At 32.7% G+C, this 72089-nt stretch overlaps 3 protein-coding genes across 3 annotated transcripts in view; 2 read left to right on the forward strand and 1 right to left on the reverse strand.

Moving 5' to 3' along the window:
* The first annotated feature begins 1938 nt into the window (after window positions 1-1938).
* On the forward strand, window positions 1939-12324 carry LOC139526954 (F-box/LRR-repeat protein 2-like). The gene is made up of 2 exons (XM_071322134.1): window positions 1939-2030; window positions 10619-12324. Exon 2 carries the CDS (start codon window positions 10621-10623, stop codon window positions 12253-12255), a length of 1635 nt encoding a protein of 544 aa, XP_071178235.1. The 5' UTR covers window positions 1939-2030; window positions 10619-10620; the 3' UTR covers window positions 12256-12324.
* Window positions 12325-19934: 7610 nt separating this feature from the next.
* Window positions 19935-28144, forward strand: LOC139528931 (E3 ubiquitin-protein ligase DTX1-like). The gene is made up of 7 exons (XM_071325179.1): window positions 19935-20269; window positions 21034-21074; window positions 21552-21647; window positions 23227-23294; window positions 25585-25731; window positions 26553-26804; window positions 27707-28144. The coding sequence occupies exons 1-7, from the start codon at window positions 19935-19937 to the stop codon at window positions 27923-27925; spliced, it is 1158 nt and encodes a 385-aa protein (XP_071181280.1). The 3' UTR covers window positions 27926-28144.
* A 34744-nt stretch (window positions 28145-62888) lies between these two features.
* Window positions 62889-72089, reverse strand: part of LOC139526952 (uncharacterized) — a 13605-nt gene continuing 4404 nt past the window's right edge. The window contains exons 3-5 of the mRNA XM_071322132.1: window positions 72032-72089; window positions 68725-68949; window positions 62889-63135 (exon numbers count right to left, since the gene is read on the reverse strand). The exon at window positions 72032-72089 is cut by the window's right edge and continues 81 nt beyond it. Coding sequence (XP_071178233.1) covers window positions 62950-63135; window positions 68725-68949; window positions 72032-72089 — 469 coding nt within the window. The 3' untranslated portion in view covers window positions 62889-62949. The remainder of the gene's footprint in view (window positions 63136-68724; window positions 68950-72031) is intronic.

Genomic DNA, 72089 nt, shown 5'->3' on the forward strand with positions numbered 1-72089 from the left:
CTAAGCATTGGCGCTTGCTTGCATTGACCCCTCCTTTTGACTTTGAAGTTTTTGCTAAGTTTACATTTATAAGTTTGTGATAAAGTGAGTTAAAGGGGAACCATCTAATAGAAGTAGGTCAATGATATTTGTTATGTAGATGTATTAGTATAGGCACTTCTCATTTCCATGGAGATTAATTACGATTTTAATTTGAACATTTAATTGCATTTAATAGACAACTTTCGAGTTCGATGCATTTCCGTCAAAAACTCTGGTTTTAGTGAACGTCATTTGTGCGTTTAGGGGCGTCGTCACTTCCATTCCAATGTTGAGCGAGTGGTTGGAAAACTATAATTCTATATTGTACGTATTATTCGGCAAATTGAATTCTCAAAATTGACAATCAGCATTGCTGTCATTAGGGAATTGTCATTAAGTACCTACAGAACAACCATTATTTCTAGTTTATCCTACACAATAATGATCACTAAGACGCTTGATGAACGTAAATAGTGCAGGGATACAGGCGACCCCCTCTATCTGGTAAATGACGTCATAAAGGCGCGTATAATTGACGAGTTTTTTCCGGTGACGGATGAACTCGAAAGTGGTCTATACTATCAATATTGCAAGTTGCGAGACATATATATGTTTCAACAGTTATTAATTACATTTATACATTTATACATTTATACATTATTTTGCGAGATTTAATATAAAAACAATGACATCCTATATCAATATGTATTTACGTTTGATAACTGTATATCGATTTGGGGTATGATCTACATGTCATATATATACATATGCTATTCAGAATCTTTCATTATTAATGGTCAATTATTAAATTAAATTTAATCAGTTCAATTGAAAGTTCACCTTTCACATGTTTCAAATAAGTTCCCAAATGAACCCCGGAAATTTATCTTCTGATTTGATCTTCAGTAACGTTTTGTTGATGAATTATGCTATAAATTAGCATGGGTCATATCTTAAATATTGTATATAAGCTAGTATTGGTCATTCTTTCTTAAATATGATCTATATAACTATATATAGGTAATGAATTTCATTGAATGTTATATTGAAATGCAGGGTACGATAAAAATGGCACACCATTACCCAAAAAATATCGAAGTTACCCCCGTAATTATTTTATATATATAATCATGTTTCCTTATTTTAAGTATTCTTGCTTTTATCAATACTATCTTACGATAACTGAAGTTTATACGTGCTATCTCTATTCTCTTATTCTTGTTGTTGAAATATTAAATAAAATTAAATTAAACATCAAAAACACAAAACAGAGAGCAAGAAAAGGTGTGCCAATGCCCCAACCGCCTGTGCTTGTATCCACTGACTGCACGGACGGATAAGACCGAATAGGAATATAAAGACAATGGGACCAATTTCTGTTATTTGATATACGAGGGCCCTCATGGGGTTTTTGATTATGTGATTACTTGGTCGTTTTTTTTAATGATTATTTGATTATTAAGCCAAATATTTCATGATTATTTGATTACCTAGGACTGTATTTTTAGTTTATGATTATTTGATTACTAAAGATAAGCAAATATTTAATGATTATGTGATTATATTGGCAAAAAATGGTGATTATGTGATTACTAGGACCCCCCCCCCCCCCATGAGGGGCCTCATATACATATGTACAATATTATTTGTTTGACACTATTCTAGGGGTAATTCTAAACGGGCATTTTTGTTATTAAAACATATATAATCACCGACTTCACCTGCGCTACGAATACATTTATTCTTTTCACCAGCGTACTTTTACGATTTATTTATTAATACTTTACTTTATTGAAAAAAGCGATTTACACCCATATGGCCCCATGCATGGCTTATAAACATAACTATGTAGCAAACATTGATTATTAATATAGTCAGTTTAAAAGTAGAATGTATTTCGAATAAGAACGCGTCAATAAACAATCAACGAATCACATGACATATGTAGCTAGTTCCAACGAATAGAAATGCGTCAACGAACAATCAATATAAAGAGTAAACAAATGAAGGTAAACTTTTTAAGATTTCTTTCCTATAAAGTTAAATTTTGTATTTATTTCATGGTAGTTTATATTACATGTAACTTTTTTTTGTCTACAAATGTAATTATTTTGTTCAGTCAAGTTATTACGTATATTATACGAATTATTTTCTAATACCTATATCATGTATAACCATGTATATGAAACGCGTAGAAAACTAAATATAGATCTGTACCATGTGTATTGCTTTCGGACGCGATTCTTTAATTGTCAATCATCAATCCGCAACACTGGTCGCTTACTCTGATAGAACAATATTCAGAGGACTTAAAACTGAATAAGTTTATTCGGGAACGGGCCGGTGTGATGTAGGGGAAAAAAGGGGGGCGTATTATCTATCCTAGTTATAATTTTGACTTATTTTATAATTGTATCTGTTTGTATTATTTCTAATGCATACTTATCGTCAATTTCTCGATGTTGTGGACCATATAGACAGTAGTATTATCAAAAATGATAAATGTTATTTTTTGTGGGATCGTATACTGGTATGAGGGTCTGGATGAGGGGGTCTGTTATTCTGTAAACATTTAAATTTCACCCCTTTTTTCTCTAATCTTCAAATAATAAGTCTATTCTTTAAAAAGTGATTTTTTACGCATTATTCTCTAATTTTTTCCCCAGTTTTCTTTAATCTTAAAAAAAAGAGTAAAAAACATTCCTTTAAATGAATGAGAACGGTGATTTCCAAACAACAGCAAGGTTTTCATTTGTTTCTCAACAATGACGTGTTGATGTGTATTGTTCTGCATGCTTTAAATGCTAGTTCCTTGAAATAACAAGTCCAAGTTCTCATCAGTTTTTTCCAGTGATTTTGACTACATAGAAAAAAGATATGGTGTAATTGCCAATGAGACAACTCTTTAAAAGAGACAAAATGACATAGAAATTAACAACTATAGGTCACTGTACGGCATTCAACAATGAGCGAAGCCAATACCGCATAGTCAGCTATAAAAGGCTCCCAAATGACAAATGTAAAACAATTCAAACGAGAAAACTAACAATACAGTTTCATTGTGCCTTTTTTTGAGTTAACATATATGAACAATTATACAACAATAAAATGTCCTTAACGTCTCTTACAAGTCTAATCTCACAGTGGCCCTTACAACACGACCTGACCTACTGATATGACCAATGTTTTCATTTTCAGTTTGTTCCTGTGTATCATTGCTATCATCACTACTGCTGGATGAGTCATATTCATCTGAATTATCGGAGTCATCTAAAATTTCGTCAACTAAAATTTCGTTTGGTTTATTCATTGTCTCTTCTGTAACACGCACTTCATTGCTTATTTTGAATTCAATATGTCCCCTGTTTTGAATGTCCTGATTCCGGTATAAAGAAATTGGTAAAGTGCCAGCTTTGTCTTTGGTTGTTTCATCTCTGACGCTTTTTTGTCTAATGGGTCGGTAATTTTCTATCAATGATTTCATTGCAACTACATCAGTTTTAGATACCTTCTTTATTTCCAAGTCAAATTGAATGTCGAAAACGTCTGATAAAGGCATGTTGCTGTTAGGAACGGGATAGTAGGAGTTTGGGTGTGTGAAATACTTTAGAGACCAAACAGATACTCTTTTAAGAGATTCTCCAATGATAGTGCTGAAATCCCTGGCATATTCCAGCATTGAAAATGTTTGGTGTCGGAGGTGCGATACGGCATGGAGGTTTTCGACAATAGAAGTAAGCAAAGTAGAGGCTTCTGTGCGATACTGACCGGAAGACAACACGTGAACATTTCTAGTTAACTCGCTTATTCCAGAGTCGAGTATCTGTATGGATCTACAGGTTTTGTTAGACACGGTTCCTTGGGGGCCATTTGTCACATTAACATGAAGCTGTTGGACGTTTTTCGCATTTTGGACATGCTCTTGTACAAATAATTTTGATAATTTTCTTTAAATTTTAAGAAGGGAAAATTCTGTAAACACTTAATTTTTAGAGTTTTCTTTTATTAATTATTCAATATTCATTATATTTTTAGACCACGCATTTCTCTAATCTTTATTTTTTTGGCCCGTTATTCTCTAATCTTCATTTTTTAAGGGCATTATTCTCTAATCATTTAACCCCATCCAAACCCTCTGGTATGATGTCGTCGTCGTCTGCGTCGTCCGAAGACACATTTGATTTCCGGACAATAACTTTAGTTTAAGTCAATGGATCTCTATGAAATTTAAGAAGAATGCAGTGGCGGATCCAGAAATTTTCATAAGTGGGGGCCCACTGACTGACCTAAGAGGGGGCCCGCTCCAGTCACGCTTGAGTGATTCCCTATATAAGCAACCAAATTTTTTCCCAAAAAAGGGGGGGCCGGGCCCCCTGCCCCCCCTAAATCCGCCTCTGGAAGGTTCAATCCCACAAGAGGAAGGTTGGGGTTGATTTTGGGGATGATGGTCCCAACCGTTTAGGAATTAAGGGCCCAAAAGAGGCCAAAGCAAGCATTTTTCTAGTTTCAGGTTAATAACTTGTGTACAAGTTTTTCAATTGCTCTGAAATTGTACCACAATGTTTAATACCACAAGCAGAAGGTTTGGATTCAGTTTGGGGTTTCTGGTGCCAACAGTTTAGGAAGTCCAAAAAGAGGCCAAAACAAGCATGACTGTTTGAAGTTTCTGGACAATAACTTAATTGTGTCTAAGTTTATGGATCTTTCTGACATTGTACCACAAGGTTCCATATCACAAAAGGAAGACTGGGATTGAGTTTGGGGATACTTGTCCAATTCATGCAGGAATTGGGGGCATAAAAAGGGCTAAAACAAGCATTTTTCTAGTTTCAACACAATGACTTGTGTATGGATCTCTTTGAAATTGTACTGCAAGGTTCCATACTACAAAGGAAAGACTGGGATTCATTGTGGGGGTAATTGCTCCAAGGAGGATTCAAAAATATGGGGGGTTCTAATTTTTTTTAAGGGTTTCATTTTTTTTTTTAATTTTTCAAATTTCAAATTTTTGAAAATTTTCAAGAAGAATCTTTAATTGCACAGTATTGCGCAATCCATTTGTAAGATCTTGACATTTATTTTGTGTCAGAAACCTATACTTTGTCAAAAATTTGATCACAATCCAAATTCAGACCGTATCAAGCTTGAATGTTTTGTCCAAATTTGCCCCAACTGTTCAGGGTTTAACATCTGCGGTCGTATCAGGCTGCGCTCAGCGAAGCAATTTGTTTTATTTATTTATCATTTATGAGGCATAATCATTGCCATTTGTTTTAAATTGTATTGACAGTATTAATGTCAAAGCATTAATTTTGGATCATAATTCAGTATTCAGTATATATCATGTATATTTAGAATCTTATTTTGTTATTTCGACTTGTTTTCTTTTATTCGTGTTATTTAATGTGTACCCGCAACAGTAGTATTTACGTGCCTTTAACATGTTTAACACGTATACCTGAGGTTTTTTTTTAAAATTTAATATTGGGTTAGTGAGATAGAATTTATATCGGAAGATTGTATGATAAGAATGTGATATATATAGAATAATGGCATGTTTGTTTTTGATACTGACTTTATCAGCAAGAATATCAAGCGAGCCCGCTAGGGCGAGCTGATATTCGAGCTGATGAAGTCAGTATCAAAAAATAAAATGCCATTATTCCTTTGATCGGCAATTTGTCTTAACTGATGTTTTTTTGGTTGAGAATACGACGTAAAATGAAATAGTTAGTAAAATTATTTTCACGCGTACAAAACGTTGGGATAGTTGTTCGGTTGTATGAATGAAGTCGTGCGCATTTCATTGATAAATTGACACAAATTGACTTGAGCACAATACCTTGCTGCACTGATATATAACGTCATTGCCTATATTTCCGAGTATCAAGTCATGATCTTAAAAATATTAGGCAGTAAGATCAAAGGGAACATGTAGAAGTTGCCGATACATCTAAATACTGATTATCGCTGGTCGCAGCTTGATACGACCGCAGAGGTCGAATCCTGAGTAGTTGGGGCAAGTATGGACACTACATTCAAGTTTGATACATCTCTGGGTTTGGATTGTGATTGAATATTTATCATTGCCTAGGTTTCTGGCACAGAATGAATGTGGCCAAAGAACTGAAAAATTTGAAATGGACTTTACCTATCATGGCCAAATTTCCAAAATCTAAATACACTGTTAGATTCAACATATCAAAGAATCCCAAGATTTCATTTTTTTAAAATTCAAACAAGTTTAATTTTGGACCCTTTTGACAACAACGTGAACCAATTTGATAAAGGGGCCTTAATCTAAATACACTGTTAGATTCAGCATTTCAAAGAACCCCATATATTCATGTTTTGTTGAAATCAAACAAAGTTTAATTTTGGATCCCCATTCTGACCAACTGAAAACTTGGCTTAAAATCAAAAATCTAAATGCATGCTTAGATTCAGTTTAAGAACCCCTTGAATTAATTTTTTCATAAAATCAAAATAGTTTTTATTTGAGACTACGTGGATCAATTTGAAAACTGGTCCCAAAGTCAAAAATTTTAAATACACAGTTAGATTCAGCATGTCAAAGAACCAAAAGAATTCGATTTTTTAAAAAATCAAACAAAGTATAGTTTTTGACCCTTTGGGCCTCAATGTGGACCAATTTGAAAGAAGGCACCAACATTAAAATATAAATAAATGGTTAGATTGGCATATCAAAGAACACCAATAATTCAATATTTGATGAAATCAAACAAAGTTTAATTTTGAATCCTTCTACCAATTCAAATACGGAGCCCGAAATCTTAAATCTGAATACACGGTTAGATATAGCATATCAAAGAACCACATGAATTCAAGACTTTGAATTAAACCAAATTAAGATTGGTCAAGAAATAATCAAGTTGTACAGAGTAATTAGAAAAGTATGGTAAAAAAATGAAGAAAAAAACAATTCCAAAATATCATTCCTCATTAATACAAAGTCTTTAAAAATCTATAAAACTTACCTCTTTTGAAAATGCCTAATAATGAACATTAAATTTCAAACTATATCAATACATAATTTCTTCTTTAAAATTATAAATATGGTGCTGTAAATGTTTTCAACTATCATGACTATGACTCAACTTAAAGTTTCTGTTAATTGTGCAGTAAATCTCTGAATTTAGATTTTGATTAAATATTAAATAATAGCATAGTTTTTGACACAGAATGAACGTGGTATAAGTTCTTAAATAATTTAAATTAGACATTAACCAATTATGGTTATATATCAAAATTCTAAAAACATGGTTGGAATCAGCACACCGAAGAACCCCAAGAATTCAAGTTTTGAAGAAATCCAACAAAGTTTAATTTTGTACCTTTTGGACCTCAACGTGAACCAATTTGATAATAGGATCGAAATCCAAAATCCAAATACACAATTAAATTCAGCATATCAAAGAATCCCATAATTGCTTTTGGGTTAAAATCTAACAAATTTTGATTTTGGACCCCAACAAACAAACAAACTTGAAAACTGTGCCTTAAACAAAAATTAAATTAATTGCTTAGATTCAGCATATTATATAACCACAAGAATTCAATTTTTGTTACAATCAAACTAAGTTTTATTTTGGATACTTTGGACCTTAATGGGGACCAGTTTGAAAAGCAGGCTCAAAATAAAAAAAATTAAAACACTGTTAGACTGAACACATTAAAGAACTCCATTAATTTAATTTTTGAAGAAATCAAACAAAATTTAATTTTGGACCCAAATTTGGCCAACTTTGAAAACAAAGCACAAAATCAAAAATCAAAAACACTGTTGGACTGACCATATCAAATGAGCTGCGTCGGATAGAAATCGACCTTATGCAAGTGTACGTATGTTTATTATGTATAAGAATTTGTTTAATTTTGAAACATTTAAAAAACGATTCAAAGATAAATTTTGGTCTGATATATAGGGTTTTCATATCAACAAAGTTTCTCATATCAACAGTTACATATACTGATTGTTCAGAACTATTTTTTCAACCCGACAATAGATTAACAGATGTATTGATATTCATTTGCATAAGGTCGATTTCTATCCGACGCAGCTCAAATAACATCAACAATTTAATTTTTGATGAAATCAAACAAAGTTCAATTTTGGAGCCCAATTTGAACCAATTTGAATATTGTGCCCAAAATTAAAAATCTAAATACAGGCTTAGATTTAGCATATCAAAGAACCCCAACCATTCAATTTTTTAAAACCAAACAAAGTTTAGTTTTGGACCATTTGGGCATTAATGTGGACCAATTTGAAGACAGACCCCAAAATTACAAATCTAAATACATGATAAGATTCAGAATATCAAAGAACACCAATTATTAAATTTTTGATGAAATCAAACAAAGTTTAAATTTTAAACCTTTATATGGATCAATTCAAAAACAGACCCAAAATCTAAATTATAAATACCATTTAGATTCAGCAAATTAAGGAACCTGATTGCAAGTATTCAGGACTTTGAATTAAACCTCATTGAATTTGCTAAAGAAATAAGTTATTTATACAAAGTATTACAACAGACTTATCTTTGGGCTTTTTACTAAACCATTACAGTCATATACCCAAAAATAAATCCCAAACTTATTTTGTGATATAACAGCTTGTGGCACAATTAAATAGCAATGCATAGTTTTATTATCAAACAGTTTTGACCATGACCTCCAAAATCAATCCCAACTTTCATTTTGAAGTATGGAACCTTGTGGTAACATTTCATAGAGATCCATACTCTTATACACAAATTATTGTCCTGAAACATGAAACATGCTTTTATTGGCCCTTAATTACTAAACAGCTACAACAATAACACGAAATTAAATCCCAAATCTTCCTATTGTGATGTGGAACCTTATACTCAAATTTAATACAAATTGATACACTTATACTGAAGTAATTATCTGTGAAACAGACAAATAATTGTTTTTTGTTAGGCCCTTTATGGCCCCTAATTCCTAAACCGCTATGACAATAACCATCAAATTAATCCCAACCTTCCTATGGTGGTGTGGAACCTTGTGCTAAAATTTGATAGATGTATACACTTATACTCAAGTTATTGTCTTAAAACCAGACAAATATTTATTGTTGGTCCCTTTCTGGCTCCTAATTACAAAACCGCTAGGACAATCCCAAACATCCTTTAGTGGTATGGAACCTTGTGCTAAAATTTAATAGAGATCCACACACTTATACTCAAGTTATTGAGAACTAAAATGTCTTCAGACGCAGACGAAGACATCGCCATAACATGATACGAACGCAAAAATATTTGCGGTCGTATAACAACGATAAAAAGGACAAAAAAAAACTAAACTGGAACAGTCTACAAAACACTTGATAAAAACTCAGTAAAATGAACCCCTGCAAACGACGGGGATGATATAAGGGGCTCCGGAAGGATAAGCATGTCATGCTTCACATTGGTGTCGTGTTGTGCACGGTTAGTACAAATTCGGTGTTAATTCTCAGTCGTAGATGTCATTATCGAGAAAAAGAAGATTGAGAGGATGGCTTCGATAGTTAAAACATATCCGTGGTCATCTGTGATACAGGTATTCCATAACGGCCAGCCATTTCATGATGCCCCCCCGTAAACATTCATGAGTGATGATTTCAACTTTACCACTAGAAAACTTTGGTTCAACAACTTTGTTGAAAGTAGCAACTCTCTATCAATGAATTTATGATAGTTAACATAAGGTCTGGAATATCATATCAACTTATATATATGCAGACGCAAATTTATAATTGGAAAACGAAAATCATGCATCTCTTTAGTCGTTAAATTTGTTCTCAGCCGACTCATTATCAAAATCCAGTGTAAAACTGTAAATGAGTTTGCTATATTGTCTAAATCAGTTAAGACAATACTATGTGATCAATATAACAAGTAAACTGACTTGCGTTCAAGGAAGCATATTTATAAATGAGGGAGTGTATAATGATAATTTAAAACGTTTACGAACTCCACCATTATTTGGTTGACCTTTAATTTATTGAATAGTTGTGTCACATATTACTATATAGACCGATGGTCGTAATCACAATCTTGTATTTATATTTCCTCGGTTGTGACAACCGAATGGAAATAATAACAAAACTTTATTTTCCATGAGCAACAGGAGGGGGAGTGTTCGTGTTTATCAATTATTAGATTTCTGTGTAGTGTTTTGTGTTAAATTGATTAGAATTGGTATCAAGTTCTTTTTTTATGCAATTGCTGTCTTTCTTTTTGGATATGACAACCTTATTCTGTCCTATGTGTATTTCTCCAATATATTGGTCGATATGTTTGAATTATAATCAAAGATAACAGAATTATTAATAATATCACTGATAATAAGGAAAAAAAACAAAAAAACTCGAAGGTTCGGGAAATCTACGATTTGTTCCGGATTGAAGGAACTTATTGGCAAAACAAGTTACACAGCTTAAATATCGCTAATTAAATTTGGCTTAATTTATAAAATGTCATTAAATAGCAATTATACTTGCCATGGTTACTTATATTCTTTTAAAATAGATATAGAGATTTATTTTATGTGTTTTTTTATTTAGATATGGAAATAAACATTTTACCACCAGAGATTTTACTTATGGTTTTTACATATCTAACATTGGAAGAACGAATTCTTGCAAAAACTGTTTGCACACTCTGGTGCAAAATTTGCCGGTCAAAAAGTCTATGGAAAAGTGTGAACGCGACTGCACTACAATCATACACTATTTTATGTGATATATCATTAAACAGGCACCATATTAGATATCTAAAAATCACCCCTATCTTGTTACTGAAACTGTTACAGTATGATGATAATGTAAAATTTGAAAATCTGTCGCATCTTAATTTAGCATTGTACCATGTGGATAATGCACAAATATTCAAATTGATAAGTAAAAGATGTTCTAACATTAAGATGTTGAAATTCAAATGTTGCTCTGCGCAAACATTAAAAAAAGCAATTAACGCAACAGCAAATCTGCTCTTACACGAACTTGATATCATTTTTTACGGGACAGATGTTAACATTCCTGGTATCACGATGTTATCCGAATGTAATCCACAATTACGGAAACTAAGTATCAATACTTTGTCGACCGGTTTATTAAATTATGGAGTGCATAGTTCAAAAACGATATTTAGCATTAGAGCAAGAAACACCAGTCTCTGCCATAACATTTTTCTGAACATGCCTGTTATTTACACATTATCTTTACTTCACCTTGATGAAACTGACATAAACGATGACAGTTTACTTATTATATCTAAGAATGCTCCAAATTTAAACAGTGTTTCGATATTTGGATGCAAAGCTACAGATAAAGGGATTTTGATATTAACGTCCTCTTGCAGAAAACTTGAGTATTTCCGAATGGGAAATTGTTTACAGAAATTGTCTTTGTACGCAATTTCAAACGAATGCAGTACCCTCATGTATATTGAAGCAAGAAAGACTAGTCTATCTAGTCACATGCACCTGCATGAACTTTCAACTTCATGTCATCATCTTCATGCTATAAAATTGATCGATGTTACTGGACTAGATGATCTCGCAATTGAAATAATTGCTGATAATTGCGCTGAATTAAAGATTGCACACTTTAGTGGAAGTAGCGATATTACATTAACTGCTGTGGCATATATGTTATTCAAATGTAGAATGCTTACGGAATTGATTCTAAAGTTATGTGTCAGTCTAAGTCAAACTAGAAATGTAAATCAACTATTGAGTAATACGTCATCGCATAAACTTTTAATAAAAGATCTCAAGAATGCACACCAAAGTAAAGCATTTGAACCTTTGCGAAATTTTAAACAGCAGTCGACGTCTAGTAAATTCTTGCTTCATTTAAAACCGAGATTTATCCAAGAAGACAAGGAAGCCGGTTTAATTTCTCATGACAAAATGACAACAATGATGACGAAAGAGGCCCTATTCAAATATTCACCAACAAGACACTGTGAATTAAGAACGCTTGATGTTGGATCATGTAACAATTTAACCCCAGAATCAATGGTCGATATAACCAAATTCTGTCCAGAGTTAAGAAGTCTGATTTGTTTGGACTGCAAACAATTCATGAGTTTAGATGCGAAAGTAATCCTGCATGAAATATTCCAGAACTGTCTCTTTATCAGATCTATCTGTTTAGGAAAACATGACACAATATACAGCAGTAACTATCCTCTTTAAAGAAATAACCAGTATAATTCATCTATATAACATGTTTTATATCTTTTAAAAAAATCAAAATTTAGATTATTTTTTATTTGTTTGGTTGATTTTTATAAGAGAGGCGAAAGATACCAAAGGGACATTCAAACTCGAAAATGATTCATGAGATATCAACATCGATAACCGATTTACGAAGCTGCTGAATAGGGACATGCTTGCATATGATTCACAAACAATATCTGATAATGTCAACGCGTTAAAACTACACCTATCATTTCATATACCTACAAAAAGCTATCACACGAAGGATTTTAAATACCTTTACCCTCATCAATTTTGAATTAAAACCTCCCGATTGCCTATGTTGATCGCCCAGATATAAATCTTCGGTTATGCATTCAAACACGCATGAACAAACTACGAAGTGCCATGAACACACATGATTCTAATCGTATCAAGAGGTTGCAGATGTTTTATTCTCACTTTTCAACAAATGTGTTGTTGTTCCAGCAGATACAGCTCGGACAATACTGTTTTTATATACAAAATAGTTATTGGGATGCATATATTTACTTAAATAACGTGTAATTCACATACAAACTGTGAATTCCTCGTACACACCTACATCATTCACGGACGAAAATATTTTTTTTCGAAAAAAATCGGAAAATACGTCCGTCCTTCTCTACGGTACATTGGCATTTGCAGGAAAAAAGACTGGATACTGGATACCCAAACTTAATGAAAATCCTCACAAAGAAATAAGATAAGACGGGTCGTCAAAATGGTTGACTAAACATCGTTCTTAATTTTTTTTATAACTACCATTCTATCTACGATAAAACATGGCCTTCGGAAATATTGTTATCACGTATATCCAACTAGAGGTGCCAATAATACGTGGATTCTTAATAATTCTAAAGATCTACTCAAAAATCTTCAATCCGGCGCAATTCTTACAAATTTACAATAATATTAAACTTGGTTTTTCAACGCTTTTCCTACAAAAAATTCCTTGTTTTAGATCATGAAAAATCTTAATTTGTGATATATTTTAAATGCGAAACTCAGTTTGGTGGATAGACAGAGTTGGTATTCCTTTACTGGGCGACTTTTATTTGTTCTAATATCAAACAGAACTCATACAGAACCTTAGATTCCCAAAGGCAAAAAGATAGAATAAATAAGGCATGATATGACGTATAAATGTAGTGTTTTGTACTTCCTAAATTTGTCCTTGAAACAATTTTTTCCACAGAAAACGCCATTTTTTTTTATAGAAAATATCCAAATTCCGAGACCGTTATCGATCTTTGTCTTATAGCGCATGCTCAGTCGACGTACTGTCCGACATCTCGGCCCTAGGCCAACTCGCACCACTCAAAGACTTTCAATAATTATTAAAACTTGCATCACTATATCAAACTCGCACCACTAAAAAAATAAACTAGAAGTATAACAAACTGGAAGAAATGTGTTTAATCATTAGATTGTTTTTTTCTTCACTTAGTAGATTCCTCCTTTCTCGCAGCACCTGTGTCACACAGAGTCAGAACTCGCACCACTCGAAAAAAATACTACAAACTCGCAACACTGAAGAAATGTTTTACATCATCAGAGAGTTCTAGATCGTTTCTTCTTCTCTGAGTTATTTTCACCGTTCTAGGAGCACATGTGTAATACCGAGACAGAAGCTACTAATTGGATATTCAAACTCTTATGGAAGATCGAAGAACTGACAATCTAATAAAAACTATCAACGTACTGCATCAGTGCATAAAAACAGTTTGAGAAACACGAACCCAAGTTGTGTATCGCCATAAACATATCAAGTAGTCTTCAAGTTTTTTTTGCTAGTAATGGTATAAAGGAACATAACATAACATAACATAAGCATTGTGTATAAGATTTATAACATTTGATTGAGGCAAACTTAAGTTAGAGAATGAAAACGAAAAAAATTTCCATTTGTAAATGAGCATGACTCTAGAAAGGTAAAAGTGACGCCAAGCAAATTCAAACTTGATCTGTGTTTTGTGGGAAAAAGCGTTGTGTATAAGTTTCATAACATTTGGGCTAGTCAAACTAAAGTTAAATAAAATTGAGAATGGAAATGGGGAATGTGTCAAAGAAAAAACAACCCGACCATAGAGCAGACAACAGCCGAAGGCAACCCATGGGTCTTCAATGCAGCGAGAAACTCCCGCACCCAGAGGAGTCCTTCAGCTGGCCCCCAAACAAATAAGTACACTGGTTCAGTGAAAATGGACGTCATACCAAACTCCGAATTATACATAAGAAACTAAAATTAATTATCATACAAGACTAACAAAGGCCAGAGGCTCCTGACTTGGGACAGGCGCAAAAATGCGGCGGGGTTAAACATGTTTTTTGAGCTCTCAACCCTCCCCCTATACCTCTAGCCAATGTAGAAAAAACAAACACACAAAAATACGCACAGTAAAACTCAGTTTCAAACTCAGTTTAAGAGAATTCCGAGTCCGATGTCAGAATAGGTAACAAAAGAAACTAAACAAAATGACATACATAAATTAACAAAGGACTACTAGCAATTACTGACATGCCAGCTCCAGACCCCAATTAAACTAATTGAAAGATTATGTCTTCATCATATGAATATCAAGCACAATCCCTCCCGTTAGGGGTTTAGTATTATACATTATAAAATATATGAGAAGAACATAACCCGTGTCATGCCAACAACTGGTTTGAGATTAAATGTGTTTAATTCCGATGCAAAGACCCTATAAGTGAATCAATATTAAAGCCAAAATATGCAATCTTTAATGACCTGACAACAGTATCTTAACTATATCCCTTCTTAACAAGTCTGTTTAAAGGTTTTGTTAGCTTTTAGGTGAATACTGACAGTTTTGTGCTTTGTAAAGAATATTACCATTAAAGAATGGAATCCAATTTTGGGACGTAAGGACGTACGGACAGACAAGGTTAACTTAAATGGTCCTCCGCTACGGCAGGGGAATAAAAAACATGCATCTTGCAAAGTTTTTTACTTTCTTTTTTTTTTTTTTTTTAGATATATCGATGATGTTCTTTCACTTAATAACCCACATTTCAATGAGTGCATCTTAGATATCACACCAACTTGAGATTAAGAATAGCACCTTAACTAGGTAGTCGGTAAATATCGATCTTGAACTTTCCCCCGGAATTCATGATATTGACACATATGGCCGACTTAATACAAGAATCTGTGACAATGTGATAATTTCTACTTTAAGTTGTTATGAATAGTTTCTCAGTAGTGACATACCATCTGCCCCATCTTTTGGCGTTTACGTAACTATCTTAATTAACAATTTAAACTCGTTCACGATCATGCAATACGGACTCCATTAAAAAGTAAAATCACAAAAATACTGAACTTAGAGGAAGATCAATTGGGAAAGTCCATAATCACATGGCAAAATCAAATAACAAAACGTATCAAAAACGAATGGACAAGAACTGTCATATTCCTGACTTGGTACAGGCATTTCAGGGTGTGCTTTATACATAGACACTGCTCCAACAAATTTATGAGAAATAGGAGTGCACACACTGCAATGTCTCGCATGCTTTACTAGCCATGATTGATTTTGTTTATAGTTCCAAAGATAAAGATTTACTGCAAGGATCACATAAAACTAACATTATCAATGACCCATGAAAATGAGGTCAAGGCCAGATTATCCAAGCCAAACAAACATGTACACCTTACAATCATTCAATACACCAAATATAGTTGACCTATTGCTTATAGTATACAAGAAACAGACCAAACTATGAAAACGTTACATAACCAATGAACAATGAAAATGAGGTCAAGGTCAGATTAACCTAGCCAGTCAGACATGTACACCTTACAATTATGTCATGCATCAATTGAAGTTGGCCTATTGCTTATAGTATCTAGGAAACTGACTCTACCAGGAACACTTAAAATTTACCAATGAACCCTGAAAATTAGGCCAAGGTCAGAAGAAAACGACGAGACAGACATATACACCTTACAATCATTCAATGCAACACATACAGTTGCGCTATTGCTTATGATATGATAAAAAAACAGAGCAGAACATAAAATTTAACTTTGACCAATGAACTGCTAAGATGAGGTCAAGGTCAAACGAAACCTGTCAGACTGACATGAAAACTTTACAATCACTCTATACAGCTAATTCAGTTGACCTACTGCTTACAGTTTCTGAGAAACGGACCTAATCACGTAACTTTAACCTTAATGACTGATCCATTAAATGAGAACGAGGTCTGGTGAAACCTGTCTGACGGACAAGTAGACATTGCAAGGAACCCATATACCAAATATGGTAACTTTTTAGTCATACTGAGTGAAAAATTCACTTGAAGAAAAAAACTAAACTTTTTTTCAAGCAATCACTGAACCATAAAAATGAGGGCAATGACAACGGACATTTGACAGACGGACTCTTCGAAACTTAAGGTATCTGCACAGTATGAAGAGACCAGGTATTATACCCTCTGAAATATAAAGCTGAATACAAATAGTTTACGTCGCCGCCGGATTGTAATCCCTATGTCTCGCATATTGCGTTTTTCGTCGCAGGCGAGACAATTACGATAGAAATCGACATGACATAAATTTTACGGTCAACACCATGTCGAATGTCTTGACGGGTAAGATGTGTGCGTGTCTCCGAAGCGCCATGTTTTTGGTTCAATCTTTAGTTAACAGAATAGTTATCTAATCAATAAATTTACTGATTGTTTCCTCTTTTCCCGATTGTGGCATTCAGACTTGAGTGAGGATTGGCATAGCGGATGGTGAATGTCCAAGGAGGAAACTTTCGCACATCTCAATTAATAAGGTACGCTTGTGCATGTTCACATTATGCACCAGGGGTCACACCGGGTGTTGTCCTTGTATAATAACTCCTCCAACAGAGGTATGCGAAAGAACAAACATAAGCGTTACAGTCACAATTTTTGAGATTTGAACATCGGTAAACGATTTACGAAGCTGCTGACTTGGGACATAAACATTACCATGAACATAACGAAGATGCAGAAGAGGGCCGAAACATATCAAAGGGACATTCAAACTCATTAGTAGAAACCAAACTGACAATGCCATTGGAAAAAAAATAATAAAAAGACAAACAACAATATACGAAAGACAAGTTGAACAAAGACAACAAATGAATGAGCATCACGAAACCCACCAAAAACTGCAAGAAGGGGGGATCTAGCTTAGATGCTCCGTAAGATGAAGCTCTACATGTGCACCCGTCGTGTTACTGCAATAACTACACACGCGGTGAATAGTCTAACTCGGTAGGTTGCATATGAGGAAAAGAGGACGTGAATGTGGTTACAATTAGAACACATTCTTCGTCATCTGTGAAACAGATATGCCATTACGGTCAACCACCTGTTGATGGTATCAATAAACATGTCAATAGCACAACGAAAAGCCATGGTAAAATTGTAATGATATTGTTTCGTATGACAAAGACCTGCATACTTTAAGATTAAACGATTTTGCGAATGATTTATTTTCGGTATTTTCGCTTTCAAGATCAAATCGCGAAAAAATTCAAAGTTTGATGACTACTAGTATGTTGATTGCACATCTCCGGTTTCAACTTGAGACAAAACAAGAGTTCACACGCTAAAATGTCTTGCCTGTTTTACTTATCATTAAATTCATGTTGAAAGTCTGTAATGTAAAGGTTTAACTACAAGTATCACTTAAACTTAACATTATCAATGTTCTACGTATGAAAATAAGGTCACGGCTAGGTGAACCATGCCAGACAGATATGTTCACCTTGCAATCATTCCATACAAAAAATATAGTGGCCCTATTGCTAGTAGTACACGAGAAACAGACCAAACCACAAAATCTTAACATTGAACAATGAACCATGACAATGAGGTCAAGGTCATATGAACCCTGCAAGACAGACAGGTACACCTAATAATCATTCCATACACCAAATATAGTTGAACTAATGCTTATAGTATCTGAGATACAGTCTTGACCACGTAACTTTAACCTTGATCAGTGATTAATGGAATAATGTCGAGGTGAGGTGAACCCTACCTGATGGACACGTAGACGGTGTCAGGAATGATACACTGACAAATGATGACAATTTATCATTGACCAATGAACCATGAAAAGGAGGTCACGGTCAGATGAAACGGACAGACAGACATGTAAACCTCTCAATATTGTTCCATACACTAAATATAATTGACCTATTGCTTATAATATATATCTGAGAAATAGACCAAACCACAAAAACTAAAAATTGTCCAATAAACCATAAAATCATGTCGAGGTCATATGAAACCTGCCAGATGGACATCTACATCCTGATTATCATTCCATACACCAAATATAGTGGCCCTATTGCTTATAGTATCTGAAAAATAGACCACGAAGTTGAAGTCAAGGTCAAGTACACTTTACAATCTTGCCATACACCAAATATAGTTGATCTACTGCTTATAATATCTAAGATACGGACTTGACCACGTAACTTTAACATTGATCAGTGACTCATGGAATAAGGTCGAGGTCAGGTGAACCCTACCAGATAGACACATAGACGGTGTCAGGAACCCATATACTAAATACAGTTATCCTATTACTCATAATAAGTGAGTATTTCACTTATCAAAAAACTGTAAGCAGTCACTAAACCATGAAAATGAGGTCAAGGACAATAGATATGTGACAGACGAAAACTTCATCACATAACATGCATAAGGTATCTGCACACAAGGTATGAAGCATCCAGGTCTACTACCTTTTGAAATATAAACGTTAAACAAATAGTTTACACCGTTGCCAGACTGTCTTACCTATGGCTCTCATACTGCGTCTATTGCAGTCGAGACAAAAAACCAACAACACAAAACCCGAGATCGAGTTTATATTGATATTTAGTTATCGACAATGAAGGTCGGTTGAGAACTAAGTTTTACAACAAATGAGATGATTTCAATTTTCCTAAACAGCACTGGGATATGTCTCCAAGTTGATACGATATTATATTTCAGGATTTACGTTTTCTACGACGAATTGATTAATAGAGTGTTGTTGCCTATCAGGGAGCTATTGAGGTGTTGCAAATTGTAAGAATGAAGTTATTTACGACCATCTATGGATGTCATCATGATTTGGTTAACTATTATAGAATATCTGTTTCACACCTCTGGCCTTGCGGTCATAAAACTTTCGAGTCTGTTTTTTGTACTCATTCTCGAAAATCAACCAATCAAAATGCTGGATTTCATGTTTCGAGCATGAATTTTGCCATGGGGTTGTCAGTTTATTTTCGTGTCCCTTTGGTATCTTTCGACCTCTCTTTTATGAGTGCCATCTTGGTATCTTCTTACTTTTTTTTGTAGTTTTTAGTTATCGTTAGTCATTTCCTCGATTATGAACTACCTCATTATATTTGTCACTGGATTTTTACTTTCATGAGCAGCACAACAGGTGCCACATTTGGAGCAGTATTTGCTCACCATTCAAGAGCACTTGAGATCACCTCCAGTTGTTTCTCAATAACATAAAATACACTAAGGACACTCCATCTAGTCAGAATTCTAATCAAGTGAATTTAGCATATGGTAGGCGACTTACCAGGAGTTTTGTCAATGCTAATTCAATGCCTCAAAGCATGGCCAATCAAATGCCTCAAAACATGACCAATCAAAATGTTAGTCATATGGGTCAAGGAAATGGCAACATAGGACAAAATAACAATACATTTCCAAACTTTACACCTAATATGACAATGAACCCATCAAGTCAGTATCAAAATATGCCTCAAATGGGCATGGCTGGAAATATGAACAATAACATTGGAAACATGCAACCATCAAATTTTCCAATGGGACCATCAAATGCAGTGGGTCAGGCATTTTATGGAGGACAAGCTATGTCAGCACAGTATGGAATGTTCCCAGTGCATCATGGGTTACGCGGTAAAAGCATTGTAAATATGGCTCGTAGGTTAGTATATGAATGTTGGTTTATTGTGTGTTCTTTCCCTACCATTCCTACCACTTGATAGACCCTATCAATTATCACTACATGTACATGTATCTGTGAATCTAGTGCACTTGATTTTTTAAAACCTTAAACTATTGATGTCATATACAGTGGTTGCCTGTTACTATGGCATCAGATTATTTTCTTGTAACGTTTTATTGGAAGGTCTAAGATGTTCAATACTTTTGGACTTTCAGATGTATTTGAAACAATGTTTGCTTTAATATTATTATGTGACCTTGATATTTGACCTTGAAATTGAAAATCTTGAATGTTTAAATGAAAATTAGTTTGAAGACAAATTTTCATTCATGTCTACAAGATTTATCTTCAATAATGTATGGCTTATCCTTTTACTTTGGTCTTTATACATGTAGTTAACACGGTTAAAATATTTGATGAAAATATAAGGCTTGTAACAATATTAATGTACAAAGATAAGACATGTAAATATGTTTCTCAATAACATAAAATACACTAAGGACAAAATAAGCATCACAATGTAACAATGACATAATAGTCACACCTTTCAATTCTTTACATTTAGCAAGAAACAGATTGATATCATATGCAAGTCAAAAACAGGAAATCTTCCACTGAAGATCAAATTTACACATCCTTCAGCAAGGTGACACTTAGAATTTGAATATATTAATTAACAGTGAAAAGTACTAGTATATTAAGTTAACATTATTAACATGTATATTTCTTTATTTTCTTTATAGTGGCCATCCTTCAGCATCTAGTGGCATGACTTATCCATCAGGTAAGGGAAGTATACTTCACTTTAAGAAAGTCAAGAAATTTTAATTTGCTAAAAACTGGGAAGTTGATTATTTCTTAAAACCATGGAAGAACATTCAAACCTGTTTATAAAGGAGATCTTGGAAGTTAAAATTACAGACTTTATGAACTAGGTGACATGGAATTATATATGACTGTCATACAAGTGAGATGTTAAGCTTGCTTTACAACAAAGGTTTAATCCACCATTTTCTACATAAGGAAATGTCTGTACCAAGTCAGGAATATGACAGTTGTTTTCCTTTTGTTTTATTTAGTTTTGGACTTTCCCCTTTGAATTTTCCTTGGCTCTCAATAATTTTGTTATTTATTTTTGAATTGGGATCAAAATGTACAGAATTTACTTCACTGGGAACAGAAGTATTTGACATGACAGGTTTTCACTTAATCAAGGTGATCTGAAAAAAATTTGACTAATTATATATCTTTTGTTTTACAGGTTCCAGTACTGCAGTAAGATCTGGTTCTCAACATTTAGACATACCAGAAGAAGCTAAAATACCAAACATTAATTCCAGGCAAAGTAAAAAACAAGGTATTTTATGCAAATTGTCTTTAAAATCAGTAAATTATAAAATACAAAACAAACGTTATTTCTGCCAATGCAGAGTGAGACACTATATCTGCCATAAACTGTGTTTATTTATGCATTAAAGACAACAACATTTGTAAATTACTGCAACCAAACCTTGAAAAACTGTAAAATTTCATTTTCTTAATTTATCATCTAAACTGTTTACCGTACAGTCTGGATTGTACTTCGTCAAAATTATCTCCCCATTACGCCAATTCATTTTCACAATCGTAGAAATGGAAGCCATTGTAGGGATGACGCGCAAACAATTTTGCTCTTAGAAACCAATAAATTTATCCACATTGCACCATTAAGATCCTTATATGTCAGTTGTATTTTAAAAGACAAATATATCAACTAGCTAATGAGCATCAGTTAATGATCTTGTCTGCATTGATTCAACTTAAAACTATTGTCTGATCAGTTGTCAAGTGGAATTTTCGAAAATTCATAAACATTTAAAAAAAATTCTAATTAAATATTTCATGGAAGGGCAGACTAGATTTTTTTAGTGGTTGAAGACTATGAACCCTAGTTATCACACACAAAAAATTTTAATTTTTCGAAGATATGCATTTTCATCATCCAACTTGAAAGACTGTCGTCAAGTACTTTCAGTAAAAAAAATAGCTATTCGAACACACCTAGCAGTGGCGGATCCAGCCATTTTAAAAAGGGGGGGGGGGGGTTCCCAACCCAGAGTAAAGGGGGGGGGGTTCCAACTATATGCTCCCATTCAAATGCATTGATCGGCCAAAAAAAAAGGGGGTTCCAACCCCCGGACCCCCCCCCCCCTGGATCCGCCACTGCCTAGTCTGTTTTTGAGATTCATTAGATAGGTATTTCACTTGACCAATATATTTCATCTTTTAGTACTGTGATTTTTTTATGTTATGAAGTCAACCTGTAGCTTTGATATATAAAAATGACAGAATCTGAAGTGAGATGATGTATGAAACATTCTTCCTTTGTACGATATCAAAGACAAAATATTCAACTCAAACACGCCCTAACATAAAAAGGTGCACTCGATTTTCTCTTTTCGATACAATTGTTACCAATTTTTGGATTTTTTCTTGAATCACACAATGGAAGGGCAGACACAAAAACTACTGAACTAATAGATTGATATGTTTTCCGTCCGTGGTAAAAAAAAATTTAAATCGGAGGTTATGCATTTTCTACATCCAACTTGAAAGATACCCATGTCGTCGACTTGATATCTAATTGTTCTGCTTAACTATGTACTAAATAAATTGAAAACTTATGCAAATGGTGTTTTTAAATAAAACACTTCGTAATTGAGAAGAAAATTGTAATTTTGTTTGTTTCTATTAACTTTTAAAATTTTTGTCACTATAGTAAACATTATAGTAAACATTTCTCGCCTTCTTCAACAAAGAGCTAATTGAGCTTCGATTCTTTTGTTCTATTTCAACCGGATTTCCGACTGCCGTAGAATCATGATAATCTAAATTTTACTAATTTCCTCCAGAAAGTGGTTCAGTTTCAATGGTTTCAATGTATTATACATTTTTAGGTAAAACATCAGATACAGAAATATTTGAACAGTTTACAGAAGTTATTCAACATCCTCCTGCCGATGAGGTATATAGACGTATTTATTGGTCTTTTCACTGTATATGGTGTTAGTTGCCAAATATATCATCATCATTTATTGTAATCATGTGAATAGAATATATTTTCATGGGATAATTGCAGATAAAAACAAATGAAAAAGTCAACAATTAAAATGTTGATTATCTCCCATTTGAAGCACTCTTTTCAGTTATCAAATGTGCATTTGCAGAAATAAACAAACAAAATGGCAGCTTATTCTATTGTAAACTGGTCCGCCATTCCATCGAAGGCTTCACACGGAAAGAACAGATTTTGATGTCTAATTAATATAATACATTATAATCACATCATATGATGCACTGCTCTTGTCTAAATTATGAAATCAGGAGTCAGAAAACTCACTTCAGGATTAAGGCTGTACCTGTTGTTAGTGTAGAGATAGGTGAACACAACAGAGGTCCAGTTTAATTCTATTGATGGCATAACAACTGTGTCTCTGATTCATCAATATCACTTACAAATAATTGTTACTCTCAAATACTGTGTATTCATTTTTAAAGGATTTTATGGATAAAGGTAATGAAATTGAATGTTCAAAGAATTCAAATTTTCTATTGGGTTGTATGATGATTTTGGCAAAACCAAAAAAAAACTTTAATTCTAACTGATATGCAAGATTTCCCAATTTCACGAATAAATAGCATGTAGGAAAATAAATGAATCCACAAAGGCACAAGAACAAAAAATCTCAGTCAAGAGTTCTATGAAAGATGGCTATGCATAATTTTAAAATGAAACTGGATTTTTGACATTTTTTGTCTGTTATTGACTGTAGTTTACAAAGATTTTTTTAACCATGCATGCATTGACATAATGATATGGTAACCTCTTTTCCTAATCTTATGTTTTTCACAAAATTTTGACTCTAACATTGTACATCACATCCCAGAATTTGTTTCAAAACTATTGTTTATAGTGTATTTCCTCGAGTCAGCTTAATCCAGGGCTTTCATTCATGATATAATAAAGGGCCTTTTCATTGCTTTTATTAACCAAGGGTTTATATTGCAAGACTACACAATTTTTTTATTAAACAGAGGCAAAGAAAAACAATGAATTATGTTTGTGTTCCTTTGGCTATAAAAGTTTTAGGTGGTACCAAACATCTTGACTTAAAGAAATTTGGTTCATATAATTTTCAAAATTTTGTGAACAAAAATAATTAACTTTAAAGGGGCACTAGCTGTCAAATTCATGGTCACCGATTTGACTCAAATTCTCATATTTGATTTATAACAATGTAAAACATTTATCCACACTATCAAAAGTCTAAATTAAACAGTTTACAGAGCATAGGGTAGATAAAATATAGGTTCGTTTCGTGTGTATTTTAGTCCAGACGCCATCTAATTAACTATCGATTTGACCTCAGATGACCATATAAGCGATGTAAACATAAATAAAGATATGAATAGATTAAACCAACACGTGCAATTGGATTTTTATAGGTCTGTTTGCTTTTATTTTATAGATTAAAAATATATGTATCTCATTGCTTTTAACCGTATAAGAATGATTTTATGTGCATCGAATTAGTAATCAAATGATTTACCGTAGTTTCACTTTCATTGTTGATATTTTTTTTCTTTAAATAACCAGTACACGTACAATGCATGCGTTGTCAATCTCTAGCTAGGTGTTAAATTGAAGTTCACATGAATACGGATGTAAAGAGGTCGACTCATTCACTTGCAAGTGAAAACCTAATTATCAATGTTTCTTAGCGTAATTTGACAAAATTGAACTTTTTTGGCTGCAAAAAGCGAATTGTTATTTCACTATTTAACTCTCGTTATTGATTGAACAAAAAAAATCAAACTTTAGATTTTTTATATATCTCGTAGCTAGTGCCCCTTTAAATTGACCCTTTGACAAAAATATAAGAATTTCAAAAATCTTAAACCACATACTTTACATGCTTTATCAGAAAAATATAATTGGATATAAAGCAGTTTGACAAACCCTTATTTTGATCATTTATTGAGAAGCTTTATATGCCTTTACAATAAGACTTGATTAGAACATTTTGCTGATACATTTGTATTTTCAGAGTTATCTCCCTATAGTGTTATGTACTGTGAAGCCAAGAAAAAGCTAGATAGTTTATATTTAAATCATTTATTGTGCTTTTTAAGACTTTATTTTAAAGCTAAAACATAGGGTTCATATTAAAAATAAGAGTTTTGATATGATCTTAAGCAAAGCATTTTTTAAGGATAAATATTATCATTTATGTATTGTACATTTTCTGTTTCAGGACTGCTGTATATGTTGTGAAAAATTGAGTCATGCCTCAGGATATGGAGAGGGTCAGATGGAAAATCATGTTGTTTATCAACTCAATAAATGTAGTCACATGTTCCATAAGTTGTGTTTAATAGCCATGTATGATAGTGGGTCTAAGGTAACGTATTTACATTTTTGTGTTATATCTCACTCCAGGCAAACTGAAAAATATTGATTCCACAACTGCAACAAGTGTATTACGATATTTCTCTACTCAAGACAGTTAAATTTTAATATAATTAAAATTTAACTGCTGAGTGTGGAGAAATGTCGTAATACAGGAGCTACAGTGTTGGAATCTGTTTCTCTAATGATTTTTATTCTTCCTTTTTAAAGATTTGAGGAAAGTTGTGTACTTTTGATGTGACATCATCAGGCATGGTCGCCTTTTTTCATGACGTCACAGTAAGAAAATTCAGAAGAAAACAAGAAAATTTAACGTCACAACTAAATTTCCAACAATCATTTGCAGAGAACAGATTTTTCACTAGTGAGGAGAAATATTTTCTTAAAACAAGTCAGGAAAGGTTTAAAAAAAACCGGTCAAAGTACAAAAGTAGTAAAAACCATAGATTTTATTTTTTATAAAAATTCAAGCTTTGTAAGTACTTTTGCTATCTGCTGAAAACCTGCCATGTTCTTGTTAAAAACAAGTGAACAGTCATATAATTAGTAATGTGACTTTATCATCAACCATTCTATAATTCTCGCTTTTTGTTTGTTTGAATTTTTCCCCTCTAATTTTACTTTTCTTTAATAAAAAGTGTATGTTTTGCCAAAGATTCTATCAGTATTACAAAGTAAGCAAATTTAAAAAAAATACGCAATATACTTAGAATTTTTTTCTGAGATTATTGAAATGAGGATATTACTGTCATTCTATAAATTATATAGGATGCTTCAGAAGGGATAACTTTACCCTTTGTTTTTATTTTGTAGAATGGTAGTATGCAGTGCCCAGCCTGTAAGACAATATATGGAGAAAAACATGGAAATTGTCCAAAGGGTGTGATGGAGTACTGTATAATGTCCCAGGCATTACAGGGCTTATCAGACAGTCAGACAATCAGAATATTGTATCATATATCCCATGGGGTACAGACACAGGAACACCCACATCCCGGGAAGAGATTTACATGTAGGGGATTCCCCAGAGTGTGTTTCTTACCTGATAATGACGAAGGAAGAAAGGTAGAGTTTAAATTAGAATCTGAAAGTGAAATTCTCTTGTTTGTCATCTTGATGGCCACAGACCAGAATTAATTCCTCTATTAGTTCTTTATAACTTTTTGTCTCATTGAAAAAATTGAACCTAGTCTTTATGTCAAATCTCTTGTGTGTGTTATGTACAAAATTATATTCAACATTCAGAAAGAGTGCACTCTAAGATCCTACAAATTCCGCCAATACATAGTGAAGTTCTCTCACTTGTCATCTGAAAAGTTTGCTATCTATCATTCACTTACAGCTAGGGAGACATATATTTTCTATAAAATCATTTAGCCTTACTCTTGTTATTTAAAAAGACTGACAGATTATTCCATACATTTTTTTCTGTGAAATTCATTCACTTGTTAGCCATTTTTTGTTTGTTAAAAGAGGATTGAAGTATTATGACACTTTTTAAGTGAGATTCACAACCCGTTTTTTTTGTTTTTAGAAAAGAACTGAAAGAATATGTTAGAAGAATGCCGATTTATAAAGCTGTCCAAAACCAAATGATTAAAGGATTGTTAAATTTTCCAATCATGGCTAGAAATTGCAATTTATGATGGTCTAGCATTTTAAAACTCTTGTTCGTTCCTGCTTGCATTTCTGTATCATGATTTCGGATTTACTTTTTGGGACTTGGGTGGTATCAAATAGTTTATTGTCAGAAAAATTGCCAGAATAGATTTTTGTTGCCACTGAGTTTCAAAATATTTGCGCAAATATAATCATTGATATTTCTTTTGAGTCCTGATGAAGGTATATCCATTAAAGTGATTCAGATTCATGAAATTGAAAAAAGTTTCTTTTTTAAACAGCAATTATAACAAGTATAAGTTTATGCCAGTCTTAATGACTCAGGCTCCTATTTTTCTTCATTTTAGATATTAAAATTACTGATAGTTGCATGGAAGATGAGATTAACATTTACAATTGGACATTCTACAACCACAGGAGAGACTGATATAGTCACATGGAATGAAATACATCACAAAACAGAATTTGGATCAAATATTTCTGGTCATGGTTTCCCAGATGACAAGTATTTTGATAACGTACTTCAGGAATTATCTGTACAAGGGGTAACAGAAAAGGATATATAATTTGATTGTACACATTTTATGTATTCCTGGAATGTGATTACATGACAATTGAGTAATTGTGTTCTCTATGTATACTAAGTTATACACTGATTGAGATGAGATCTAAGAGGAAATAAAATCAAATCTCATTGCAACATAATATAAGTGATTGTATTACTTTGATGTTTAGTACCTTAACATTAAATTGGATTTCATCACATATAACTCTTTGGATCATTTAACACTTTTTTGATTGTATAGTTATCTATTTGATCTTGTAGAACTTATCTATGTGATAATGTAGTTATCTATGTGATAATGTAGTTAACTATGTGATAATGTAGTTATCCATTTGATCATGTAGTTATCTATGTGATAATGTAGTTATCCATTTGATCATGTAGTTATCTATTTGATTATTTGGTTATCCTTTCGACCATGCTGTAATTGTGGTTATATATTGATTATGTGGATATCCATCTGATCATGTCATGTTGTTATCATTTTGACACTTTGATCATGTGGTCATGAATTTATAATCATGTGATACACATTTGAATTCTGCATTTTCAATTTGATCCTGTGATAGCCCTTTGATAATGTGATACCCTTTTGATCATATGATACCATATTTCTCATGTATAACCAATTAGATAATGTGATACCTATTGTATACCCTTAGATCCATTGTGATCCATCTGATCATGTGATACCTTTTGGATCATGTGATATCCATTTGAACATTGATAATAAATATGTGATTGTTCAATTTGATAATATTTAATGAATAAATCATTTTAAACTATGTTAAAAGAATCTATTTTTCAGAAACTATTCTAACCACTTTACATCAACTAGATAACACTTTAACTAATAGATTGGCTATATAACATTTATATCTTTTCAAACAACCACTTAATTTACTTTTTCAAAGTCACACAAGGCAGATGCAGGGTTCACGAGGTTACCTTTTTCTGTCTTTTTTTCATAGCTGGTCTCTGATTCTTTTTGGGGGCAGTTCTGAAATCGCCATGATAACATGCAAAATATTAAAAAGCATGAACTGTATTCTTATAGTACACTTGATAAAGTTTTGTTTGTCTAAATGATGAATTTTGTGAAATGCCAGCCAGATTTCGATATTCTTATATGGCAGCTGTTACTGTGTTAGCTTATTGTATAAAGGCTTTATAATGTTTCAGAAGGTATACACAACTGGATACTTCATTTTAGGTATACATATACATATGTTCTGAAGTTTTTGTCTGACATGTGTCATGGTACTGTACACTTTTTTGAAGGGCTGTTTCAAAATTAATCATAGTGAGAGGAATGAGAGGCTCTCAAATTTATTGTGGGTTGTTGCATTTTCCTTACAGCTATTATAGAATTATCGTTGTGTTATATGTTTTCGTATGTCATATGTTTTTGTATCAACCACATTTTGTCGGTTTCGACTGCATACGCGTACATTGTGGCGTGTTTTTCGGTTTCTATATTTAGAACAACAACACCTCTACAACTTGACATATTTAAAACATATTCAAAGTCGCTTTTTAAAGACGTTACAACAAATTTAATAAAACTGACCTGTTTAGCCATTTTGTATTTAATGTCAAAAATATGCATCACTAGAATAGTTGTGGAAAAAAATTCTGAAGGGTTAAAATAAAGTCCAGATATGTTTTTTGCCTGTCAGACATCTGATCTTCAAGACGTGTGACTGTCATGTGTTTTTTTGGCCGTTTTAATTACAAACCAGCGAGATAAAATTAACAGGGTTCTTATATAAAATGCTTGTTCAAAATCTAATTATTCAATATTTTATTGACAATTCTTTTTATACATCCTTGATACATGAAGATGAATACAGTCTTAACTTTTTATATTTAATCCTAAATTTTGAAAAAAGCATTTTATTTTAGAAAAAAATAATGTATTTTGTACAAACCAGGTGCCAATCTGAAATTTATCAAAATCTATCAATTTCAGCACATGAAACACCAAACTAAAACTATTAAGTAGCAATTTTTAGTACAAAAAAGTATTAAATAACTTTTTTTATGATTCAAGCGATTACTAGAACCATGACTAGAAAATATACATTTCCGGATTTTATAGTCATTTCCTGTCCGTGTAATGATCCAATTTTTATTTTTTACGAAAACATATGACGCCGTTTTTTTTACATACAAAAATCGCAAAGTAATCGGAAACAGTAAAAAACGTAGTAAGCCTTGACAAAAAAAAACTAGATACCTAAAATCAATCTACAGGACATGCTTTTTAGAATTGAGAAAACACCTGAATAAAAACTGAACAGTGAAAACTGTAAGCAGTGAAAATTGTTATTAGTACAAAAACACACCACACAATGATAAATGTAAAATGATAATTTTATATAATGAGTGGTTGTGGTTTAAAAGAAGTGACCTCTATAGGCATTTAATTTTTATACAGCCCTAATAAGGTTTATATGACCATACCCTTATTTTCAACTTCAATTTTAAGGATAATTGATAATTTTTCAGTTTATGTGATATCTTGTAAGAACTTGATCTAAATGTAGGTAAAACACTTCAACATGAAATAAGTTAATTCTATTCTATCATCATCAGTTAAGCAAGCCAGTGGCGGATCCAGAAATTTTCATAAGTGGGACCCACTGCCTGCTTAAGAGGGTGCTCCAGTTATTCCCTATATAGTTAACCAAATTTTTACCACAAAAGGGGGCACCCTCTACTTCCGCCTCTGCAAGCAACACATTTTAGCATGTACATTCATGTTATAATGAAGAAATTAGAACAATGCAATGGTTGTCACATTTCTCTCTGCAATAATTTAATTTTTAGCTTAGAAACAAGAGGCTAACTAGTGCTTAAAACAAAACTTAAGGACGTTCCTACAGACAATGACAAAATTCATATAAAGTAGTAATAACATTTGGTGTCTTAAATAATCCATGTCAAAGATTTATTTGCAAGATTTATGAAGATAAAAGTTACTTTCAATCATGTACTATTTAAATTTTATTGATATATGATCTTAATCATGGTTGTACAAGAACAACTTAAGTAAATGTTTAAAATCTTCTTCAAGGGTAGCTGTAGGGAAATTGAGTTTTGCATCAATCAGTAATGTGATTTTAACATGAATGAACTAACTTTATCTATGTGTAGCTTCAAATGATTAAATCTAGATTTTCTCTTGTAAGATTGATGCCTGTATTCTTTTATATTACTTTGCTGACTGTTGTTTATATTTGATTTATTTTTTGTTATTGGTAAACATGGATTGTTCTTTCTTTATTATGCCTGCATGATATATTTACATCTGATCTACTGGATTTCATTTCATTGTATATTTAGATGTATAGCCTCATTTGTTACTTTACTACAACAACAATAAACATTATATCTTATTTTTCTCTTTGATTGTTTTGTTTTTGATCAGCTGTTTATGATACATATTAGTCGTAAGCAGATAAAATGCAAAACTGACATAACAAACTTGTTAACCTAGTATCTGATATGCTTTTACAAAAGATAGATATATAAGAAGATGTGGTATAAGAGCCAATGAGACAACTCTCCATCTAAGTCGCAATTTTGTTAAAGTAAACAATTATAGGTCAAAGTACAGTTCAACACGGAGCCTTGGCTCACACAGAACAGCAAGCTATAACAGTGTTTTAAAAATTAAAATTTAACTGTCTTGAGTGGAGAAATATAGTAATACACTTGGTGCAGTTATTTTTATTTGTTTTTCGTTTATTTTTTGATATAAATAAGGCCGTAAGTTTTCTCGTTTGAATTGTTTTACATTGTCTTATAGCTTACTATGCGGTATGGGCTTTGCTCATTGTTGAAGGCCGCACAGTGACCTATAGCTGTTAATGTCTGTGTCATTTTGGTCTCTTGAAGACAGTTGTCTCATTGGCAATCATACCACATCTTCTTTTTTATAACATCTTTTAATTGAATATATAATTATTTGAATGCTTTTAACTTAGGCTAATAATGACTTTCAATACAATAACAGTTTATTTTTGAAGAGGTAAATACTGTCCCATTAAGCATTCACCAATATTACATGTAAGTTGAATTATTTACGATAAAAACCTATGTTCATTAAAAAAGTTACTGCTTGAAAAAAACCCACTTTTTATGGTAAAATAAACAAGAATGTTAAGCAAACAAAGACAACTTCAAACTTTTTGACTTCTCTGAATAGGATTATTTGATTTATTTGAGGTTATTGAGGACAATAAATTTATAAAAATAATTTTATTTTTATCAAATAAATCAAAAGAAATATGAATAATATTTATAGCAAATTTATAGGATTCAAAAATCTACATTTCTGATATTACAACTTAGTAATGGTGAACCAACACCTGAAGTGGTAATCGTGCGGTTGGGTAATAGCGGGTGGATACAACGCGGTATTCACAGTTGTCTTTCACTATAAAAGCAAATAAACGGTATTAAAGACAACAACACCCATCAATTACCGCATGGTGATTAATTTATTGTGGTCGACATGTTTCGCCAACAAAAGCGTGGCGTCTTCAGGACAATATTATACATGAAATCAAACAGTGAAGTACAAATTTTGCGGTTGTGTGGTTCGCCTGAACAATAGAGGTTGTTATGACGACGTTATAGATATAAATAGAAAGTGAAAGTGAAAGTACAATAAGAATCTAGTATAGTTAAAAGAGAAAGTTAGTCAATAAAGTTATTAACGATGTGGTTATCTGCTATTCTTGCACGTCTGTGTAGTGGTCCTCGTAGAAGTTTCTAGTGGTAATAATGTAGAAATGATGGAAGTAGCTCATAAAATGTCAGTTAATTAATCACCATGCGGTAATTGATGGGTGTTGTTGTCTTTAATACCGTTTATTTGCTTTTATAGTGAAAGACAACTGTGAATACTGTGGTATCCACCCGCTATTACCCAACCGCACGATTACCACTTCAGGTGTTGGTTCACCATTACTAAGTTGAAGTTTACTTTTTTACTGTGAACCTCTGCATCCGAGAGGATCCACCTTTGCCAAACTAGCGTTGTACCTAACAACCACACAGCATGAACGAAATACCGGACCATTTAAAAAGTTCTCGATCCGTTCCCGAAAATTACCAGATACGGAAAAATAAGGAGAGTTTTTGAAACAGAAGCAACCACAGAAACATACAAAGAAGAAGCAGTCCATCACTGAAGATTTACATACCATACATAAGTACACAAAGTCAAAGTAATTCGGAATACCAGGCATTTTACTTAGAGAAAAAAGGAAGGAACCAGAACCAAGATGAACAGCATAAACCACAAACCATATTTATAAAGAAAAGCTTTATCCACGGACATTTTATTAGCAAAGTTAATTTTTATGAACACATCTACCAAGATTTACAATTCCCAAAATTGCGGCGATCATACACTTCACCGTTTACTAACTCAATGGAAGCAGTACCTCCCTCGGAGCGAAGCCAGTTGAATTGGTACAGGATGGCCAATGGGGTGTTGTCCAATTTGGAAATTAACTGACATTTTATGAGCTACTTCCATCATTTCTACATTATTACCACTAGAAACTTCTATGAGGACCACTACACAGACATGCAAGAATAGCAGATAACCACATCGTTAATAACTTTATTGACTAACTTTCTCTTTTAACTATACTAGATTCTTATTGTACTTTCACTTTCACTTTCTATTTATATCTATAACGTCGTCATAACAACCTCTATTGTTCAGGCGAACCACACAACCGCAAAATTTGTACTTCACTGTTTGATTTCATGTATAATATTGTCCTGAAGACGCCACGCTTGTTGGCGAAACATGTCGACCACAATAAATTAATCACCATGCGGTTATTGATGGGTGTTGTTGTCTTTAATACCGTTTATTTCTGATATTATTCAGATATGAAGTGAACATGGTGATAGCACCTGCACATATTAGAAATGTTCATAAAATTTTTGATTTTTTTCATTGAAATCAAAATGTTATCAAAAAGTAATCAGAATAGCAAGGCATTTTAATAAGCAATTGATTAAATTACAAGTAATCAATTTGTCTTGGCTGATTACTGATAACAATGATTACTTTAAAAAATGAAACCGATTACAGCTGATGCATAATTACAATGACGATTTCCCCAAGTCTGGCGGAGTACAGATATAGGCCATTTAAGACTTTTACTGGTTTGTAGTGTTATCTACACTTAAGCTAAATATAGTCAGATAACTGTGATTCATAACAGGAAATGAGCGCCATATTGAACGATTCTTATCTTGCTAGTCACGTTATGTTACATAATATGCAGTAGATAAAAACAGTTTCACAATATATGTTTAATCGGATAAATTGTATCACTACTAGTTATATAAAACTTAACATGTGAATCTGTTATGGTTCCAGGCAAAATATACTTTCAAACATTTGGTTTCATTTTCTCTTTTTAAAAGGTAAGTCCAAGGCAATTTTTATTTTAAACATTTGAAAAAACACACGCACAAAGACACACTTAGACAAAGCTATGTTATTTTATCATACTTCACGCTGATTGGCTTATACGAAGGAGATAATTTACTCTGTCCTATGGCTCAGCGGGAAAAACTTTTTTAAACTGATGTCAACCCCTCATGCAGACAAAAAAACAACAAACCTAACAATTTAAATGGCAATGAATTGTAATGACAATGGATTGAAATTTCGTCAACAATTTTAAAGACAATGCTCATGAGGTTCTTTGTTTTAGCCTCAGGGCTTTTTCATAAACTGTCAAAATAAACAAAAAAATACATTGATGTTGCTTCACTTTTGTTGTTATTTTAATAATAGCTGTAACGTTAATATGTACATGCCATCATGGCTAAGGTATTTGAATTTAGAATTTAAAAGAAACTAATGATTGAACATTCAGTATAATAGATTAGATAACACAATGTCATTATTTAATGCATTATCGATTTTCCCATACGGCGAATGTTAAGTTTAGTTTTATTGAATACTTGTAATAATTGACATAACTTTTTTCTCAACTTAAAACCACGATAATTAATCCACACAAACTTACTTTTGGATACGAAACCACGAAATTTTAACACAACAAAAAGTACTGTTTATACAGTAGATGAGAGGGTGATATAGCAGATTGCTTCGCCTCTGTTGATAATGTTTTCTCGGGTATAAATTGCTTTATCATCCTCTCACTATATGTTTGGAGCCACTTATGTCATCCCAATAATTGAAAGTACATGATTGTATTCTTTCGGCTTTATCATAAATCTAAGACATTGTACTCTCGGAATTGTTTTATTCTTCTAGAAAATTTTTGCATAATTACATGTAATACTTTTGAAAGTTAAAACATCATAACCGTTTCAAAAAGGTTTTTCTTGAGATGAATCTTTTAAAAAATTGTAATATTATTCTTAGGTGGAGTTTGGTATTGTCTTTTGTTGCAATATCTTTTCCGAGGATACAGAGTCATTTTTTTATGTTATTTCAAATACAACATGTACAAAGAAAATCTTTTACAATCGTTCCTGAGAAATTAATTGTCAATTCCATTTTAAAGGAGTAAATGACAAAAAAAAAAAAACGTTGATGACGTTACGGTCACATAACAAAAAATATGTGTTTAGCTGATAAACAAGAACCTTTTAGTCAGTAAGAAGACTAGTTAGATTCAAAATTAAATTATTGCACTTTAATGATGTTTTTTTCCCATTTTTACAAATAATCTTAGAAACTAAAATAGATGGATAGAAAATTCAAACAGAAAAGTTAATCAACACGACAAGATCTCCAAAAATAGTCAGAACGAAGTTATTCTCCTTTAATGAAGATTGTTTCTCAACTTTCGTATTTTTGTCTGTTATTTTGAAATTTACAAGAGATGGATAGAAACTTTGAATAGAAACATTATAGGCATGACATGATATACAAATAAATCAAAATTGTAGAAATAGAAAAGTAAAAAAAGGTCACCAGAATAAGATCTCCAAATACATCAGCTAGGCTGAAATTGCCAGTTAGATTTTTATAGAGGTATACCCCTTCAATAAGCTGTTTTCAGCCTTTCGTCCGTTGTAAGGAACTAGTGTAATAGATCAATCATTTGCATTACATTAATCGATACAAGAAGATATGAGAGGGTTAGCCGCCCGCCAACATGTTTAACCCTGCTACATTCTATAAATGCATGTCCCGATTCAGGTGCTGTTTTTTAATGGTTGTCGTCCATATATATGGCTGTTTAACTTTGTTGAATATAGATATAAGAAGATGTGGTATGAGTGCAAATGATCTCCATCCAAGTCATACTTTATAAAAGTAAACCTTTATACTAGGTAAAAGTACGGTCTTTTACACGGAGCCTTGACTCACAACGAAAAGTAAGCTATAAAGGGCTCCTAAAATGACAAATATAAATCAATTGAAACGGGAACATCAACGATATAATCTCTATGAAACCAAGAAACACTTATAAACCACAACAAACGACAACCATAAAACATCAGGTTCCTGACTTTGGATCGGTGCAAACAGATGCAGCGGGTTTAAACGTTTCAATAGGTACCAGCCTTCACCCTTAAATGAAACAATAGTTTAACATTACAACACAGAAAGGCATACCACAAACAAAATATCAATTGAAATTGCTTTAACTCAATCAAAAGACAATATTAACACAAATAAATGATTATAGACTGAAAGAATAAATTCGATCTATCATGTCTATTACACAATGTAAATACAAAATCAATAAAATAAGGAGTGATGTGTGTAACAATTTAAAAAAAAAACACAATAAAAAAATTGAGAATGGAAATGGGGAATGTGCCAAAGAGACAACAACCCGACCTTAGAGCAGATAACAGCAGAAGGTCACCAACAGGTCTTCAATGCATCGAGAAATTCCCGCACCCGGAGGCGTCCTTCAGCAGGCCCCTAAACAAATATATACTAGTTCAGTGATAATGAACGCCATACTAAACTCCAAATTGTACTAAAAGTTAAAATAGTACAAGACCAACAAGACTTGGGACAGGCGCAAAAATGCGGCGGGGTTAAACATGTTTGTGAGATCTCAACCCTCCCCCTATACCTCTAGCCAATGTAGAAAAGTAAAGACATAACAGTACGCACATTAAATATATATATATATATAAATCGTCTAAACATCAACCCAACACTGTTAGATCTGTAAATTTGTTTTTCTCTCGCCGGGATTCGAACCCATGCTACTGAGATATCGTGACACCAAATCGCCTGCACTGTAGCCGTCCCGCTAGACCACACGACCACCTTGGCTTCATAAAAAATGAAGCTTTCAGTGGCCGGGTGTTACCGTTCCACGTCAGTTTTAATCTAGCATCGTACTACAGTACATGATATATATATATATATATATATATATACAACTCGTCTAAACATCAACCCAACAATCTTAGATCTACATTTGCTTTCGCAATTGTTTTTGTCTCCCCTCGCCGGGATTCGAACCCATGCTACTGAGATATCGTGACACCAAATCGCCTGCACTATATCCGGTGCGCTAGACCACACGACTACCTTGGCTTCATACAATGATAAAGCTTTCTGTGGCCGGGTGTTACCTTTCCTCGTCAGTTTTAATCTAGCGTCGTAATACAGTACATTATATATAAGGCATGGAGATACATATTTCATAAGTTTAAGCAATTCTGTTTTAGAAATAACTCATATTTATCAAATGTTCATGAATTTAGAGATAAACGTTACCTTTTGCTGCATATTTATCAAATCTAATAAAATTGCATAATTATCTTTTTCATGAAGATCGGTACAAATAATCTTCATACGTAATCCAACCAAATATCATTCTAAAAAAGATGGGTTCATGAACTCGTTTTCAAGTTAAATCAGTTTGAATGATGACAATTTGGCGATAAATTCATCTTTTCCCGATATGTCACAGATTGACTCCGCGAAAATAACATTTAACGTTAGCAGAGGATTACCTCCCCTGTACCTGTATCGTATGCCCTTAACAGTTGTCTTCATACACATTGCATTAACTATTATCTATATTTATGGTGCCTTGAACAAACGATTAAAAAAAATTGAAATCAGTTAGATCGGGAAACAGAAGCTCTGCTACAGACTGCAATGGAGAATTACAAATTTCTCTGAAGACGAAATCATTGCAATTCTTGGGAAACTTGGTGCAAAAACAAACATTGTTTAAAATCTTAAATGAACAAATTTTTAACCGGAAGAACGCCCATACAGCATAGTCCCGTTATATTGAACAATAACATTTCAAAACTCACACATTAAAAACATTTCAAAACTCACACATTTTAAAAATCAAGAAACTAAATATGCCGTTTGTCCCAAAGCACAATATAGCAAACTTGCACAATCCTGTGAAAACCCGCCTGTCCAAGCCAGTCACATTTTTAACATGTTCAACACGCAAGAAAGTAAATTTTCGTTACAAAGAAAATGAAGTCATTACGTACAACAACTTACGCTTCCTTCTTTCGTAGGTATCATTTTCCGATTTCCGTGAATTTTTTTTATTTTGCTCGGTAATCAATAAGGCAGGACCATAATGTGCTGCCTACACATTTACCAGTTAAGAATAAAAGAACAGAAAACGATAGTAAAAGACTAATTAAAACACAGATATGTTGAAAAATACAGAGACATTATACAAGAACAGGAACGACGGAATTTCATAGAGAAGGTGGATAAGACAGCTGAAACTCCAGAAAAAAGTACATAATATTCCTTATCATCCAGTGCAAAAGGAATCAAGTACCACGCCTATCAGAGGTATTGACGATTGTAGTTGTCGCCAGTCGTCTAATTCGCAAATTTTGAATGACTATCTGCAGTGTACGCCGCCGAACGGTAAACGACCGGACAAAATTTCTAATGAGATTTTGAGTCAACCCTGTCGCCATAACAACGGATATTGCAATGGCCTTATTACATTTAGATTTAAACGATTACTACCGAGATGTAAAACTTTTCATGTAGTTAAGGAACCCATCCGACCCAAAAAGTTATTACCTTCATACAGTTTCAAATCTGTTGTTTTTGGCGCTACTTGGTCGCCGTTTAACTTAACGCTTCGATGCTGGAGCATTTACAACGTCACAAGGGTAAAACAGCTACATTGACGGAAAGAGACTTCTACGTTTACAACATTGCTACATGTACATGTTTACAAGACCAGGAAGAGGCGAAAACGTACTTTAAGGAAGCCAGAAAAAAGTTGAAAGAAGCTGTATTCAATATACGATGTTGAACGTAAAATAGTGAATTTATATACGTAAGCTAACTCAGACTTAAAATGTACTAGATACCGTACTTGGTATGTTATGGAATATCATACCGATGATCTGTGTACCATAGTTGTGATAAGTCAATATGAGACATTGTAACAAAAAAAGAGATTTTGAAACATTCTCCGAAGCAAAGATAATAATACAAAATCTATGGAAAAGTGGGCGGGATTTGGATGGAAAAGTTTCGTTCTACTTTGACTATTGTATGAAGCGACTAAGAGAAAAGAACCCAAATCGTCTTTATAAATCGTAAATGATGTTGAAACGAAGGGTAGCTCCTGTGAAAAATTAACATTACTGCAACTGATGCCATTGGTAACGGGAACTAGGCTAGCGTAACATATACAACAGACATTTAAATGTGTACACGTGGTGTTCTGGTTTTGTTGTTAAGCAGAATTACACTTTGTGAAAATCATTCAAACAGTAAATGTGATTTATTGTGAATCGGGTAAAAGAAATAACGGAAAACTAAATAAAAGAAGTGAGATATTGTCCAACAGAATGTAAACCTGCCGATCTCTTACCAAAAGGAACTAACACCGATCAATACATTGATAGTATCATTAGACATGTTAGATAAAAGAACCTTATTGGTCAACTAATCGCACAAAATGGCCAGAAATAACTCATACGAGTAAAATGGTAACGACAATTACAGGGGAAAACGATAAATTTCATACTAATCACTTAGCATTTGAGGCATTATAGACATTTCGAAATATTGAACTCTCAGGAAAATACTAAGAGTAACTGCTTACTTTTATATTTAACTTCTTCGTCGCTAGCCAAGGGGTACAATCCAATTTCCTCCTTTCCATCCGTGGTGGATTGAGATAGAATTTCGGAGACAAAAGGAAATGATTTTCATCGGTTGCAATCGAAACCCGCTGCATCCAATCAAAAAGCGCCTGTAACATGATCACGCGTAAATGTAGAAAGTGTATGTTAACAATTGCCACGTGCTTACTGTGCAACAAGTCTTTACATACGACTATATTTAGTGACAATTTGAATGTTTTTAATCAACTAATAGAAGTTCATGTGTATGTTTCTTGCACAAATGCATGAATGTCAACGTATATTTTCGTTTCCTACTTTATCAAGTGTGTAGAATCTAGACGCTACCGTGTTTTACCTCCAGATTGAAGAATACAAGTGCTACCATTGGCGAAGAATAATGTATTCGGAATGGGCGTGACTTTAATCTACCAATAGATGGCGCAACATTGTTATCACAAATGTTGGCTAAATCTGCCAAGGGTGAAGAAGAGGGAAGTGGATCGTAACCCTTGGCAAGCGAAAATGATCCAACTTGAGATATACCATTAATTAAAAAAAAGTGAAAAATGACGACAATTTAAATCAATATCAAAGTGCCATCTAAAAGAAATAATCCGCAATACTTTTAAATAATAAAATAATTGTAGCATGCACGTTATACATTTATTGATTTCGGATACATGACATATTCTGTTAAAAGCGAACAAAAAGGTAAAAAAGCTACACCGAGAAAAAGTAACCAGCATGTTTGAGTTTCTTATTGACAACACATTTGTTGAATTAAGAGGTAGACTTTTTCAACAAACTGTCAGCATTCATATGTGAATGAATTATGTGCCTCTCCTTGTCGACCAATTCTTTTGTTCATATAAGTCGGAGTTCCTTCTGACACTTGTCACAAGCAAGAAGATCAAAGAAGCCAGATCATTTAATTTCACATTTCGACCCGTTTCATTCAAATATTTATGAAATTGCGCTTTTAAACTTTGTATTTACGTTTTTACCACAATTACGTACCAAATGGGAATACATAGTTAAAAGTTTCACACAACGAATTGTCTCATTGACAGTCATCCCGCATTTTCTTATTTTATACATGGAATGGTCTGAGAAAACAATTGTTATTCCTAATGTTTTGTGATAAGTTTTTCCTTCAGAGTCCTGTTCTCTTGATCCTAAAAACGCAGTCTATTCCAAAGAATTAGATTTGGTTTAACCGTCTGTATACTACTTTACGAAACAGAAAAGCAATAGTAATATTCCACAGTGTAGATACTATTCTGTACGCTATCCGGAATTCGCGATTTTCGAATCGAGAACTTTTTGATCACATTTTAAATTTGATGGGTATACTGAATTAAACGGTAAGTTGATCATCTGTACATTGCTTAATGATTAATTCAGCCGACATCGATATTCTCAAATGGTTTAGAATTAAATTCCGCACATTCAATATTCGTGTCTTTGCCTTAATCAAGAGATTTTCAAGTGCATCACTAAGAAAAATCAGTCGGCGAACCTAAAAACAATCTGTTTACCCTCTTAGTGTACAAATTAACGTGAAAACCAGACTTAATTAACTCAATGAAGTATATTTCAAGTGGTGGTAAAAGTTTCAACCAGATCTTTGATGACAGAAATAAGAAAATTCCACTTGTTTGAATTTCTCACTGTACGATCAGTCTCGCTTGTTTATTTTAAAATTGTATGATCAGTCTTTATGTCACTGTATTCTAGTGGTGATTTCAAAGTTATTTACGATACATTAGAAGGTGGCATTTTTCTAAATAACACAAATATATTTCAATACATTCACATTCTGAAAACTTATGAAACATGTTTTAGCTTGATAGGGTGTACTCGACTTACTACATTAAGTATAAGGATGTTTAAATATTGCTAAAATAAGAGGAAGGTTTGATGTATACTAGTATATAAGTTTAAGAAATGTCCTCTGTTATACTTAAAATTGTACAAACACATAGATTTAGTTGTTATATAAAAATACATGTATTTACACACATTCGAGGCCGTACTGTAGCCTATAATTGATCACAGTTCTTTCACTTTGTTTAAAGTATAGAGCTATATAAAAAAGAAGATGTGGTATGATTGCCAATGAGACAACTATCCACAAAAGACCAAAATGACACAGACATTAACAACTATAGGTCATCGTACGGCCTTCAACAATGAGCAAAGCCCACACCGCATAGTGAGCTATAAAAGGCCCCGATAAGACAATGCAAAACAATTCAAACGAGAAAACTGTCTCTTTGACACTCAATTGTACACCACTTTGTCAAGCGGGGGGTAATAGTGATAAAGAAGTCCGTCTTTCCGTTCGTCCGTTGGACCGGTACAATATGTTTCGCCGGTTTTGTAAGCGCATCTCCTCATAAACCACTTAATATACATTGGGGGTTCCGGCCATTTTCAAATGGAGAGGGGTCCGATCCAGGAGAAAAGGGGATTCCAAATATATGTTCCCATACGAATGAATTGATAGTTAAAAAAGGGTTTCAAACTGCTGGATCCCCTTTTTTTGAATCCGTCACTGATATAACTATTAATTAATCTTATTCGGATTCCTTATCATAAATGATAATGACTGTATTGTGTACCGTCTATTTCGAATTTTAGTAAAAGTCTTTTATTGGGTTACTTTATATATGGGGGCACCCATCAGGTATTTCCAAAACCTCCTAAACCAATCATTAAAGTTTTCTGAAATTGCTCCATTTTTACTCGATGAATGTATTATGGACCTTCTATTTCTGTAAACTTACCAAAATTACATCACATGAATTATCCCCCTACGCAAAGCTGTCTTTATCCATTTTTTTGATATTTTAAAAGACAAGCTTGATTTATGTTAATCATCAATTGGTCAACGGCGGAAGGTGTAAATAATCTTTAAAAATGTAATAGCTAAACAGATAACTGTAACGATACACGATTACAAAGTCCACAAGTGAATCATGTATTACTTTTTAGGCATTTGATTTTAAATAAGACTGATGGAACAAAAATACAATTATTTTGCCGTCTAAAAAATTCATCAGAAATATATTTGTATTGTCTGATGAAAGTAATTACACGTTATAGTTCCCTGGATAGTTCATAATATCACATATACACGTATAAACCTTCAAATTGCTGTTGTTATTTCTTCAAAATCACGACTGGTCATACAGTCAAAAAATCTGAAATCGCTTCTAGAATACAGTCAGTTCTAGACTGATCGTACAGTAATTTATTTTAGGATCCTCAAGGAAAACATACTTTTTTATGGGAAATACGAATATTCTTCTTAAATACGAAAAGAATATTGAAACAGTATATATTTAACTGTAAACTGATGCAAATATTTGCAATAAAAGATTATTTGCTTTGTACTACGAGAGCAAAATTGTCCATCGATTTCACTTTTTTCTACTAAGTTGATGTGATGCACACGTATATTTTATATACTAATGCATGTTTTCGTTACGGTTACTCATATTTATGATGCTATATATACCTTGAAAATGTTCAAAGCTCTTTGTAGATATAGGAGTAAACAAATGATGAGAAAAGTTACCGTAGGCAAAACCGTCCTGTTAGCCAGTTGGAAATCATCGCTTCGAAAATCGCGACTTCCTGATAGCGTACAGAATAGTATCTACACTGTGATAAACTTAACATTTGTAAAGATTCATGACAATGTTGTAAAAATAAGATTGAACCTGTAACACTGCAGAATATATAACTTGCAATTATGTTAAATGAAAAGAGACAAAAACACAAAAACTTCACCTTGACATTTGAACCATGACAATGACATCAAGGTCATAACAAAAATCCTGTCAGGCAAATATATACACATCATAATCATTTCATATACGAAATATAGACATGCTGTCGTAGTTTTAAAAACCGACTAAAATCTTAACATCGACCAATGAACCATGAAATGAGGTCAAGGTCAGATAAAACCTGCCGGACTGACCTGTCCCCCTCACAATCATTCCACACACCACATATGATTGACATACTGCTAAAAGCAACTGCAAAACGAACCTAATCATGTAACTTTAGTCTTGATCAATGATGCATGAAATGAGGTAATGGTCAGATAAACCTTGTTTGATTGACATGTAGACGTTGCAAGGAACCCATATACGAAATACAATTATCCATGACTATTAATATGTGAGTCATACACATGAAAAAAATAATCTATAAAAAAGGGGCAAAAGATATCAGAGGAACAGTCAAACTCATAGATACAAAAATGACTGACAACGCCATGGCTAAAAATGAAAAAGACAAACAGACAAATAATAGTACACAAGAAACAACATGGAAAACGAAAGACTGAGCAACACGAACTCCACCAGCAGATCCAGCTCCACATGTGGCAACGGTCATGTTGTTCAGGTTATTACAAACCCGGTAAATAGTATAATTCGGTAGGTCAATTGTTTTTGCAAACTGTCACTGAACAATGGAAATGTGGTCAAGGACAATGGACATATACAAGTCAGACACTTCGTAACATAAGATGTCTGCATACAAGGTACAAATCATCCAGTTATTTTAGCTTTTGAAAAATAAATCTTTATAAAACTTGTTGACGGTGTCAGCCCCGTCGAAAAGTTAATCCTATGGCGTGCATTCTACTCTTTTCCAACTAGTTATCAAAAATAAAAAAGGCTTTGCTTAAATGCCTGGCAAATTGTCTGTAAAAAAAATCATATGCATGGAAAAATACTGAGCAATAGTTACCCGCGGGAAAGATGGGTTGTTTGTGATGGTTAATTTATTAGTGGTTACAATAGTAAAGTATAAAAATAATACTGATAATAATTATAATGAAAATTATGATTATGAGGAAAGAAATAATCATGGTGATGAAAATGTTTATAATTTAGACATATGTATTTTACTTTCCTTATTATTTTTATTGATGTTGTTAATTTGGTTTCTATTCCAGGCGTAAATGGGGATGAGGTATTAAGGAAGTGTTTAAGAAAGTGTCTTCATGTATAGTAAACAGCTATGCCGGAATCTCCTCAAATTTCAATACGCCCAACATCAAAATGGGTTAAAGCCATCAGAACGGCTACCATTAGGAACAATATGGGATGTATTTTTCCTTTCATCTGATTCGAAATCAGATAGATCAATTGTTAATCAACTCAAAACGATCTTACATAAGGAAGGAGCTCGGGTCGGCTCACGTGACAATTTCATTTCTGGCATTTCTGGATCAATTGTTGAAAATACATTATTGTCTATTTTGAGCTCAGTAACCGTAGTAGCATTAATTTCGCAAGATTTCATCGAAGATGCAAGTTGCAGATTGAGTCTTCGTAGTGCATGCAATTATAAATTAGTATATAGCGAAAAATACAAAGGAATGATTATACCTGTTGTATGCAGCACGTTAGAGTTTAACAACATTCCTTATGAACTACATACTGTACAAGCTATCTTTTTAGGAAACAACCCAGTCGAAACTGTAGACGACTGGCTTCCAGATATAAAGAGGTCTATGCGATATGCTAGAACAACGTATCATGAGGATTGGTTTCAGGCTTATCAGTTTCTTAAAGAACTTCCACAAAATCAAGTCCAAAATTTGATCACCGCATTAACGAATAAACTCTCATTTGATGTTCAAAATTGTCAATTTGATATCGCATTTGATATAATGAAAGACAAGCCAAAAGACATGCAACTTCGATTTATTATTACTCTATTAAATGCAATAGATATGGGTGATACTACAGTACACATTGTTAAAAGAGATGTCTTCGAAAACAACGATTCCTACAAGATACTTTACGGCGGCAAAAACCAATCAGATATTGAAATAATAAAAGGAGCAAAATGTACTTGTGGAAAAAAATACACTGAAATACATATCATAGCAGCAATAGTCGTTACCGCACTTTTAACCTTAACAGGTCGTGCATGTTCGTCGTTTCTTCTTCATGTCTGGAACCGAAAAAGACAGTAATTCTATCAAAACTTTTAATGGGGGTTTTCAGCATATCTGAACTTCTAACATTTATTTTGTGAAGAACCACACTGATTCTACCAGAAAATATTCTGAAAATAAAATTATCAAAATGCGGAACTTTTTTATCAACAATATATTTGTTGAGTTTGGAGATTGATGTTTCAACAGGCACTAGGTATACCAATGGGTATTAATTTTGCATCCCTAGTTGCCGAATTGGTTTTGTACTTGTATGGAGTAGAATTCACACAGAACCTTCTAAAAGACAAAAAGAAAAAAACTCTTTGTGAAATTCTTTAAATTTACTTTCAGATATGGTAAAGATGTCACAGCACTGAATAAGCCATAATTCAGCCAGTACTTACATCTCATATGTACCAGTGAACTTAAAATTAAGGATACTACTGATACTAGAAGGAATGCTCCATATCTTGATCTCTTCCTCAATATTGACATCGAAGGCAACTTTACACAAACAAACGGTTTAAACTTCACAATTGTCAATTTCCCATTTCACAGCAGTAAAATACCTTCTGCCCCATCGTATGGTTTTTACATATCTCAGTTGATATGTTATGCTCATGTCTTTTCACACTAAACGGAAGTTATATACAGGAGTGTGCTTCAACAAAGGTATGATGAGGAAAGATTTAAAATGAACCTCCGTAAACTTTAAGGGATACCATCACGAATTGGTAGATCCATACGATGTCTCTGTATCAATCCTAACTAAGGAAGGAAGACGTAGATAATTATCAAAGGTACCAGGATTATAATTTAGTACGCCAGACGCGCGTTTCGTCTACACAAGACTCATCAGTTACGCTCATATCAAAATATTTATAAAGCCAAACAAGTACAAAGTTGAAGAGCATTAAGGATCCGAGATTCCAAAAAGTTGTGCCAAATACGGCTAAGGTAATTTATGCCTGGGATAAGAAAATCCTAAGTTATCGAAAAATTCAAAGTTTTGTAAACAGGAAATTTATAAAAATGAACACATTATTGATATTCATGTCAACACCGAAGTGTTGACTACTGGGCTGGTGATACCCTCGGGGACGAAACGTCCATCTACAGTGGCATCGACCCAGTGGTGTTATTAGTTATCAAAGATACCAGGATTATAATTGTGTACGCCGGACGCGCGTTTCGTCTATATAAGACTCATCAGTGACGCTCATATCAAAATATTTCTAAAGCCAAACAAGTAAAACGTTGAAGAGCATTGAGGATCCAAAATTTCAAAACGTTGCGCCAAATACGGCTAAGTGATCTATGCCTGGGATAAGAACATTCTTAGTTTTTCGAAAAATTCAAAGTTTTGTAAACAGGAAATTTATAAAATGACAACAGATTGATATTCAGGTCAACACCGAAGTGTTGACTACTGGGCTGGTGATAACCTCGGAAACGAAACGTCTACCAGCAGTAGACACTATTTCCGAATGGATTAAGGAAGTGAGGTCGTTGATACAAATCAGAATTAAGAAACTGAATGGGTCTATCAATGCCCATGTTACGTCAATCTTTAAAGACCCTAATATTGTAAAAACTTATCTTACCTTCATGACAAATATGTTGTTGTCCCCGCAGATAAAGCTCCAAACAACAACGTTTTTGTGTGTAATACTCATTACATTAACTGCTTGATAAACGAATTAGGTATTGACAATTCACTTGGAAACTCAACATATACCCTCACGACACTTACCAAACAGGAAATCCTGGATAAGCATAGGTCTGTTCTATGTTCCTTTGGAAATTCAACCAAAGATGATGAACTGGATCTTCAATCATTGTGCATAAGTATCCTTACAAACAACGGTATATTGCTAGATCTTCCAAGTGCTCCACGAAACCTTTTTCTAAATTATTAACATCTATTTTATCAGCAGTCAAAGACGGGCTTCACAGTTATTGTGAAACTTCCTATTCTAGAGGTGGCTTGAATCAGATGTGAATACTTAAAAATTCCAAAGATCTTTTAGAGTACATACAATCTAACTCTCTTTCATCTTGTAATAGTATTAAAACATTTGACTTTTCTACACTTGACACAAGTATTCCACATTCAAAACTATAGACAAATTGAAAGAGTTGGTATTGCTTTGTTTCATAAAAAAGAATGGCCAACGAAGATACAAGCATCTTGTCTTAGGAAGGGATAAGTCCTACTTTGTAAAAGATCACTCTGATTCAAACAAAAAATTCTCTGAAACTGAGATTATCAAGATGCTTGATTTTTTGATTGACAGCATATTTATTACGTTCGGAGGACGTGTTTTTCAACAGACTATCGGCATTCCAATGGGAACGAATGAATTGTGCCCTCTTCTTGTCGACTTGTTTCTTTATTATTATGCGGCTGACTTCATACAGGAACTTCTTAGGAAGTAGGATGAAACGTAAGCAATATCCTTTAACTCTACTTTCCGCTTTATAGATGATGCTCTTTCACTAAATAATTCAAAATTTGGTAACTATGTTTAAAGCATCTATCCCACTGAATTAGAGATAAAGTAAACAACAGATATAGTGGAGTCGGCCTCATATCTAGCAATTAACATTGAGGGTCGATTGAAAACAAAACTTTACGACAAAAGAGATGATTTCAGCTTTCCAATTGTGAACTTTCCATTTCTAAGTAGCAACATTCTCCATAATGTGTATATTCTCCAAATTGATACGATATTCACGTGCTTGCATTTCCCATCATGATTTTCTTGATAGAGAGTTGTTGCTCACAAGGAAGCTTTTTAATCAAGAGCTCCAAATAATGAAGTTGAAATCATCACTTCGTAAATTTTACGGACGCCATCACGAGTTTGTTAACTGTTATGGGATAACCGTTTCACAAATGATATCGGATATGTTCCCTACGTCGTAACTACAATCCCCTTCCCGTTCATGAATGTGACCTACCGAATTAGACTAATTACCGGATTTGTAATCACATGAGCAACACGATGGGTGCCACATGTGGAACAGGATCGCTTACCCTTCCGGAGCACCTGAGATCACCCCTAGTTTTTGGTGAGGTTTGTGTTGTTTATTCTTTAGTTTTCTATGTTGTGTACTATTGTTTTTCTGTTTTTCTGTTTTTCTTTTTCATTTTTAGCCATGGCGTTGTTAGTTTATTGTCGATTTATGAGTTTGACTGTCCCTTTGGTATCTTTCGTCCCTCTTTTATATTCGATCAATGAGTTTGACTGTCTATCTGGTATCTTTTGCCCGTCTTTTTGAAATATTCACCAAAAAGAAACTATGAACTAAGAACACGTGATCTTGGATTATGCAAAAAATCAAACCCACAATCAATAGTTTATATAGCTCAATTATATCCGGAGCGAAATTTGTACTGTAGGATGATGAATCATCTACAAAGTATTAACACTTGGTCAGCACCTCATTATATTTGGTTTCATTCAATTCAGTGGTTCTCTAAGAGAAGACATTTGCATGTATCTCCCATAGGGTCCTATGTTAAACTAAGTCCCCCACTGATGGCCATCTTGGATAATCAATCGTATACAAAGTAACAACACTTGGTCAGCACCTCATACGAAACAATCATGCTATATTTGGTTTCATTCCATTCAGTGGTTCTCTAAGAAAAGACATTTGTATACATGTATTTCCCATAGGGTCCTATGTAAAACTAAGTCCCATTCTGGTGGCCATCTTGGATGATGGATTGGCTTCAAAGTAACAACATTTGGCCAGCACCGCATAAGAAACATTCATGCTAAGTTTTGTTTCATCTCATTCAGTGTCGGCCGAGGGACAACAAGTGATGAGAATAGCTCACTTGGTCATTCGGGCCAGGTGAGTTATAAATGGTAAATTCATTACACATTCTATTATAAAAATTACCTTATCTAAGTTAACCCTCTTACATGACAAAATATTCAGAAAATCAAAGATTCTGTTTTTGGTAAATACAGCGGTAAATATGATTTTCTATCTTAACATCAAAGGTCTTCTGCATAAATTACATTCTACTGCCTGAATTTGCAGATTGTATGACAAATCTAACCAATTATCATCTTCTATTTCAAAGTTCAAGGTTGGAGTAAGCCTGATCCACCTTAGAGAACTATTCTAGGTGTGAATGAATTATATGAAGAGAACACACCAATTACTCACAATTAAATGATATCGCATGTGTTGATATTCTTCTGTTGTCAATAATAAAACAAAAATCCAGAGAAAATGGAAAAAAAAACACCACTTAATCCCAAGATTCCATCTGTTAACCTTAAGCAGCTTTAGACGATAAATTACAAATCATTGATGTCTGTTTCTCTCCATTGAAGAATACATGTCTATTTTATCACTTTTACTTATTTCTTTACTTATTTCATTTTGCCAATGTTTTCTAGATTCTTTTCTTTCTTTGATTTGATTTGTAATGTTTTGTGTTTTAACGCATTTTAATACTGCTTTTGGTCTATTTCGTGGCAGCCAGTTTTTATTGGTGGAGGAAGCCAGAGTGCCAAGAGCAACCTTCGATAGGAAAACTTGCAATCCTAGTCAATTAAATTTGGAGTCAAGTGCACCCACACGAGCGGGGTTTGCACTCACAACCTCAGTGTTGACTGGCTAGTGATTACAGTAGCAACTACTTAGACCAATCAGTTATCGATGCCCCTTTCTTTTGTTTGAAGATTAAATGTTAAGATAGTGGAATGTTGTTGGGAAGCTGCCTTCAAGGACGTTTACCTGACATTTTTTTTTTCAGGACTAAAACTAAAGGCTCTCACCTGTATTTACTGATGCTTTGGAAATCATGTAAAATAAGGTTAAAATCATAATTAAGGTTGTAGGGCTTGTCTGAAAATTTCAAGGCAGATAAATATTAACCTGATGAACATTTTTTGCAGATAGATCTTGACTAACTAAACATAATAACCTGCGTCACATTTGCCCTAAATGCTTTATTTGCAGAGATATAAACCAAAAAATCAATTTACCCCTATGTTCTACTTTAAGCCATGTCTGTCATGTCAGTTTCGTAGGACACATTTTTAAAACAACATAACCTAATGATGATTATGGCCAAGTTTGGTTAAATTTGTTTCAGTAGTTAAAGAGGAGAAGATTTTGGTAAAAGATTACCAAAGTTTACGAAACATGGTTAAAAATTTACTATCAAGGGCAATAACTCCTTATGGGTCGACTGACAATTTTGGTCATGTTGACTTATTCGAAGATCTTAATTTGCGGAACATTATAGTTGTTTACAGTTTAAGTCTATCTAAAATAATAATCAAGATAATAACCAAAAACTGCAAAATTTCATAAAAATCACCAATTCATGGGCAGCAACCTAACACCAGGTGATCGGATTCGTCTGAAAATTTATGGGCGGAAAGATCTTAATCATTTTTATTTAACGTCAGATTTGCTTTAGTTACAGCGATATAGGCCTTCGGGCCAGGTGAGCTAAAAATATACAAAAATTGTAAAAAATTTACTGTAAAGGGCAATAACTCCTTAAGCTGTCGACTGACAATTTTAGTCTTGATGACTTATTTGTAGATCTTACTTTGCTGAACATTATTGCTGTTTACAGTTGATCCCTATCCATAATAATATTCAAGATAATAACCAAAAACTGCAAAATTCCTAAAAATCATCAATTCAGGGGCAGCAACCCTACAATAGATGGTCGCATTTGTTTGAAAATTTCAGGGCGGATAGATCTGATAAACATTTTTCTTCCAGGTCAGATTTCCTCTAAATGCTTCAGATACAGCGATATAAGTCAACAATTGCATTTTACCCCTATGTTCTATTTTTAGCCATGTTGGCCATCTTGGTTGGCAGGCAGGTTCATCGGACAAATTTTCTAAACAAGATACCCTAGTGATGATTGTGGCAAAGTTTGGTTAAATTTGTATCAGTAGCTTCAGAGAAGAAGTATACATATTTTTTAGGGACCAGGTGAAGGACACCTACGGGTGCGGGAATTCTCGCTACATTGAAGACCCATTGGTGGCCTTCGGCTGTTGTCTGCTCTATGGTCGGGTTATTGTCGCTTTGACACATTCCCAATTTCCTTTCTCAATTTTATTTTTTACAGAGTTTGTCTTTAGTGCCGTGTGGAGACAGTAGAGTGCCTCCCCGTGCTTAAGGTTTATGCTCTTATATCATACTAGATTATCATGAGTATGGAGTGTGTGTCCGAGCGAGACTTCTTTATGTTCATTACTTAAATACTACCATCGCTAACATTTTTAACAATAAAAATCGTGGATACCCTTCTATCGATAAGTGTCATGCCAAAAAAATGACTTACATGTCCCCGTCTTTCCACCAACAATACGGTAAGGTCCACGTTTAATGGTCGCACATTTTCTTTAAATTTTGAAACTGATATTACTTGAAAAACAAACAGTATTATTTCTTTACTCACATGAAACAAACCTGGATGCGGTATTCAATACGTAGGTGAAACTGGACAATATTTATCTAAACTTACGCAAGAACACCTGTATCGTTTTAAAAGACCCAATAAATTCAAAAGTATCATTTATCAACATCTTAACAAGCACAACCATGCTTTTAAATATTTAACAGTTCAATCTTTAGAAGTAGTAAATAAGCAGCCTGGTGAATCTCATTCAAAGTTTGTACGATCACGGAAAATAATTGAATCAAATTGGATTAAAAAATTACAGACAGTCTACCCTGTCGGTCTTAATGATAATATCATGGGAATTGGCAATATATCAAGAACCGATTCTGTTAACATTTTGGATATAGTTTCTAAAACTGTTCGTAAAAATCGTTCTCATGGACGCAGAAAAAATCGCAATCAAAGAAAATTTCGGTCCAACCATACAAATATTTCGGACCTAATTTCTATTTCAAATAACAACGGCAGACATTATCTGTTAACCAAGCTTTGTTCTTTACCCATAAATAAATTACATAAATTTTTAGAGGATTGCAACACAATTTCATATTACAGTCTTAAGTATGAAATTGTTCAAATCATAATGGCATATTGTTATTCTAAACTGTTTTCAAAAATTGATCGCCCTGAAGATCATAAAAAACATTTTATTAAAATAAAGTATGTCAATAGAGGTTTTGATTTTGTAAATATTGCCGGTATTTTTAACGACCATTCTGATAAACACCAAATTCCTGGATATTTTGATAATACTGAAGTCCTTCTTATTTGTTATATTTACAACAAATCTACCCTGAAATAGGGTTTAAATTATAACCAATTGTGTAAAGATGTAAATATCATTGAAAGTACACCTATGTCGTGTAATTGCAGAAATTCCGACACCTATGGCCCCATTTCCCCTGTCATAACAGGAGACCTTAACATCGATCGCGACCGAGAGTTAAAATCATTCCTCAGTAAAGGACCTAAATATCGTCCCCCGTCAATTATTTATTGGAATGAGTGTCGTAATATCATCCTAGACTCACTCCGTACCTACTGTTTGAAATGGGTAAAACGGGAAAAAGCTGACAAAAATCTTTGGACTCTTTTTTTTAATTCAGTAATGAAGATAGTTGATATTCAAATACAACATTTTAAAGAACATTTTACTCTTAACAACAACCATTAAAACCCTATTTCGAGCATCAAACATAAACTAAAAAAACTAGCAAAGGAATTTGTTTCTGTCCCGGCTGATAGAGCTGCTAATTATATCATTATTGTTTGACGTGCATTTATATAGAGAGTCTGCAAAAGGAAATCACGAATTCACAAACATTCCAACTGACTTCATTTTCAGAAAAAAAAACGACAAATGTAACACACACATACTTTTAGCTACTTCTTAACAAGCAGAACCAAAGACAATGAAAGTCCCAACTATGTACTGGCTTCCGAATATACACAAAAAACCTTACACATATAGATTTATTTCATCTTCAAGCCATTGGTCCACTGCTAAATTGTCTGTTTTACTTACTAGTACACTTGGTACAATAAAAAACCTGATAATAAATTGTTCAAATAAGGCCTTTGAAAATAGTGGAATTAATTACTTTTGGAGTGTCAAAAACTCGTTGGAAGTACTTGATAAATTGCAGGCATATATTGGTGATTTTGAATCTGTTCAAAGTTTTGATTTTTCTACCTTATATACCACTTTGCCTCATATTCTTATTAAGAAAAAATTCACATCCCTAATTAAATGGGAATTTAAAAAGTCAGAATGCGAGGACATATGTTTTAACTCTTTTAGGTCATTTTTCAGTAGTAATAATGACGACTTCAGTATGTACACTAAAGAAATTTATCCTGTTGAACTTCCTTTAAATAAAGCTAATACTAACAATGACCACTGCCCTTTCCTCGATCTTGATATCTATATCATTAACGGGAAGCTTAATACAAAAATTGATGATAAAAGAGATGATTTTTCATTTCCTATCGTTAATTATCCATTTTTAGATGGTGACGTTCCCTTGTCACCATCTTATGGTGTTTATATATATCAACTTGTACGATTCGTTCGTGTATGTAACAACGTATTAGATTTTAGCACCAGTAAGTTTTGTGTGGACAAAATGCACTTCTGGTTCTTTAAACTTGTTGCCTTTCGTTAGCTATTATTCGTGTTACTTTGTCTATTATGTTCTCCTATTAATTTATATTGTAGTCCTGTAATGTTGTGTTGTCATTTTAATGTTATATTTCACATGGCCATAAAAGAGGGAGGTTTGGCATGCCACAAAACCAGGTTCAACCCACCATTTTTTCCTTTAAAATTTCCCGTACCAAGTCAGGAATATGGCCATTGTTATATTATAGTTCGTTTCTGTGTGTGTTACATTTAAGCGTTGTGATTCCGTTGTGTCGTTTGTTTCCCTTATTTTTGAGTGTGAATTCACATTACTATAAGACGTGTCACGGTACTTATCTATCCCAAATTCATGTATTTGGTTTTGATGTTATATTTGTTATTCGCATATGAGTATGTCTAATGCTTAGTCCGTTTCTGTGAGTTATATTTTAATGTTGTGTCGTTGTTCTCCTCTTATATTTAATGGGTTTCCCTCAGTTTTAGTTTGTTACCCCGATTTTGTTTTTTGTCCATGGATTTATGAGTTTTGAACAGCGGTATACTACTATTGTCTTTATTTAGCTAGAGAATTTTATGTATTACTGAAAAATTATTACACCAGGGTTTTTGATATCACAAACTGGTCAAAACATTTACTAAATTTTATCACCGGTATAAGGAAATAATTCGTAAATATAACTCAACATGCAGACATCTTATACTTTCAGGTATTTGACATCCAATCTTTTATGGTGATATTCTTAACAAATCACAAAAATGTCAGTTTTCACATCAAAAGCTTACAAAACCTTTAAACAGACAGGGATATAGTTACAATACTGTTGGCAGGTCGTTAAAGATTGCATATTTCGGCTTTAATAATGATTCACTTATAGGGTCTGTGCATCGGAACTAAAAACATTATTTTTTTTCAAACAGTTGTTGGCATGACACGGGTTATGTTCTTCTCATATCTTTTATGATAGTATGATACTAAACCCCTAACGGGAGGGATTGGGCCTGATATTCATATGATGAAGACATAATCTTTCAATCAGTATAATTGAGGTCTGGAGCTGGCATGTCAGTTAACTGCTAGTATTCTGTTGTTATTCATGTATTAATGTCATTTTATTTATTTTCTTTTGTTACATCTTTTGACATCGGACTCGGACTTCTCTTGAACTGAATTTCATTGTGCGTATTGTTATGAGTTAAATTTTCTACTTTGCAAATGGCTAGAGGTGAAGGGGGAGGGTTGCAATTGAGATCTCATAAACATGTTCAGCCCTGCCGCAATTTTGCGCCTGTCCAAAGTCAGGAGCCTCTGACCTTTGTAAGTCTTGTATGACTTTTAATTTTAGTTTCTTGTGTATAATTCGGAGTTTAGTATGACGTCCATTATCACTGTACTAGTAAACATATTTGTCAAGGGCCAGCTGAAGGACACCTACGGGTTCTGATATTCTCGCTACATTAAACACCCATTGGTGGCCTTCGGCTGTTGTCTGCTCTATGGTCGGGTTGTTGTCGCTTTGACACATTCCCTATTTCCTTTCTCAATTTTATTTTGTAAAAGATAACAAAAATTTACAAAAAACTGTAAAAAATTGACCACGAAATGCAATAACTCCTTAAGCAGTCGATTGACAACTTTGGTCTTGTTGACTTATTTGTAGATCTTACTATCCTAAACATTATTGCTGTCCACATATTATCTCTATCCATAATAATATTCAAGATAATAACCAAAAAATGCTAAATGTCCTAAAAACACCAATTTAGGGGTAGCAACCCAACAACAGGTTTTCTCATTTGTCTGATAATTTCAGGGGGATAGATTTGAACCTGATGAACATATTTACTCCATGTCAGATTGCTGTAAATGCTTAAGTTTCAGAGATATTAACAAAAAAACTGCATTTTACCCCTATGTTCTTTTTTTGACATGTCAGCCATCCTGGGTGGCTGGCTGATTCAGAGGACACATTTTTTAAACAAGATACCCTAGTGATGATTGTGGCCATGTTTGGTTAAATTTGGCAAAGTAGTTTCAGAGGAGAAGATTTTTGTAAAAGTTAACAGACGATGACGATGGACGAAGATTTTTGTAAAAGATAACCAAAATTTTTTTTTTTTTTTAAATTGACTACAAAGGGCAATAACTCCTTGAACGGTTGACTGACAATTTTGGCCTTGTTGACCCTTTTTTTTAGATTTTACTTTGCTAAACATTATTTCTGTGTACAGTTTATCTCTATCCATAATAATATTGGTCTATGTGCATATTAAACTAGAGGCTCTAAAGAGCCTGTGTTATTCACCTTAGCCTATGTGCATATTAAACAAAGGACACAGATGGATGCATGAAAAAATTGTGTTTTGGTGATGGTGATGTGTTTGTAGAACTTACTTTTACTGAACATTCTTGCTACTAACAATTTTCTTCATCTATATAGACTTGGCCCCTTTAGATACAGAAGAAAATATTTTGTAAAAATTTACAAAAAATTACCAAATTCATGAAAATTGATAAAAATTTACTATAAAGGGCAATAACTTCTTAAGGGGTCAACTGACCATTGTTGACTTATTATTAGATCCTACTTTACTGAACATTATTGATGATCATTAATGTTTACAATTTGTCTCTATCATTTAGTCCTGGTATCTATGATGAGTTTATTATCTATAATAGAAAATAACCAACAAAAAGATGTTATAAACAAGAGGCTGTCACAACAACAGCAAACCGGATTTATTAACATTTATTTGTGTCCTGCCAATATCACAAGAACCATAACTGATGAACGGTGAAAGTGAAAATCGTCAATATCAAATTTGACATCCATTTTATCATCAGTATCAACATATTAAAATTTGAAAAGCTTAGGTTGAATGGTTCATGCGTAAATGCAACAACATGAATGGAAACGTCATTTTTGTTCTTTCAAGAACCATAACTCCTGAACGGTAAAAGTCAAAATCGACATTATTGAACTTGACCTCCATTTTGTCATCAGTAACACCATATTAAAATTTGAAAAGCTTTGAATGAACAGTTCATAAGTAAATGCACGGACACGACTGGAAAAGCCATTTTTCAATCTTTCGAGAACCATAACTCCTGAACGGTAAAAGTCAAAATCGTCATTAATGAACTTGACCTCCATTTTGTCATCAGTAACAACATATTGAAATTTGGGAAGCTTTGGTTGAACAGTTCATGCGTTAATGCACGGACACGACTGTAAATGCCATTTTTCAATCTTTCGAGAACCATAACTCCTGAACGGTAAAATCGTCATTATTACACTTGATCTTCATTTTGTTGTCAGTAACAACATATTAAAATTTTAAAAGCTTTGGTTGAATGGTTCATGAGTAAATGCATGGACAATATTTGGTTGCGCCTGCCCTACTGCCCAACGTACAGTCTCAAATCAATAACCGACATTTTTGTCACAAAAAAACGGTTAAAAACCGAAAATTCCTTTAAAGATTACAAATAAGGGGGCAGCAACCTAACAACCAGTTGTCCAATTCATCTGAAAATTTCATAGGAGAGAGATATTGACTTCATAAACAAATTAACCCCTGTCAGTTTTGCTCTAAATTCTTTGGTTTCAGTGTTAAACATTGTTAAAAGCTAAAATCTACATTTTACCCCTATGTTCTATTTTTAGCCATGGTGGCCATCTTGATTGGTTGCCTAGGTCACAACACACATTTTTTAAACTACATACCCTAATAATGATTGTGGATAAATTTGGTTTAATTTGACCCAATAGTTTCAGAGGAGAAGATTTTTGTAAAAGATTACAAAAATTTACGAAATATTGGTAAACAATTACTATAAAGGGCGATAACTCCTTAAGGGGTTAACTGACCATTTTGGTCCTGTTGACTTATTTTTAGATCTTACTTTTCTGAACATTATTGCTGTTTACAGATTATCTGTATCTATAATAATAATAATAATTCAAGATAATAACCAAAAACAGCAAAATTTCCATAAAATAACTAATTCAGGGGCAGCAACCCAACAATCGGTTGTCCAGTCATCTGAAAAGTTCAGTCCAGATAGATCATGACCTGAAAAACAATTTTATCCCTGTCAGATTTGCTCTTAATGCTTTGGTTTCAGAGTTATAAGCCAAAATCTATATTTTACCTTTATGTTCTATTTTTAGCTATGACGGCCATCTTGGTTGGTTTGCTGGGTCTACGGACACATTTTTTCAACTAGATACCCCAATGATGATTATGGCCAAGTGTGGTTAAATTTGGCACAGAAGTATCAGAGGTTAAGATTTTTTTAACGACGACGACCCCAGACGCCAAGTGATCAGAAAAGGTCATTTGCCCCTGTGGGCCAGATGAGCTAAAAAAGGACACCAATGGATTCATGACAAAATTGTGTTTTGGTGATGGTGATATGTTGGTAGATCTTACTTTACTGAACATTCTTCTAACTTACAATTTTCTCTGTCTATAATAAACTTGGCCCTTTAGTTACAGATGAAAATATTTTGTAAAAATTTACAATAATTTACTAAATTAATGAAAATTGTTAAAAATTGGCTATAAAGGGGAATGACTCCTTAAGGGGTCAACTGATCATTTTAGTCATGTTGAATTATTTGTAGATCTTACTTTGCTTTTTAAATTTCAGGGCAGATAGATATTGACTTAATACACAAGTTATTCCCTTATCAAGTTTGCTCTACATCCTTTGGTTTCAGAGTTAGCCAAAATCTACATTTTACTCCTATGTTCTATTTTTAGCCATGGGGCCATCTTGGTTTGTTGGCTGGGTCACGGCACACATTTATTAATCTAGATTCCCTGATAATGATTGTGGCTAAGATTGGTTTAATTTGGCCCATTAATTTCAGAGTAGAAGATTTTTGTAAAAGGTAACAAAAATCTACCAAAAAATGGTAAACAAGAGTGCACACGCTGAAATGTCTCGCCTTCTATACTAATCATTGATATTATGTTGATAGTCCTAAGTATAAAGCTAAGCTTTATTACAACTGTCACATAAACTTAACATTAACCAAAATAACTAAACAAAGACCAATGAACCTTGAAAAAGAGGTCCAGGTCAGATGAACTATGCCAGGCAGACAGGTACAGCTAACAATGCTTATATACAACATATATAGTTGACACATTACTTATAGTTTAAGAAAAATAGACCAAAACACAAAAACTTAACACTGTGCAATGAACCGTGAAAATGAGGTCACGGTTAAATAAAACCTGCTCGACTGACATAAAGATCATAAAATATTTCCATACACCAAATATAGTTGACCTATATGGCATATAGCATTAGATAAAAAGACCAAAACTCAAAAACTTAAGGATGTACTTAGGTGAGGTTTTGGAATTTGTGTCAAATGTTCGGACTCCTTGGTGTTTTTCCATTAAACACAAGGTAAAATATTTTGCCCCATAACACCCATTTATTTTTTCATACAAGACTAAATAGCTCATGAAAGGTCATTTACCAAAGTTTTAGAAGAATCTTGATTTTCTTTCTTTTGTTTTGAGACCCAAATAATACCAATGCAAATATAAGGTAAAAGTCTGAGTCAGCCTTTTCCCGCCATATTTTAAGTCTCAAATATCTCGAAAAAGAGGTCCATGACCTATCAATATTTTTAGCTTATTTTTATCCTTAACGAATGTGTTACCAGCTTATACTATCAATTTTTGATTTTATAATTTTTACCTTACCTTACCTAAGTACATCCTTAACTTTGACCACTGAATCATGAAAATGAGGTCAAGGTCACATGACATTTGCCAGCTAGACATGTACACTTAACAATCATTTCATACAACAAATATAGTAGACCTATTGCATATGGTATGAGAAAAACAGACCAAAACACAAAAATTTAACTATACCCACTGAACCAAGAAAATGAGGTCAAGGTCAGATGACACCTGCCAGTTGGACATGTACACCTTACAGTCCTTCCATACACCGAATATACTAGCCCTATTGCTTATAGTATCTGAGATATGGACTTGACCACCAAAACTTAACCTTGTTCACTGATCCATGAAATGAGGTCGAGGTTAAGTGAAAACTGTCTGACAGACACGAGGACCTTGCAAGGTACGCACATATCAAATATAGTTATCCTATTACTTATAATAAGAGAGAATTCAACATTTCAAAAAATTTGAACTTTTTTTCAAGTGGTCACTAAACCATGAAAATGAGGTCAAGGACATTGGACATGTGACTGACGGAAACTTCGTAACATGAAGCATCTATATACAAAGTATGAAGCATCCAGGTCTTCCACCTTCTAAAATATAAAGCTTTTAAGAAGTGAGCTAACGCTGCGCCGCCGCCGGATCACTATCCCTATGTCCATGATGTCGAGCTTTCTGCAACAAAAGTTGCAGGCTCGACAAAAATGACTATAAAGGGGAATAACTCCTTAAGGGGTCAACTGACCATTTTAGTCATGTGACTTATTTGTAGATCTTACTTTGCTGAGCATTATTGCTGTTAACAGTTTATTGCTATCTATAATAATATTCAAGATAATGCCAAAAAACAGCAAAATTTTCTTAAAATTACAAATTCAGGGGCATCAACCCAACAACCAATTGTCCAATTCATCTGAAAATTTCAGGGCAGATAGATCTTTACTAACTTCACATGATAACCTGCGTCAGATTTGCTCTAAATGCTTTGGTTTCCGAGTTATAAGTCAAAATCTACATTTTACCCCTATGTTCTATTTTTAGCAATGGCTTCAATCTTGATCAGTTGACCGGGTCATCGAACACATTTTTTAAACTAGATACCCTAATGCTGACTTTTGTCAAGTTTGGTTAAATTTTACCCATTAGTTTCAGAGAAAAGATTTTTGTAAAAGTTACTGACGACAACGCAGGATGCCAAGTGATGAGAAAAAAATGCCAAATTTTCTAAAAATCACTAATTCAGGGGCAGCAACCCAACAATGGGTTGTCTCTTTTGTCTGATAATTTCAAGGGGATAGATCTGAACCTGATGAACATATTTACTCCATGTCAGACTTGCCTGAAATTAGTTTCAGAGATATAAGCCTAAACTGCTTTTTACCCCGATGTTCTATTTTGAACCATGTCGGCCATCTTGGCTGACGGGCAGATTCATAGGACAAATTTTTTAAACTAGATACCCTAGTGATGATTGTGGCTAAATTTGGTTACATTTGGCCCAATAGTTTCAGAGTAGTAGATTTTTGTAAAAGTTAACAGACAACAAAGTCGAACGCCAAGTGATGAGAAAAGCTCACTTGACCTTTCAGGTCAGGTGAGCTAAAAAGTACTTTATAATACCACATCTTTTAACTCAATGTTGCCACAATCTCATTGATGTTCTAAACAGTATCATAACTATTTAGAACTTTTCTGTTCAACAAAAAAAAATCTAAATTTTATTTAAATCATATCTAAAAATGATACACAAAAAATTACATTTTTATGCATAATAAATTTCAAAGAACCAAAATGTTCAACATTAAAAAAAAAAAGAGTTCAAAATGAAATTAAATGTAAAAAGACACAACTGAATGACAAGTATTTTAGGAACTGCTGCATTCAAATCTATATATATACATATTTTACTTTTATAAAATTTTTATTTGGATGGAGAGTTGTCTCATTGGCACTTATACCACATCTTCCTATATCTATATACATACAGGTATAATGCTTTAATTATTTAAAATGTGAGTTTTAATCTGCAAAATCTATTTGATCACAATTTTCCTGATAAAAAAAATATTGTCAAAAATCTGAATAAACAGCATGTCATTCCATTTGGTTTAGAGTCAAAAGTATTCCAAGCTTCATCATAATTTTTGCTGAAGAGTTCAAATTGTTATGAAAATTGTATTTTACCTTGACGCTCAATTATCTATTAGGGTACCACACTAAACATGATAAAGACAGCACTTTATATTGCACATTTGTATTTAAATTCAGCTCATGATGATAATATATATATACAAAATAAATATTACATTTTATGTACAATATCTACAGATGGATGTAAAGTATTATCGTATCCAAAACAGTAGAGTTTATAAGTTGGTGAACTAAATAGATTAACTAATACAATAATGGAACAACAATACAATTTATTACGCATCTGCATTACACAGATGTGTGTAGGACAAATGTAGGAAATCAGTCATGAGATTGACTTTTTAGACATGAACAATTTGAAAATATTTGTTTTCATTTTTTTTTAAACATGTAATTCATACTTTACAAATTATTAGATTGCTTTGTTTCTTTGACAGTTATCATGGTTATGCATCAATCAATATTATTAAGTCTTACAAATGTCTCCACTAAGATGTCTCTATCTTCTTTCTTCAAAAAATCTTTTGGCTCTGAACAATAGATGGTAGCTTTACTACTGGTCTTGATTGTGTCATATTTAGACATTGTCATTATTTCTCTCAAATGTGTACCTGTTATTTTCAGGAGAGTAAATATAACCTAAAACAGACAAAACACCAAGATATAGCAATAATCATTCAAAACACAAACTGGTTGTGCTTACTAAGTATTTAGTTTTCTATGTTGTGTCTTGTGTACTATAATTTGTCTGTTTGTCTTTTTCTTTTTTAGCCATGGAGTTGTCAGTTTGTTTTCGATCTATAAGTTTGAATGTCCCTCTTGTATCTTTTACCCCTCTTATACTATGTGCTTGTTTATTTCACATTGGCATGAGGTACAAAAGAGGGTTGTGATATCACAAAATATGTTTAACCTCCGCCACATTTTGGGGCCTTTTCAAAGTCAGGAACTACAGTACTTGCACCTTTAGGCGTTACTGTTTGACGTGAACTTGACTGATCAGTGAATGATCGGTGACGGATGTTTCACTGATCGATGAGTGATCGGTGATCGGTGACCCATAGGATCCGTCAGATAAGTCAAATAACCTATGTGAGAGTTACCCTAACAACTGTCACCGATCGATCAGTAAATTAAATTTATGCACGGATCGGACGGATACGTATATATTTAAAATTCTTATGTAAACCGAACTCCAAAGTGTTTACAATCGATGAACGCGGACCTCTACGAAGACACCTTAAATTACACGTTATAATTTGTAATACGATAAAATTAGTTGCAATACAAAAGTAAAAATAGTTTAACAGAATAAGATGCTTAGAGCGTTAAATTGTTTGTGTTGATTAATATTTTCGTATTAAATATTATAAACATCAGAGACATATAATACATAATTGTATTATATGACTCTGTTAACATGAACTTATTTCTATGAAAATGGTTATTGTTGACCGCCATTGGATTTTTGAACTTTTAATACTTTCGAATAGGTAGTTTTTTTCATGAAATTAAAAGAATGTCAAAGAAATGATATTAAATGTTTGTTCCCATTGTTTACAATTACCAAATTAATATTCTTTTTATCAAATATTGTACTATTTTATTTGCAATCAGTTATTTTTACCATCTTGAGACAAGTCTTCTAATTAGAATTGAGATATAATGAGAATTAAAATACTTAAACTTTTATTTTTGTGGAATAAGAATGCAGTTATTGATTTATTTTGATACAAATTATTAACCGTCATATGATTTCAGTACTTTTTGTACATCATGATTGGCTGTTCTTCATAGAATAATCTAACTTTCAGGAAAAGATATTAAATTTTTGTACGCGTTGCCTAAAATGCAAATATTTCTTCATTTTACTGAAAATTATTGACCGCCATTGGATTTTTGTACTTTTTATAGTTTAGAATAGTTTTTTTTCATAAAATTAAAAGAATATCAGAAAAATGATACTAAAATTTTGTTTGCATTGTTTTAAATAATCAAAATTGTTCTTCTTTTTATCAAAAATGATACTATTTTATTTAAAATCAGTTATTTTTACCATCTTGAGACAAGTCTTCTAATCAGAATTCAGATATAATGAGAATTAAAATACTTAAACTTTAATTTTTGTGGTATAAAAATGTAGTTATTGATTTATTTTTATGCATATTATTAACTGTCATATGATTTCAGTACTTTTTGTACATCAGGATTGGCTGTTCTTCATTAAACATGTTTACTTTAAGGAAAAAGATATTAAATTTTTGTACGCGTTACCTAAAATGCAAATATTTCTTCATTTTACTGAAAAATATTGACCGCCATTGGATTTTGTACTTTTTATAGTTTAAAATAGTTTTTTTTGTTCATAAAATTAAAGGAATGTCAGAGAAATCATACTAAAATTTTGTTAGCATTGTTTAAAATAATCAAAATTATTCTTCTTTTTATCAAAAATGATACTATTTTATTTGAAATCAGTTATTTTTACCATTTTGAGACAAGTCTCCTAATCAGAATCGAGATATAATGAGAATTAAAATACTTAAACTTTTATTTTTGTGGAATAAGAATGCAGTTATTGATTTATTTTATTACAAATTATTAACCGTCATATGATTTCAGTACTTTTTGTACATTATGATTGGCTGTTCTTCATAGAATAATCTAACTTTCAGGAAAAAGATATAAAATTTGTGTACGCGTTGCCTAAAATGCAAATATTTCTTCATTTTACTGAAAATTATTGACCGCCATTGGATTTTTGTACTTTTTATAGTTTAGAATATTTTTTTTTCATAAAATTAAAAGAATATCAGAAAAATCATACTAAAATTTTGTTTGCATTGTTTAAAATAATCAAAATTATTCTTCTTTTTATCAAATATTGTACTATTTTATTTGCAATCAGTTATTTTTACCATCTTGAGACAAGTCTTCTAATTAGAATTGAGATATAATGAGAATTAAAATACTTAAACTTTTATTTTTATGGAATAAGAATGCAGTTATTGATTTATTTTGATGCAAATTATTAACCATCATAGGATTTCAGTATTTTTTGTACATCAGGATTGGCTGTTTTTCATAAAATAATCTTACTTTAAGGAAAAAGATATTAAATTTTTGTACGCATTGCCTAAAATGCAAATATTTCTTCATTTCACTGAAAATTATTGCCTGCCATTGGATTTTTGTACTTGTTATAGTTTAGAATATATTTTTTTCATAAAATTAAAAGAATGGCAGAGAAATCATATTGAAATTTTATTCACATTGTTTAAAATAATCAAAATTATTCTTCTTTTTATCAAAAATGATACTATTTTATTTGAAATCAGTTATTTTTACCATCTTGAGACAAGTCTTCTAATCAGAATTGAGATATAATGAGAATTAAAATACTTAAACTTTTGTTTTTGTGGAATAAGAATGTAGTTATTGATTTATTTTGATACAAATAATAACCGTCACATGATTTCAGTACTTTTTGTACATCATGATTGGCTGTTCTTCATAAAATATGCTTACTCTATGGAAAAAGATATTAAATTTTTGTACGCGTTGCCTAAATTGCAAATATTTCTTCATTTTTCTGAAAATTATTGACCGCCATTGGATTTTTGTACTTTTTATAGTTTAGAATAGTTTTTTTTCATAAAATTTAAAGAATATCAGAAAAATCATACTAAAATTTTGTTCGCATCGTTTAAAATAATCAAAATTATTCTCCTTTTTATCAAAAATGATACTTTTTTATTTGAAATCAGTTATTTTTACCATTTTGAGACAAGTCTCCTAATCAGAATCGAGATATAATGAGAATTAAAATACTTAAACTTTTATTTTTGTGGAATAAGAATGTAGTTATTGATTTATTTTGATACAAATTATTAACCGTCATATGATTTCAGTACTTTTTGTACATCATGATTGGCTGTTCTTCATAGAATAATCTAACTTTCAGGAAAAAGATATAAAATTTTTGTATGCATTGCCAAAAATACAAATATTGTTTCATTTTACTGTAAATTATTGACTGCCATTGTATTTTTGTACTTTTTATAGTTGAGAATAGTTTTTTTTCATAAAATTAAAATAATATCAGAAAAATCATACTAAAATTTTGTTCGCATTGTTTAAAATAATAAAAATTATTCTTCTTTTTATCAAAAATGATACTATTTTATTTGAAATCAGTTTTTTTTACTATCTTGAGACAAGTCTTCTAATTAGAATTGAGATATAAAGAGAATTAAAATACTTAAACTTTTACTTTTGTGGAATAAGAATGCAGTTATTGATTTATTTTGATACAAATTATTAACCGTCATATGATTTTAGTACTTTTTGTACATCAGGATTGGCTGTTCTTCATAAAACATGCTTACTTTAAGGAAAAAAATATTAAATTTTTGACCGCCATTGGATTTTGTACTTTTTATAGTTTAAAATAGTTTTTTTGTTGATAAAATTAAAGGAATGTCAGAGAAATCATACTAAAATTTTATTCGCATTGTATAAAATAACCAAAATTCTTCTTCTTTTTATTAAAGATGATACTATTTTATTTGAAATCAGTTATTTCACCATCTTGAGACAAGTCTGCTAATTAGAATTGAGATGTAATGAGACTTAAAATACTTAAAATAAATGATTGCATTACTTTTTGTCCATCAGGATTGGTTGTTTTTCATAAATTATGTTTACTTTAAGGAAAGAGATATTATTTTTTTGTACGTGTTGGCAAAAATGCAAATATTTCTTCTCATATTGGAAAATATTGTAATTTCAATTGCAATCAGTTGTTATAAAAGATTTTCATATGTTTTTTGTGGAAAATGTGAATTATTCAAGAAAGAATAAATCTGCTTATTTCTTTCTTTTTAAGGAACATATTTATGTTTACCAACATTGGATTTTTGTACTTTTTATTGTTTAGGAGTAGTTATCTTTTTTATTAAAAGAAGACTATCAGAAAAATATAATGTAATGTTGTTTGCATTGTTTAAAATTATTTCTATTTCTTGTTAAAAAATACAGCAGTTATTTTTGAAATTTGTTATTTTAAATGCTTCGATTGTGACGAGAATATAGAAAGTCCGTGATTATGATAAGTTTTTTTTTAAGAATTTTATGATGATAAGGATACAAAAATTGAAAATATTGAAAAAAATAGACTACATTTTTCAATAACTGATTCTTTCATTTTGTTTTTCCCGAGAATGTTTGGAAAATAATGAAATAAAAATCGCGATGTAGACACTGTTTTAGAACTCGCCGGTTTTGAAAACATATAACCTAAATAAAACGAAAAAGACCATTCTTTAATGATGATAATGTAATTTAGGTTTTATCTGTACATTTCTTTTCATTTCAATTCATAAAACTTTGCTAAATAATTAATAAACAAAATGTATCATTGAACTTTGATTTTCAAGAGTCGCCATTTTAATTAGATTAAACGAAACTAAGATTCCGTAATTTGTATTAGTTTATCATGTGACGTATTAAAGTTCAATCCGTCATCAAGGTCGATCGGTACTATCCGTCCGATCAGTCCGATCAGTCAATAACTTTTACTATAAGTCTGACGGATTGCTGACGTGAGTTTGACGCGAACTTGACTGATCAGTGACTGATTGATGACCGCTGACTGATCGCTGAAATAGTAACGCCTAAGGTTGCAAGTACTGTACTAGCTTTTATTAGACTTGTGTGAGTTTTAAAATAAATTTTGATTCAGTTGTATGATTCAGAGTTCAGTGTGGCATCCATTTCGCTAGACTAGTTATCACTAGTATACATTATTATTTCAGGGCTAGCTGAAGCCTGGCTCCAGGTGTGGAGTTTCCTGCTTCATCAAAGACTGATTGAATGCCTTATTTTTTACACTTTGGTCAGTTTGTTGTACATGTCTCTTTGACACATTTCCTTTTTTCAGTTATTTGTTAAATGGATTTATGCTTTGGACTTGTTTTTTTTAAGAAATGCAAGAGGCAATGTTAAAGAAGACAGAAGCAGACATTTAACATAAGGGAGCAGCCAATTTTACTTCTAAAGGGGGGGGGGGGTAATGTTTTTTTTTTCTGCATTCAGAATATTTTTTTTGTCATCTGCTTGACCAGAATATCTTTTTTCATCAAATTGGGGATCAGAATTTTGTTTTAGAAAAAACCATAATCCCCCGCCCCCTTGAAGTTTAATGGTCGTTCCCATAGTCATCCTTACCCTTGTTCCTATGCAAATCATTCCTGGAAGGTATCGAAACATTCTACCTTTGCTCAGATTACCACCATAAATATCTTTATGAATCAGAAGGTCACCCCCATGTTGTCCAAGGAATTTAGGGGGTACATCTTGATATATTGACGGTTCATGTTTAACATCACTTGCACCTCCATCTGGAGTTGACCTAGTTTCTCTTGTTTTCTGCAATCCTTGTACTATTTCTACCTGCAAGTATTTTTAAACATCTTGTAAATACAGGAATATAATACAATTAGGCCATATGGGATCAACATAAAAAAGAAAGATTTGAATTCATCAAATTTCGTATACTAAAAATGACTTTCATGCATTCATACAAAGATATTATGACGTCATGTTATTGTGACGTCAATTATTGTGAAGTCATAACATCATATCTATAACATCTTAATGATTGTGCAAGTAAAATGTCTATCATGTAGTTCGGGAAAATAAAGAAACTAAAGAAGGCCAGTGGTTGAATTGTTCTGAATGTTTATTACTACAATAATACAAGAATAGAATTTTAGATGAAAATTTGTCAGAATGACAGTCAATCAGGTTTTTATTACATGTATTAGTGTCATGTGATATGCCAATCAAATTTATTCATGAAAATTGTCAATATCAAACTTATTTTTTTCTACATTGGCTAGAGGTATATAGAGGGAGAGGGTTGATATCTCAAAGAACATGTTTAACATCGCCACATTTTTCAGCCTGTCCCAAGTCAGGAGCCTCTAGCTTAAAAATTGCTAGTCTTGTATGATTTTTAATTTAAATGGTTGTTCCTTAAGAGAATATATTCAATAATATTTCAGATTATATAAGATATAAATGCATTATCTATTTCAATTGTCAATTCATGTTTAATAAAACACAGCTGAATGCAAAATTTAAGGAAAATCTGAGACCTGCCCTTTTTCATGCATTTATTGTAATAACTTGATCTTAAAATAATCATATATGTCATAGATATAGGAAGATGTGGTGTGAGTGCCAATGAGACAACTCTCCATCCAAATAACAATTTAAAAAAAGTAAACTATTATAGGTCAATGTACGGCCTTCAACATGGAGCCTTGGCTCACACCAAACAACAAGCTATAAAGGGCCTAAAAATTACTGGTGTAAAACCATTCAAATGGGAAAACCCATGCATGTATATACACCACATATAGTTGACCACCTCATTAAAGTATCTGAGTTACAGATGTAACAAATGAATCATAAAATTAGGTCAAGGTCAAATGGCGCTGCCAAAAAATTCAATCATATATAACATGTTTAACATATAACATCATTCCATACACAAATAGATTGACCTATATATTGCTCGTTATGTATGTGAGCAATAAACAAAACTATAAACAAGGGGCTCCTGAGCACCTGACTCGCTCACCTGTTACTTTTGTGTGTAAGTATTATATAAATGTCACATAGCTGAGAGGGTAACAGAGCAGATTGGTACCCCTAGAAAACATTGTCAACTGCGGCAAAGCCAAGGTTGACAATGCTTTTTTGAGGGGTACCGATCTGCTCTATCACCCTCTCAGCTATGTGTTATTTAATTTATTGTACTGAATGTCCTATCATTATTGTCTTTTTCAGATGAATTTTTTTAAAGTATTTTCTAATATATATATGTAGTCACGTACTTAACAACGTTATGGGTATTAGAAAAATCAACAGAAGTGAAATAAATAGACAATAATCATGCATTAACTTGACATATCAACCATATAAAGATTCGGACCTAAACTGGAGAAAAGCTCGGCTATCTAGCAAAACAAATATTTTCAATTGTTGTTATTGTGTTATTGTTATTTATTTAATTAAAAAATTTTGGGGAAATCCCCCTATTAAAAGGCCTCATACCTGGTGGAGAAATATACATCACAATGAACATGATGAAATGTACATCACCTGTAGAAACCAATCCATGGTGAACGAATGCTTTTGAGAATAAAATATCAACAATAAGCATAGCACATTATGATTTATAGGTTTTCAAGACAAAAATAGAACGAGTGCAGTATAAGATGTTTTATTTGTTTTATTTTAAAGTCAGATAATAGAGACTGAGCCAAAACGTAGAACTTTAAGCATTGTCTTTAATAACTTGATGTAAATTCAATTCATTGTCCTTTAAGTTATCGACTTTTGATTGGTCTAGCCGAGAGGGTAACATTCAAACAAATTGTCACCCGTTCAGCTATGTGATAGAGTAAATTAACACCCTGGTCTTAGCCAATCAAATTATGGCATTTTAACATGAAGTATAATAAAATTCATTATCCTATACCAAATACAGAAGTTACATCAAAGATTGTTTTAAAGTACACACATGGTACATGTGATTATATTAATGTGCACTATTAAAACGTTTAAACCCACTGCATTTATTTGCACCTGTCCTAAGTCAGGAACTTGATGTTCAGTAGTATAGTTGTCATTGTTGATGTGGTTCATAAGTGTTTCTTGTTTCTCATTTTTTTTTATATAGATATTTTTGAGGCACTTTATAGCTTGTTGTTCAGTGTGAGTCAATACACATATATATTTAGTGAGGATCTGGATGTGGTTTACGCACTAAAAAATAATGGCCCAGAATTAGCATTACAATAAGATGTCCTAAAAAATTAAAGAATACAGAAATAAAGAAAACCCATCCAGACCAGGGTTCTCGCTAAGGTGAGCCCATGAGTACTGGACTCATCAAAGTCTGTCTGATCTCATCAGAGTCTGTCTGGAGTCCACAGATGCATCAACATTGAAATACTTTGTATGGGTAAACACAAATATCATCATTTTATAGCAAAAGTTTAAAAGTTATCTGAATTTAATGTCATTTCATTGCTCTGTTAGGAAATGGAAACTAAAACTTTACATTATTATATTGCAATAAAATATTTTCTTCTTGCTGTTGGACTCGTCATGGCTAAAAATGACGAGTCCCTGGACTCGCCTTCAAAAATCGTTAGCGAGAACCCTGAAGACACTTATTAACAAACCTTTTTGCATGATTCAACTACTTAATTATCTATACTAAATAAAAAATAAATACATTTGAAACAGTAAACCACATATTTTCATATCAAGTGAAATGATTTTTTGACCAACACGCTTAATCAAAAGACAGTCAGTCCATGCTTGTAAAATTGCTTCTCTACAAGCCAAAAGATTCCAACTAAAAGCTTCTCTAAATTAAGTGTCCAGCTTGTGGATTTAAAAGGTTTATCGTGAAGACTGCACTTAAACACATAAAATACACAGTTTTAAAACATACCTCAGCAGACGTCACTATACATGCTGTCTCTTTTTCAAATGCGTTTAGACGATACATC

The sequence above is a fragment of the Mytilus edulis genome, chromosome 6, assembly GCF_963676685.1.
Source record: "Mytilus edulis chromosome 6, xbMytEdul2.2, whole genome shotgun sequence".
Lineage (NCBI taxonomy): Eukaryota > Metazoa > Mollusca > Bivalvia > Mytilida > Mytilidae > Mytilus > Mytilus edulis.

Bases quoted from the DNA above. Each gene is read 5' to 3' on its own strand.
- LOC139528931 (XM_071325179.1), top strand. From the start codon at position 19,935: ATGGCCAATCAAATGCCTCAAAACATGACCAATCAAAATGTTAGTCAT. The intron at 20,270-21,033 runs GTTAGTATATGA...TTTTCTTTATAG, and splicing joins ATTGTAAATATGGCTCGTAG to TGGCCATCCTTCAGCATCTA. The intron at 21,075-21,551 runs GTAAGGGAAGTA...TTTGTTTTACAG, and splicing joins TGGCATGACTTATCCATCAG to GTTCCAGTACTGCAGTAAGA.
- LOC139526954 (XM_071322134.1), top strand. From the start codon at position 10,621: ATGGAAATAAACATTTTACCACCAGAGATTTTACTTATGGTTTTTACA.